The 70,331-nt window shown below is 52.1% G+C and overlaps 2 protein-coding genes across 2 annotated transcripts; both read left to right on the top strand.

Annotated features, from left to right (window-relative positions):
* Positions 1-11,780: 11,780 nt before the first annotated feature.
* Positions 11,781-14,480, top strand: LOC142925139 (uncharacterized; the record flags this gene model as incomplete). The annotated part of the gene is made up of 2 exons (XM_076068090.1): positions 11,781-11,798; positions 13,485-14,480. Coding segments are annotated over exons 1-2 (1,014 nt in total), but the record flags the coding sequence as incomplete, so codon positions are not given.
* A 2,012-nt stretch (positions 14,481-16,492) lies between these two features.
* LOC116943162 (GTP-binding protein Di-Ras2-like) lies at positions 16,493-40,802 on the top strand. The gene is made up of 5 exons (XM_032955763.2): positions 16,493-16,640; positions 31,174-33,017; positions 34,124-34,310; positions 34,619-34,821; positions 36,491-40,802. The coding sequence occupies exons 2-5, from the start codon at positions 32,880-32,882 to the stop codon at positions 36,557-36,559; spliced, it is 597 nt and encodes a 198-aa protein (XP_032811654.1). The 5' UTR covers positions 16,493-16,640; positions 31,174-32,879; the 3' UTR covers positions 36,560-40,802.
* The last annotated feature ends 29,529 nt before the right edge of the window (positions 40,803-70,331 follow it).

The raw sequence follows: 70,331 nt of genomic DNA on the forward strand, positions 1-70,331 counted from the left end.
CACCTCGCAGTCGTCCCCCTTACTAATCCCCCTTACTAATCCCCTCACAGTCGACCCCCTTACTAATCCCCTTACAAATCACCTCACAGTCGTCCCCCTCACTAATCACCTCACAGTCGATGCCCTCACGAATTCCCACACTCCCTCTCACACTCGCGCCACCGCACAAAACTTGTCCCCGCCGGCTTCCCCTCCTCCTCCTCTCCTTTAAACAAAACGACGCCGCTGCCGCCAACAACAATAACTATCGCGGAGAGAGGAAGAAACCAAATGGGGGTTTGATTGTCCTCCACCTCCCCTCACACACCACACAGACACCGCACTCCTCTATCTCTCTCTCCTCCTCGTCGTCGTTGTCGTTCTCGAGGACGAACAAAGCCCACGGTGGGCGTAGTGGTAGTTAGTAGTTAGTGGTAGTTAGTAGTAGTTAGTGGTAGTTAGTTGTTAGTTAGTAGTGGGGGTGGAAGCTACAGTAAAAGTTTTTTTCTGGTTTTGTTTGAAGCGTTCGGACTCCTCCCTCACAAGTCACGCAACAAACAAAGCCGCACCACCACCACCATCGTCACCGTCATTGTTATTGTTATTTGTAAAGCTCACGGGCGCGTTTGTGTTTGTGTGTGTGTGTGAGAAGCCCGTAACAAAACTGTTACAGCTTATAAATATAGATTGTTACAGTCTGTTAGAAGGTACACGGGGAGGGAGCGGGGTGGGGGATCGTTGTTTTTGTTGTGTGAGGGGGTTGTTGTCTTTGTGTGTGAGGGTCGTTGTCTTTGTTGTGTGAGGGTCGTTGTCTTTGTGTGAGGGTCGTTGTCTTTGTGTGTGAGGGTCGTTGTCTTTGTGTGTGAGGGTCGTTGTCTTTGTGTGTGGGGGTCGTTGTCTTTGTGTGTGGGGGTCGTTGTCTTTGTGTGGGGGGGGGGGGGGGGGTGTTGTCTTTGTGTGGGGTTGTTGTCTTTGTGTGGGGGTCGTTGTCTTTGTGTGTGAGGGTCGTTGTCTTTGTGTGTGGGGGTCGTTGTCTTTGTGTAGGGGGGGTTGTCTTTGTGTGGGGTTGTTGTCTTTGTGTGGGGTTGTTGTCTTTGTGTGAGGGTCGTTGTCTTTGTGTGTGGGGGTCTTTGTCTTTGTGTGTGGGGGTCGTTGTCTTTGTGTGTGGGGGGGGGGGGGTGTTGTCTTTGTGTGGGGTTGTTGTCTTTGTGTGAGGGTCGTTGTCTTTGTGTGTGGGGGTTTTTGTCTTTGTGTGAAGGTCTTTGTGTGGGGGTCGTTGTCTTTGTGTGTGGAGGTCGTTGTCTTTGTGTGTGAGGGTCGTTGACTTTGTGTGAGGGTCGTTGTCTTTGTGTGTGGGGGTCGTTGTCTTTGTGTGTGGGGGTCGTTGTCTTTGTGTGTGGGTCGTTGTCTTTGTGTGAGGGTCGTTGTCTTTGTGTGAGGGGGTCGTTGTCTTTGTGTGAGGGTTGTTGTCTTTGTGTGTGGGGGTCGTTGTCTTTGTGTGAGGGTCGTTGTCTTTGTGTGGGGTTGTTGTCTTTGTGTGAGGGTCGTTGTCTTTGTGTGGGGGTCGTTGTCTTTGTGTGTGAGGGTCGTTGTCTTTGTGTGTGGGGGTCGTTGTCTTTGTGTGTGTGGGGGGGGGGGGGTGTTGTCTTTGTGTGGGGTTGTTGTCTTTGTGTGGGGTTGTTGTCTTTGTGTGAGGGTCGTTGTCTTTGTGTGTGGGGGTCTTTGTCTTTGTGTGTGGGGGTCGTTGTCTTTGTGTGTGTGGGGGGGGGGGGGTGTTGTCTTTGTGTGGGGTTGTTGTCTTTGTGTGAGGGTCGTTGTCTTTGTGTGTGGGGGTCGTTGTCTTTGTGTGAGGGTCGTTGTCTTTGTGTGGGGGGGGGGGGGGGGTGTTGTCTTTGTGTGAGGGTCGTTGTCTTTGTGTGTGGGGGTTTTTGTCTTTGTGTGAGGGTCTTTGTGTGGGGGTCGTTGTCTTTGTGTGTGGGGGTCGTTGTCTTTGTGTGTGGAGGTCGTTGTCTTTGTGTGTGAGGGTCGTTGACTTTGTGTGAGGGTCGTTGTCTTTGTGTGTGAGGGTCGTTGTCTTTGTGTGTGGGGGTCGTTGTCTTTGTGTAGGGGTCGTTGTCTTTGTGTGTGAGGGTCGTTGTCTTTGTGTGTGGGGGTCGTTGTCTTTGTGTAGGGGGGGTTGTCTTTGTGTGGGGTTGTTGTCTTTGTGTGGGGTTGTTGTCTTTGTGTGAGGGTCGTTGTCTTTGTGTGTGGGGGTCTTTGTCTTTGTGTGTGGGGGTCGTTGTCTTTGTGTGTGGGTCGTTGTCTTTGTGTGAGGGTCGTTGTCTTTGTGTGAGGGGGTCGTTGTCTTTGTGTGAGGGTTGTTGTCTTTGTGTGTGGGGGTCGTTGTCTTTGTGTGAGGGTCGTTGTCTTTGTGTGGGGGTCGTTGTCTTTGTGTGTGAGGGTCGTTGTCTTTGTGTGGGGGTCGTTGTCTTTGTGTGTGAGGGTCGTTGTCTTTGTGTGGGGGTCGTTGTCTTTGTGTGTGAGGGTCGTTGTCTTTGTGTGGGGGTCGTTGTCTTTGTGTGTGAGGGTCGTTGTCTTTGTGTGAGGGTCGTTGTCTCTGTGTAGGGGGGTTGTCTTTGTGTGGGGGTCGTTGTCTTTGTGTGTGAGGGTCGTTGTCTTTGTGTGGGGGTCGTTGTCTTTGTGTGTGAGGGTCGTTGTCTTTGTGTGGGGGTCGTTGTCTTTGTGTGTGAGGGTCGTTGTCTTTGTGTGGGGGTCGTTGTCTTTGTGTGTGAGGGTCGTTGTCTTTGTGTGTGGGGGTCGTTGTCTTTGTGTGGGGGGGGGGGGGTTGTATTTGTGTGGGGTTGTTGTCTTTGTGTGGGGTTGTCTTTGTGTGAGGGTCGTTGGCTTTGTGTGTGGGGGTCTTTGTCTTTGTGTGTGGGGGTCGTTGTCTTTGTGTGTGGGGGGGGTTCTTGTATTTGTGTGGGGTTGTTGTCTTTGTGTGGGGGTTGTTGTCTTTGTGTGAGGGTCGTTGTCTTTGTGTGGGGGTCGTTGTCTTTGTGTGTGAGGGTCGTTGTCTTTGTGTGTGGAGGTCGTTGTCTTTGTGTAGGGGAGTCGTTGTCTTTGTGTGGGGGGGGTTGTTGTCTTTGTGTGGGGTTGTTGTCTTTGTGTGAGGGTCGTTCTCTTTGTGTGTGGGGGTCGTTGTCTTTGTGTGAGGGGGTCGTTGTATTTGTGTGGGGGTCGTTGTCTTTGTGTGAGGGGGTCGTTGTCTTTGTGTGGGGGTTGTTGTCTTTGTGTGTGGAGGTTGTCTTTGTGTGAGGGTCTTTGTCTTTGTGTGAGGGTCTTTGTCTTTGTGTGAGGGTCTTTGTGTGGGGGTCGTTGTCTTTGTGTGTGGGGGTCGTTGTCTTTGTGTGTGGAGGTCGTTGTCTTTGTGTGTGAGGGTTGTTGTCTTTGTGTGAGGGTCGTTGTCTTTGTGTGTGGGGGTCGTTGTCTTTGTGTTTGGGGGTCGTTGTCTTTGTGTGTGGGTCGTTGTCTTTGTGTGAGGGTCGTTGTCTTTGTGTGAGGGGGTCGTTGTCTTTGTGTGAGGGTCGTTGTCTTTGTGTGAGGGTCGTTGTCTTTGTGTGGGGGTCGTTGTCTTTGTGTGTGAGGGTCGTTGTCTTTGTGTGGGGGTCGTTGTCTTTGTGTGTGAGGGTCGTTGTCTTTGTGTGTGAGGGTCGTTGTCTTTGTGTGGCGGTCGTTGTCTTTGTGTGTGAGGGTCGTTGTCTTTGTGTGAGGGTCGTTGTCTTTGTGTAGGGGGGGTTGTCTTTGTGTGGGGTTGTTGTCTTTGTGTGAGGGTCGTTGTCTTTGTGTGTGGGGGTCGTTGTCTTTGTGTAGGGGGGGTTGTCTTTGTGTGGGGTTGTTGTCTTTGTGTGGGGTTGTTGTCTTTGTGTGAGGGTCGTTGTCTTTGTGTGTGGGGGTCTTTGTCTTTGTGTGTGGGGGTCGTTGTCTTTGTGTGGGGGGGGGGGGTTGTTTTCTTTGTGTGGGGTTGTTGTCTTTGTGTGAGGGTCGTTGTCTTTGTGTGTGGGGGTCGTTGTCTTTGTGTGAGGGTCTTTGTCTTTGTGTGTGGGGGTCGTTGTCTTTGTGTGTGGAGGTCGTTGTCTTTGTGTGTGAGGGTCGTTGTCTTTGTGTGAGGGTCGTTGTCTTTGTGTGTGGGGGTCGTTGTCTTTGTGTGTGGGGGTCGTTGTCTTTGTGTGTGGGTCGTTGTCTTTGTGTGAGGGTCGTTGTCTTTGTGTGAGGGGGTCGTTGTCTTTGTGTGAGGGTCGTTATCTTTGTGTGTGGGGGTCGTTGTCTTTGTGTGAGGGTCGTTGTCTTTGTGTGGGGGTCGTTGTCTTTGTGTGTGAGGGTCGTTGTCTTTGTGTGGGGGTCGTTGTCTTTGTGTGTGAGGGTCGTTGTCTTTGTGTGTGAGGGTCTTTGTGTGAGGGTCGTTGTCTTTGTGTGGGGGTCGTTGTCTGTGTGTGTGGAGGTCGTTGTCTTTGTGTGTGGGTCGTTGTCTTTGTGTGAGGGTCGTTGTCTTTGTGTGAGGGGGTCGTTGTCTTTGTGTGAGAGTCGTTATCTTTGTGGGTGGGGGTCGTTGTCTTTGTGTGAGGGTCGTTGTCTTTGTGTGGGGGTCGTTGTCTTTGTGTGTGAGGGTCGTTGTCTTTGTGTGGGGGTCGTTGTCTTTGTGTGTGAGGGTCGTTGTCTTTGTGTGGGGGTCGTTGTCTTTGTGTGTGAGGGTCGTTGTCTTTGTGTGTGAGGGTCTTTGTGTGAGGGTCGTTGTCTTTGTGTGGGGGTCGTTGTCTGTGTGTGTGGAGGTCGTTGTCTTTGTGTGAGGGTCGTTGTCTTTGTGTAGGGGGGGTTGTCTTTGTGTGGGGGTCGTTGTCTTTGTGTGTGGGGGTCTTTGTCTTTGTGTGTGGGGGTCGTTGTCTTTGTGTGTGGGGGGTTGTATTTGTGTGGGGTTGTTGTCTTCGTGTGGGGTTGTCTTTGTGTGAGGGTCGTTGTCTTTGTGTGTGGGGGTCTTTGTCTTTGTGTGTGGGGGTCGTTGTCTTTGTGTGTGGGGGGGGGGGGTTGTTGTATTTGTGTGGGGTTGTTGTCTTTGTGTGGGGTTGTTGTCTTTGTGTGAGGGTCGTTGTCTTTGTGTGGGGGTCGTTGTCTTTGTGTGTGAGGGTCGTTGTCTTTGTGTGTGGGGGTCGTTGTCTTTGTGTAGGGGAGTCGTTGTCTTTGTGTGGGGGGGGTTGTTGTCTTTGTGTGGGGTTGTTGTCTTTGTGTGAGGGTCGTTCTCTTTGTGTGTGGGGGTCGTTGTCTTTGTGTGAGGGTCTTTGTCTTTGTGTGAGGGGGTCGTTGTCTTTGTGTGAGGGTCTTTGTCTTTGTGTGAGGGTCTTTGTCTTTGTGTGAGGGTCTTTGTGGGGGGGCCTTGTCTTTGTGTGTGAGGGTCGTTGTCTTTGTGTGTGGGGGTCGTTGTCTTTGTGTTTGGGGGTCGTTGTCTTTGTGTGTGCGTCGTTGTCTTTGTGTGAGGGTCGTTGTCTTTGTGTGAGGGGGTCGTTGTCTTTGTGTGAGGGTCGTTGTCTTTGTGTGAGGGTCGTTGTCTTTGTGTGGGGGTCGTTGTCTTTGTGTGTGAGGGTCGTTGTCTTTGTGTGGGGGTCGTTGTCTTTGTGTGTGAGGGTCGTTGTCTTTGTGTGGGGGTCGTTGTCTTTGTGTGTGAGGGTCGTTGTCTTTGTGTGGGGGTCGTTGTCTTTGTGTGTGAGGGTCGTTGTCTTTGTGTGAGGGTCGTTGTCTTTGTGTAGGGGGGGTTGTCTTTGTGTGGGGTTGTTGTCTTTGTGTGAGGGTCTTTGTCTTTGTGTGTGGGGTCGTTGTCTTTGTGTAGGGGGGTTGTCTTTGTGTGGGGTTGTTGTCTTTGTGTGGGGTTGTTGTCTTTGTGTGTGGGGGTCTTTGTCTTTGTGTGTGGGGGTCGTTGTCTTTGTGTGAGGGGGGGTTGTTGTCTTTGTGTGGGGTTGTTTTCTTTGTGTGGGGTTGTTGTCTTTGTGTGAGGGTCGTTATCTTTGTGTGTGGGGGTCGTTGTCTTTGTGTGAGGGTCTTTGTCTTTGTGTGAGGGGGTCGTTGTCTTTGTGTGGGGGTTGTTGTCTTTGTGTGTGGAGGTTGTCTTTGTGTGAGGGTCTTTGTCTTTGTGTGAGGGTCTTTGTGTGGGGGTCGTTGTCTTTGTGTGTGGGGGTCGTTTTCTTTGTGTGTGGAGGTCGTTGTCTTTGTGTGTGAGGGTCGTTGTCTTTGTGTGAGGGTCGTTGTCTTTGTGTGTGGGGGTCGTTGTCTTTGTGTGTGGGGGTCGTTGTCTTTGTGTGTGGGTCGTTGTCTTTGTGTGAGGGTCGTTGTCTTTGTGTGAGGGGGTCGTTGTCTTTGTGTGAGGGTCGTTGTCTTTGTATGTGGGGGTCGTTGTCTTTGTGTGAGGGTCGTTGTCTTTGTGTGGGGGTCGTTGTCTTTGTGTGGGGGTCGTTGTCTTTGTGTGTGAGGGTCGTTGTCTTTGTGTGGGGGTCGTTGTCTTTGTGTGTGAGGGTCGTTGTCTTTGTGTGGGGGTCGTTGTCTTTGTGTGGGGGTCGTTGTCTTTGTGTGTGGGGGTCGTTGTCTTTGTGTGGGGGTCGTTGTCTTTGTATGAGGGTCGTTGTCTTTGTGTGAGGGGTCGTTGTCTTTGTGTGTGGAGGTCGTTGTCTTTGTGAGTGGGGGTCGTTGTCTTTGTGTGAGGATCGTTGTCTTTGTGTGGGGGTCGTTGTCTTTGTGTGTGGAGGTCGTTGTCTTTGTGTGAGGGTCGTTGTCTTTGTGTGAGGGTCGTTGTCTTTGTGTGAGGGTCGTTGTCTTTGTGTGGGGGTCGTTGTCTTTGTGTGAGGGTCTTTGTCTTTGTGTGTGAGGGTCGTTGTCTTTGTGTGTGAGGGTCGTTGTCTTTGTGTGAGGGTCGTTGTCTTTGTGTGTGGGGGTCGTTGTCTTTGTGTGAGGGTCGTTGTCTTTGTGTGAGGGTCGTTGTCTTTGTGTGTGGGTCTTTGTCTTTGTGTGTGGGGGTCGTTGTCTTTGTGTGAGGGTCGTTGTCTTTGTGTGGGGGTCGTTGTCTTTGTGTGGGGGTCGTTGTCTTTGTGTGGGGGTCGTTGTCTTTGTGTGTGAGGGTCGTTGTCTTTGTGTGAGCGTCGTTGTCTTTGTGTGTGGGGGTCGTTGTCTTTGTGTGTGGGGGTCGTTGTCTTTGTGTGTGGGGGTCGTTGTCTTTGTGTGTGAGGGTCGTTGTCTTTGTGTGAGGGGGTCGTTGTTTTTGTGTGAGGGTCGTTGTCTTTGTGTGTGGGGGTCTTTGTCTTTGTGTGGGGGTCGTTGTCTTTGTGTGAGGGTCGTTGTCTTTGTGTGTGGGGGTCGTTGTCTTTATGTGAGGGTCGTTGTCTTTGTGTGGGGGTCGTTGTCTTTGTGTGAGGGGGTCGTTGTCTTTGTGTGAGGGTCGTTGTCTTTGTGTGTGGGGGTCGTTGTCTTTGTGTGGGGGTCGTTGTCTTTGTGTGTGAGGGTCGTTGTCTTTGTGTGGGGGTCGTTGTCTTTGTGTGTGGGTCGTTGTCTTTATGTGTGAGGGTCGTTGTCTTTGTGTGAGGGTCGTTGTCTTTGTGGGGGGGTCGTTGTCTTTGTGTGGGGGTCGTTGTCTTTGTGTGGGGGTCTTTGTGTGGGGGTCTTTGGCTTTGTGTGGGGGTCGTTGTCTTTGTGTGAGTGTCGTTGTCTTTGTGTGTGAGGGTCGTTTTCTTTGTGTGAGGGTCGTTGTCTTTGTGTGTGGGGGTCTTTGTCCTTGTGTGGGGGTCGTTGTCTTTGTGTGGGGGTCGTTGTCTTTATGTGAGGGTCGTTGTATTTGTGTGAGGGTCGTTGTCTTTGTGTGGGGGTCGTTGTCTTTGTGTGAGGGTCGTTGTCTTTGTGTGGGGGTCGTTGTCTTTGTGTGGGGGTCGTCTTTGTGTGTAGGTCGTTGTCTTTGTGTGAGGGTCGTTGTCTTTGTGTGAGGGTCGTTGTCTTTGTGTGTGGGGGTCGTTGTCTTTGTGTGTGGGGGTCGTTGTCTTTGTGTGAGGATCGTTGTCTTTGTGTGGGGGTCGTTGTCTTTGTGTGTGGAGGTCGTTGTCTTTGTGTGAGGGTCGTTGTCTTCGTGTGAGGGTCGTTGTCTTTGTGTGAGGGTCGTTGTCTTTGTGTGAGGGTCTTTGTCTTTGTGTGTGAGGGTCGTTGTCTTTGTGTGTGAGGGTCGTTGTCTTTGTGTGAGGGTCGTTGTCTTTGTGTGTGGGGGTCGTTGTCTTTGTGTGAGGGTCGTTGTCTTTGTGTGAGGGTCGTTGTCTTTGTGTGTGGGTCTTTGTCTTTGTGTGTGGGGGTCGTTGTCTTTGTGTGGGGGTCGTTGTCTTTGTGTGGGGGTCGTTGTCTTTGTGTGGGGGTCGTTGTCTTTGTGTGGGGGTCGTTGTCTTTGTGTGTGAGGGTCGTTGTCTTTGTGTGAGGGTCGTTGTCTTTGTGTGTGGGGGTCGTTGTCTTTGTGTGTGGGGGTCGTTGTCTTTGTGTGTGGGGGTCGTTGTCTTTGTGTGTGAGGGTCGTTGTCTTTGTGTGAGGGGGTCGTTGTCTTTGTGTGAGGGTCGTTGTCTTTGTGTGTGGGGGTCTTTGTCTTTGTGTGGGGGTCGTTGTCTTTGTGTGAGGGTCGTTGTCTTTGTGTGTGGTGGTCGTTGTCTTTATGTGAGGGTCGTTGTCTTTGTGTGGGGGTCGTTGTCTTTGTGTGAGGGGGTCGTTGTCTTTGTGTGAGGGGGTCGTTGTCTTTGTGTGAGGGTCGTTGTTTTTGTGTGTGGGGGTCGTTGTCTTTGTGTGGGGGTCGTTGTCTTTGTGTGTGAGGGTCGTTGTCTTTGTGTGGGGGTCGTTGTCTTTGTGTGTGGGTCGTTGTCTTTATGTGTGAGGGTCGTTGTCTTTGTGTGAGGGTCGTTGTCTTTGTGTGAGGGTCGTTGTCTTTGTGGGGGGGTCGTTGTCTTTGTGTGGGGGTCGTTGTCTTTGTGTGGGGGTCTTTGTGTGGGGGTCTTTGGCTTTGTGTGGGGGTCGTTGTCTTTGTGTGAGGGTCGTTGTCTTTGTGTGTGAGGGTCGTTTTCTTTGTGTGAGGGTCGTTGTCTTTGTGTGTGGGGGTCTTTGTCCTTGTGTGGGGGTCGTTGTCTTTGTGTGGGGGTCGTTGTCTTTATGTGAGGGTCGTTGTATTTGTGTGAGGGTCGTTGTCTTTGTGTGGGGGTCGTTGTCTTTGTGTGAGGGTCGTTGTCTTTGTGTGGGGGTCGTTGTCTTTGTGTGGGGTTCGTCTTTGTGTGTAGGTCGTTGTCTTTGTGTGAGGGTCGTTGTCTTTGTGTGAGGGTCGTTGTCTTTGTGTGTGGGGGTCGTTGTCTTTGTGTGTGGGAGTCGTTGTCTTTGTGTGGGGGTCGTTGTCTTTGTGTGCGGGTCGTTGTCTTTGTGTGTGGGTCGTTGTCTTTATGTGTGAGGGTCGTTGTCTTTGTGTGGGGGTCGTTGTCTTTGTGTGAGGGTCGTTGTCTCTGTGTGGGGGTCGTTGTTTCTGTGTGGGGGTCGTTGTCTCTGTGTGGGGGTCGTTGTCTTTGTGTGTGAGGGTCGTTGTCTTTGTGTGAGGGTCGTTGTCTTTGTGTGGGGGTCGTTGTCTTTGTGTGTGAGGGTCGTTGTCTTTGTGTGGGGGTCTTTGTGTGGGGGTCTTTGGCTTTGTGTGGGGGTCGTTGTCTTTGTGTGGAGGGGTCGTTGTCTTTGTGTGGGGGTCGTTGTCTTTGTGTGGGGAGCGGTGGTTGTAGTGGTTGGCACTGCGCTGCGCTACGAACCTGGAGGTTCCTCAAGTTCGACTCCCGCTCAAGGCCAACGCCACCAAACACATCCTTTGCACTTCTATCGTGTTGTTGTTGTTGTTGCAACATTCTGACCGGTCTCCACTGGACATCTGTTTAAAAGAGCTTCATAGCTCATCGGATTCCTCCAGTTTAAAGAAATGCTCTGTAGCTGAATTGTAGGCGTCATTTAAACCATCACGCAAACTCCGGTCCCTCTCGCAGCAGCAGCAGCAGGCTTTTGGCTAAACCGTCTAACAAAAACGGGGGGGGGGGGGGGTCACCGCATCGCGCGGATGCGCTTCTGCGGCCGTCTGGAACGCTCTTCCTTCCGATATTCGGAAGCCACCGGAGCTATGCATCTTTAAAATCGTCATCGAGATTGACCAACTCATTTGTTCAGAGCTGATTTTTGTGCTTCGTTCGTTGTCCTTCCCCCGCACCTCCGATGAGCACGGTTTGACTACGTACGGTGTGAAAGAAGTTCAAAGTACAGTACACACACACACGTGATGGTGGTGACGATGGTTGATGGTGGTCATGTTGAGGAGGTAGCTGCATAATGAGGAAGTGAGGGATGTTGACGTTGATGGTGGGGGTGGTGATTTTGACGATGTGGCCGTCTGGAACGCTCTTCCGATATTAAGAAGCCACCGGAGCCATGCAACTTTAAAATCGTATGGATTTAAAACTCATTTCTTTAGAACTCCTTTTTTGCGTTTAGCTTGTTGTTCTTCCCCCGAAACTCCGATTTTGACGGTTGGCTACGTACGGTGCGAAAGAAGTTCAACATATACACACACAAGTACTAGCCTTCAGACGAAAGCTTGAACTCTGCCATCCTACCTGTCAACCGTGCACCACGATCACGCGTACGGACACTGCGCACGGCACGCACAACGGTGCCCCTTTGTCATTCCACTGCTGGATGAGAACCTCTCTGAACGCCGCGTGGGGGGTCGTGAGTGATACGTGACCGGGGAGCGGTGGCAGTGCAGCGGTGAGCGCTACGCTGCGCTACGAACCCGGCGACCCGAGTTCGATTCCCGCTCGCGGCCACCAACACCACGGGTGACGATTATCTGAACCGGTCCTGGGTCTCCCCTAGGTCGACTCGGCCTCGAATGAGTACTTGGTGCGGCACCACGCCATTCGGGGAGACCAAGGCGGCCGGGCGTGGTGCTGGCCACCAAACCCCCTCGTGTACTGTGCCGGCCTTTGTAGGTGCTGCTCGCTAACAGCACTTTGCCCAATCAGTCCGTTACAGGCTATACGGTCTCCAAAAACCAACCCCTCGTCCACTGGTGTGGACCAATCAGTTTCAAAGACAATGCATATATGGTTAATGTAGACATGATTCCCTGTAAAAGGTTTCAGTTAGGTGTTTTAACATCTTAACACCTGTTTTGTCGCCAGAAAAAAAGGGAAAACCCCTATTATCATATTTTGGTGCTGCCAAAGGAGATCCCATGAGGTAGACACTGCTTTTCGTTTTTAATGTCAGGAACTTTTAGAGTTTCAAAATAGTGTTAAAACACATAAAAGGCAACCTTCGACCTGATAACAATTCACAGTATCACCAAATGCTTCCCTACCTCCTACTGTGCGTTCACAAGTCACTTGAAGGGATCTCAGACGTAGTTCTGTGATATTCGCTTCCACAGACAACTGTAGGACGCCACTGCTCTGTTATTAGAGATACGAAAGGAATCGTCATCTCATCTTTCGTTGACACACGGTATTTGAGTTGGTGGGCTACCAGCTCGCCCATCGCGTTGCTAGAAACGATGATGGACGATGTGCTTGTCTCGGCGGCAGCCAAGATGAAGATGGAGCGATGAGATCAGCTCGCGTGCAAGGTACTGGGTGGATTTTATTGCCATGGGTGGAGGATCGTGAGGGATGGCGACAGCCTGAGGAGGCCTTCATCCACGGTTGTTGATGATGATAAATTAATAGCCCATCATCGCGGAGAGGGTCCGTAAAATGACTACCAATTTTGTGGTAAGTCTGACCAGCAGTCGACCTAATTAGACTATCTCGCTGACCTGAGGAAGACAGGGCCTCTTTCTTTAAATTGTAAAATAAAGGCCCCTTTGTTTATTGTCACATATTCAGCGTGTGTGTGTATTTATTATAACACGGGCAGATTGCAGATACACTCCTGTCTTTGTTTAGCCTAAAACACTTTCGCTGGCTCTCAAAATGATTTTCCACGCGTGCCCTGATTTGCAAAATGTTTGCCAACCCCTCCACCCAGGAATCCCTCCACCCAGGAATCCCTCACCAACCCCTCCACCCAGGAATCCCTCACCAACCCCTCCACACAGGAATCCCTTGCCAACCCCTCCACCCAGGAATCCCTCACCAACCCCTCCACCCAGGAATCCCTCACCAACCCCTCCACCCAGGAATCTCTCACCAACCCCTCCACCCAGGAATCCCACGCCAACCCCTCCACCCAGGAATCCCACGCCAACCCCTCCACCCAGGAATCCCTCACCAACCCCTCCACCCAGGAATCCCTCCACCCAGGAATCCCTCGCCAACCCCTCCACCCAGGAATCCCTCGCCAACCCCTCCACCCAGGAATCTCTCACTAACCCCTCCACCCAGGAATCCCTCACTAACCCCTCCACCCAGGAATCCCACGCCAACCCCTCCACCCAGGAATCCCACGCCAACCCCTCCACCCAGGAATCCCACGCCAACGCCTCCACCCAGGAAGCCCTCACCAACCCCTCCACCCAGGAATCCCACGCCAATCCCTCCACCCAGGAATCCCTCACCAACCCCTCCACCCAGGAATCCCACGCCAATCCCTCCACCCAGGAATCCCTCGCCAACCCCTCCACCCAGGAATCCCTCACCAACCCCTCCACCCAGGAATCCCTCACCAACCCCTCCACCCAGGAATCCCTCACCAACCCCTCCACCCAGGAATCCCTCACCAACCCCTCCACCCAGGAATCCCTCACCAACCCCTCCACCCAGGAATCCCACGCCAACCCCTACACCCAGGAATCCCACGCCAACCCCTCCACCCAGGAATCCCACGCCAACCCCTCCACCCAGGAATCCCTCACCAACCCCTCCACCCAGGAATCCCACGCCAATCCCTCCACCCAGGAATCCCTCACCAACCCCTCCACCCAGGAATCCCACGCCAATCCCTCCACCCAGGAATCCCTCGCCAACCCCTCCACCCAGGAATCCCTCACCAACCCCTCCACCCAGGAATCCCTCACCAACCCCTCCACCCAGGAATCCCTCACCAACCCCTCCACCCAGGAATCCCACGCCAACCCCTCCACCCAGGAATCTCTCACCAACCCCTCCAGCCAGGAATGCCTCACCAACCCCTCCACCCAGGAATCCCTCCACCCAGGAATCCTTCGCCAACCCCTCCACCCAGGAATCCCTCGCCAACCCCTCCACCCAGGAATCCCTCCACCCAGGAATCCTTCGCCAATCCCTCCACCCAGGAATCCCTCGCCAACCCCTCCACCCAGGAATCCCTCCACCCAGGAATCCCTCACCAACCCCTCCACCCAGGAATCCCACGCCAACCCCTCCACCCAGGAATCTCTCACCAACCCCTCCACCCAGGAATCCCTCGCCAACCCCTCCACCCAGGAATCCTTCGCCAACCCCTCCACCCAGGAATCCCTCACCAACCCCTCCACCTAGGAATCTCTCGCCAACCCCTCCACCCAGGAATCCCTCGCCAACCCCTCCACCCAGGAATCCCTCGCCAACCCCTCCACCCAGGAATCCCTCGCCAACCCCTCCACCCAGGAATCCCTCGCCAATCCCTCCACCCAGGAATCCCTCGCCAACCCCTCCAGGAATCCCTCCACCCAGGAATCCTTCGCCAACCCCTCCACCCAGGAATCCCTCGCCAACCCCTCCACCCAGGAATCCCTCGCCAATCCCTCCACCCAGGAATCCCACGCCAACCCCTCCACACAGGAATCCCTCGCCAACCCCTCCACCCAGGAATCCCTCACCAACCCCTCCACCCAGGAATCTCCCGCCAATCCCTCCACCCAGGAATCCCACGCCAATCCCTCCACCCAAGAATCCCTCACCAATCCCTCCACCCAGGAATCCCACGTCAATCCCTCCACCCAGGAATCCCACGCCAATCCCTCCACCCAGGAATCCCTCACCAACCCCTCCACCCAGGAATCCCTCACCAACCCCTCCACCCAGGAATCCCTCGCCAATCCCTCCACCCAGGAATCCCTCGCCAACCCCTCCACCCAGGAATCCCACGCCAACCCCTCCACCCAGGAATCCCTCGCCAACCCCTCCAGGAATCCCTCCACCCAGGAATCCCTCGCCAACCCCTCCACCCAGGAATCCCACGCCAACCCCTCCACTCAGGAATCCCTCCACCCAGGAATCCCACGCCAACCCCTCCACCCAGGAATCCCTCGCCAACCCCTCCACCCAGGAATCCCTCACCAACCCCTCCACCCAGGAATCTCCCGCCAATCCCTCCACCCAGGAATCCCACGCCAATCCCTCCACCCAAGAATCCCTCACCAATCCCTCCACCCAGGAATCCCACGCCAATCCCTCCACCCAAGAATCTCTCGCCAACCCCTCCACCCAGGAATCCCTCGCCAACCCCTCCCCCCAGGATTCCCTCCACCCAGGAATCCCTCACCAACCCCTCCCCCCAGGATTCCCTCCACCCAGGAATCCCTCACCAATCCCTCCCCCCAGGATTCCCTCCACCCAGGAATCCCTCACCAACCCCTCCACCCAGGAATCCCTCACCAACCCCTCCACACAGGAATCCCTCACCAACCCCTCCACCCAGGATTCCCTCCACCCAGGAATCCCTCGCCAACCCCTCCAGCCAGGAATCCCTCACCAACCCCTCCAGCCAGGAATCCCTCACCAACCCCTCCACCCAGGAATCCCTCACGAATTACACAAGAACATACGGGACATTCCTTCTAAATTTGTCAACAAATCGGCATTAACAGCAGCAACAGTCCCAGACCACACCAAGACGACGATAATAAGAACAACAACACAGTCCTTTGTTTACATTACAATCCATCATAAAGCTCCAGCGTACTTGCTGACTTTCATTGTTTTTCCCCAAGGCGTCAAAGGCACCCCCTACCGACCTATGCAACTCTTTTTTTCTCTTCAGATGCGACCTGGCTATCACAAATGATAACTGACACGAAGTGGCTTATCATCGTCGTCAAAGCCGTGGAGTCAACATTGCGGGGGGGGGGGGGGGGGGGCAAATCTTCCAGTATGTCTGGGGGTCCCAACCCAGAAAAATATCTATATTTGAAAACTCGTTTCCTGCCATTTCCTGCCTAAAATATTTAAACATTCACTAACACATAGGATCGACTTTTTTTATAATAATGTCTAATAGTGTATTGTATTACATTGCTCTGTTTTTACTTGTCTTTTTTTTACCATTTCTTGTTTCATTGTATGTAATGGAAGAAATTCGGGATTAATAAAATACAACCATAACCACAATCATAAACAAATCTATGCATTGATTTATATGAAGACAAGTCCAGATATTGTGGGCAAGGTTTAGCAAATTGTTGTTTTTATTTCCATAGCATAGCATTTATTGTTTTTATAACTATATTGGGGGGGGGGGCATTTTGAGCATATTTGAATATTGGGGGGGATCTGTATTAAAATTATGGCCTTGATCGTCATCATGTGTAAATGTATACTCATTTGAGGCTCGGAGCAAAGACGAAATGAGTCCCATTACGACCGATAATGATTACGATGATGGTGGTGGCAATGATGGTGTTGGTAATGGTGATGATAATGATGGTCGTGGTTATGATGAGGGTGGTGATGATTATGATGATTGTGGTAATGATGATAGTGGTAATGATGGTAGTGATGATGGTGGTATTGATAGTGGTGGCAATGATGATCATGATGGTGGTGGTAATGATTGTGATGGTCGGTGATAATGATGGTGATAATGATGGTGATGATGATGCAGTGGTGATGGTGTTGGTTGCTGGGTGTCAGCGGAATCGATGTCATTAGAATCGATAACAGATTCGAATACATGGAATCGAAACCCAATTATAAGCTTTAAAAAAATATATAAACACCGCACAAGAATACATTATAAATAACAGAAACTAGGATATGCCCAAGAAGATACTTGGGTACATTGGCCGATGTACTAAATATGTTTTCTTATTTTAAACGTGACAAAAAAAAAACAAATTTCTGAATTTATAAACTGAACAATTTTTTAACAATAGATGCAAATGCCTAAATTCATAAAAAAAAATTGTAATATCTATAATTTTATTGTAGCAAAAAAAATCCTTAATTTTCTATTTAACATAAAAAATAATACGAACTTTTTTTATTTCGCAAACCATGAATATGCATTTTTGGATCAATATAACGGAACAAAAATATTTTTAGTTTTCATAAAGACATTATATAAGACGTGAACATTTACACAACAGCAACGCATAAGCAACACATTTTTACGAGTGCAAATTAACAACGCCGCAAGCAATATCTCATAGACGTAATAAACGCGTGCCTGGTACGTGTTAGTAGCAGTAGCAGTCAATTCGGAATCGATTCATCATCGATTTCGCGACGTACCCTCGAATCGCGCCGCTTTCTATTCATCGAACAACACGTGAAACGCAGCGGCGATTCCCCCTTGCTCGATTCACGAGGGAATCGAGTCGCGTGCATCACCCACACAGAGAAAAGAGACACAGAGACACACAGAGAGAGAGAGAGAGCGAGCGAAGAGATGCAATGAACAAGGCAAGAGTCGACCGGTGTGGAGAACCAATGAAGGTAAAGCTTACCCCTACGCGAGATCCCCTCTGTGTTTTGTTTGTATGATTGTTGCGTGATTGCATATCCCATGCGTGCACATCTTACATCGCACGCGCCCATAGAATACAATATATACACTTACACACACACACAAAGACAAATGTCTCCCGTGTAGCCTGTCACAGACTATAGGGGCAAGTGCTATCAGCGAGCGGCACTCGGCGGAAGGTGGGGAGGTGGGAGGAGGGGGTAGCTAGCACCACGCCCGGCCGCCTTTGTCTCCCCAGTGGCAATGATTTTTACAGCCCCCCCCCCCCACACTTAATAATTTGAGGCTGAGTGGACCTAAAGATGAGTGTTGGATGTCTCCGTGCGTGCTTGCGTTATGCACGTCCATACGTGCACATTTTACATCACGCGCGCCCATAGAACACAATACACACTGCTACAAAGACAAAGGTCCCCCGTGTAGCCTCTAACAGACCGTAGGGGCAAGTGGCTGTTAGCGAGCAGCAGCTGCGAAGGACGTCACAGCAGCACACGAGAGCGAGTTGAGTGGAACAAACAACAACCACGCCCGGCCGCCTTTGTCTCCCCCAGTAGCGACGTTTACGCACCGCTACCGTGTGCTCATTTTTAGGCTGAGTCGACCTAGGGGGAGGTCCCAGGTCCGGTGTTGGTGGCCGTGAGCGGGAATCGAACTCGGCTCGCCGGGGTTCGTAACGCAGCCAGCGCTAACCGCTACACTACCGCTCCCCGCCCATAGAATACAATAACACAGCACACCACATATACACAGATGATTTATTCAGAGATACGAATGCGATGTCCATACTTGCGGGCGTGTGTACACGACCGTCATTCATTCATTCAGCCATACGTTGTAACAGTTTCCGCACAACAATAATTAATGATGACGATGACGATAATACGGTCTGTCTATCAATGCATCGTACGCACGTGTGGATTACGTTATACAGATGAATGTGTCCTGTAAAGAAGCCATTAATGCATCTGTTGTAATATATATACACGCGCGCGCGCACACCCACACACGTACACAGACAAAGATCCCCCGTGTAGCCTGTCACAGACTATAGGGGCAAGTGCTGTTTTGCGAGCAGCGCCTGTTAAGGCCGACGGTGTGGGGTGGCCAAACACCACGCCCGGCCGCCTTTGTCTCCCTACACTGGCGATGTTTACACACCGCAACCGGCTACTCGTTTGATGGCCGAGTCGACCTAGGGGAGGCCCAGTTACCGGTTCGTCAAATTCACGCATAAAGCACACACACACATGGCATGCGATACATTCGTTCGAATCAATTGACGCACGCGCGCAAGCACACGCCCCATTTATTGTTCACACACACACGATGATGATGATTGTGTGTGTGTGAACAACACATGAACAGCGAGGTACGTTCACACAATAGGTGGGCTAAGTGCTGTTTGTGAGCAGCACACACGCGTACACGCATGTACGTACACACACGTATCAATTCACAGGCAGGCAGGCATCCCTACACATCTCGATTCATATTTTTTTAAGACAAAGATTGCCCGTGTAGCCTTTCACAATAGTCTGTTGGGGGGTGGGGGGTGGTGCAAGTGTTGTTAGCGAGCAGCACCTATGAAGGCCGGTACTGTGACACGCGAGGGGATGGGTGGGTGGCCGGCACCACGCCCGGCCGCCTTTGTCTCCCTACGCATTTGAGGCCGAGTCGATCTAGGGGGAGGCCCGGAACCGCTTCAGATAATCGTCGTGTCCGTGAGCGAGGGAACCGAACTCGAGGTCCGTGACCTGGTGTCGTAGCGCTGCGCGCTAACCGTTGCACCACCGCTCGATTAATAACAAAGACAGAGACCCCCCCACCCCCCGTATAGCCTTAACAGACTGTTGGGGCAAGTGCTGTTAGCGAGCACCACCTATGAAGGCCGGAACGGTACACGAGGGGGTGGGTGGCCAGCACCACGCCCGGCCGCTTTTGTCTCCCCAGTGGCGATGTTTGCACAACGCACCAAGTACTCATTTGAGGCTGAGTCGACCTAGGGGAGGCCCAGGACCGCTTCAGATAATCGTCACTGGGTGTTGGCCGTGAGCGGGAATCGAACCCGTGTCGCCGGGTTCATAGCGCAGCGTAGCACTAACCGCTACACTACCGCTCCCCACAAGCAAACCAAGCGCAGACACACACACAGACACACACACAAACACACAGACACACACACAAACACACAACAACCGCCATTCGCCACTAAGTGGCGGTGACGTCACCACGACGCTTGTGCCAGGCCATGTGCACCTTGAGGCCACGTGAAGTGTTGAACGCCCGCGGGCAGGAGGTCACGGGGCAGACCCAGGTGCCACGGGTCGCCTGACTGAGATGACTGGCTGGTGCACCACCTGTGCCCCCCTATTGTGCCAACCTGCTGTGCTTTAGCCACCCGGCGCTCCGCTAGCTGTTGTGAGCGTCGGTCCTCCGCCCTCCGTTGTTGTTGGAGGGCGACTGCCTCCAACTGCCCAATAGCGTCCTTCACGAGCCTCCTCCACAGAGGCCGATCTTGACACCGCTGGTACCAGTCATCGGCAAGTCCACTCAGCTCCACGTCCTCCTGTACCACATCACTCCATCTCTTCTCTAGCCCGTGCCGCGCCCGTTTAGCCCCGTCGATCCGGCCGAACAAAAGCTGTTACTGCATGCGGTGGCTGGGCATGCGGGCTACATGACCCAGTCAACGCAGCCTTGCCTGCCGGAGGAGCTCACCGATGGGACCTTGCCCAGATCTTTCAAGGATTTGGGAGCTCCTCACACAATCCAGCCTGGTTAAACCCAGGATGGATCGTAGGCAGGCCAGCCTAAATGTTTCCAACCGGCGAAGATGTTCCATTAAGGGGGTCCACGTTTCGCAAGCGTAGAGAAGGGAGGGAATGACCGTGGCCGAGAAGACCTGAAGCTTAGTGCGGAGCGACAGACCAGGTAGCTTCCACACAGCGTTACGCAACCGACAAACACACACACACAGACACACACACACAGACACACACACACAGACACACACACACACACTACGGCTTGTGCATGTAGACATGCTTGCGTTCATCCACACATACGTGCAGAGATACAGGCACGTCTCTGAATGAACGCATTCGTGCAGCGATGGACATGCGAGTTCATATTTGAACTCTTGTTGCGTTATCAGAGCACGTTTTTGTGTTTGCATTCTGACCGCAAGTATATGTGGGTGACGCAGACATGATTCCACGTGAAAGGTTTCATTTTGGCGATTTATAAACAACTTAACACGACTGTTTTGTTGCCGGAAAAAAAGGGGGGGGGAGGGGGGGGGGGACAAAACCTTCGATCGTTTTGTTTGCGTCGATTCGGTAACTCGTAGACACGGTCAGAGCGAGAGGGGGTATACTCGATGCGGTGTGCCGGGATATAGCAGGACACACTTTGAGACGCTCCACGCATGACAAAGACAAAGGTTCACCCCCCCTTCCCTCGTATAGCCTTCAACAGACTGTTGGGGCAAGTGCTGTTAACGCACACGAGGACCGTATCCTTTGTCTTCCTATAATGGGCATTATCGGAACCGGTTCTGGGCCTCCCCTAGGTAGACTCGGCCTCAAAGTGAGTTTACACACCCGCACCCACCCAGGTGCTCACTTTGAGGCTGAGTCGACCTAGGGGAGGCCCAGAACCGCTTCGGATAATGCCCGCTTGGCGTTGGCCGTGAGCAGGGGGGAGGGAATCGAACCCGGGCAGCTGGGGTTCGTCGCGCTGTGCGCTACCGCTCTGCCCGTCACGTCCACGCACACTCACGCGCGCAACCTGACCACACACACACACACACGGAGAGAGAGACTCTCTCTCTCTCCTTCAACCATCATCCACGCGGCAGTGGAACTCATCCCGTGTCGGGGCACTGAGATGGGATCGTTGAGGACCCACCTGGGTTTCGAATCGAGGCGGCGTGGATCTATCCGTATACAATATTAGGGCAGCACGATTTTTTTTTGGGGGGGGGGGGTTATCTAATTGCGATTTTTTTTTCTGACAGATATTGCGATTTTTGATTTGCGATTACATTTTTTCAAGTCAAGCTTCAGTTCATTATTTCACTGTGTAATAGATGTAAAACACGTGATGGAGCATTCCCATGATGATACCATCAAAATATGAACTGCTCTATGTATTATAATGCAAGGATGAGAACTTAATAGATATGAATTGCTTCCAACATGTATTCATTACTTTTGTTTTATTGAAAAAGAACAATCAAACGTAGAACAATTGTTCAGTCTTGACTTAAAGCTTTCTTGACTGCTGGAATTCAAAGAACCTATCTACGTGACTTACCGAAAGACCCAAAGAATAACAATTGTTAAGTTAAATAAATAAAGTTACAATAAAAAAATATAATAAAAACCCAATAAGAAAGTAATAGTGACTTTTCAAATCGCAAAAAATCGCAGCATTTTTTTTCAAATTGCGATGTGAAACCGATTTGAAATCGACTAATCGTTCAGCCCCCAGTATATACATGCCTCGTCTCCGCATCGCTGACAACTACACACGCATGCAGCCAACCAGCTGGAGAGTGGAACGTGCGTCGAGTATTTTTCATCCTCGCGCCGTGCGTCGGGCAAAGCCGGCTAGCAAATCGCTGTCCATCCCACGCGCGCGCTCGCTCGCACGCTCGCACACTCTCAGGGTTGGCGATGTGCGGTGCGAACAAAGTTCAACCCCTTATGAGACCTCCTTTGCCAGTAACAAGATATAGGAATAGGTTTTGACCCTTTTAACTGGTACAAAAACTGACACCTTAATTCATGGCATCATGTTTGCAATAACCACAACACAAGCAGTCAAAATGCAAACAAAAAAGACTATTCCGATAATGATATTGGCACTGTCCTTGAATTTGATTGGTCCACACCCGAGACGGCTTTTCTTAGAGCCCTTAGTCTCCACTGGTGTTGGACCAGAAGACGCCAAAAGGCGTACAACTCAAAAACAGCGCACTATCAGAGTATTGAGGGCTCGGGGTGAGCATTTACATTATGAGACCTCCTTTGCCAGTAACAAGATATAGGAATAGGTTTTACCCTTTTAACTGAATAAAGGTGTCAGTTTTTGTGCCAGTTAAAAGGGTTAAACCTATTCCTAAAAGTTCAACCCCTTCACGCGTCCATCGGCCACGTGCGCCTCCGTCCGTCCGCCCACGAAGTGCATCCTGGGCTCACCTACTCGGATATCAGAATATTTATTTATACTGGAGGAATCCGATGAACTATAAAGCTCTTTTCCCCCCCGCACATGCCCGGTTCGGATCACGGTGGTGGGAACGTCACAACAACAAACACAGTACACAAAGCACGATAGGGGAGTGCAAAGTATAGGAAAATGTAAACAGTTCACTTAAATATACAAATAAAATAAAATAAACTATTTTTTTTTAATCTTACCAGAAGCGACCTGGTCGCACCACAAATGACAGCTCGACGAATTGGTTCATCACGCGGACATTAATAGCAGCGGAATGATCTAAATAATATCGCCATCCAGCTGTCAATCCACGTATCCATCCATCCCACGCGTCCACGAATTAATTAATTAATTGATGCAAGCGGCCAACGAGTCACTCGTACACACAACAGACAAAGGGCCCCCTGTATAGCCTCAACGGACTGTTGGGGCAAGTGCTGTTAGCGAGCAGCACCTATGAAGGCCGGGCACTGTGGCACACGAGAGGGGGGGGGGCGGGTGGCCAGCAACCACGCCGGGCCGCCTTTGTCTCCCCGAGTGGCGATGTTTACACACCACAGCGGGTACTCATTTGAGGCTGAGTCGACCTAGGGGAGGCCCCATGACCGGTTCGGATAATCGCCACGGGCGTTGGCCGTGAGCGGGAATCGAACTCGTGAGGTCGGGTTTGGGTTTGCGCAACGCAGCGTGCTAACCACTACGCCACCGCTCCCCCACAAGGCGCGCACGTGCACGCGCGCGCGCGCGCGCACGCTGCCATCACTTCTTCATTCACCAGCCTGCCCATTCAACACTTCATTCACCCGTACCCTCAATGCCGCCGTTTATTCATTCATAGGCGCACCGCGCATTCGTACGTGCACGCGTTGTGATGTAACGACGCATTCGTTCGCTGAATACGAACGATTCCATCGTTGCTAACCGGGCATCCATCTGCTCATTCGCTGGCCCATGATTCGTTCCGATCGCTCGTACCTCCAACGCATCCGTCCGGGTCATTTAATTCATTTCGTGAGGTCATTCATCTAGCGAGTAATTCATTCCCACGCAACCCCAAGCATACCAACCTCCCCCTCCCCCCCCCCGTATATGCATTCGTTAATTTCATTCGCCCGTGAATGAAATGGGGTCCGATCGCCGAGGCCTTCGACGCGACAATTCGCGCGACCACATTGATCCTTCATTCATTCATCCTTCACGCCTTCATATTCACCCGTTAGTTAATTAATATCATTCAAACCACGCGAGGTTCGAATCGGCCACATTAGCGTGTGGACTCTCACGTGAACTCTCGTGAACTCTCGCGTGAACTCTCACGTGAACTCTCACGTGAACTGTCGTGTGAACTGTCACATGAACTCTCGTGTGGACTCTCGTGGACTCTAACGTGAACTCTCGTGTGAACTCTCACGTGAACTCTCACGTGAACTCTCGTGAACTCTCACGTGAACTCTCGCGTGAACTCTCTCGTGTGAACTCTCACGTGAACTCTCTCGTGAACTCTCACGTGAACTCTCACGTGAACTCTCGCGTGAACTCTCACGTGAACTCTCTCGTGAACTCTCTCGTGGACTCTCGCGTGGACTCTCACGTGGTCTCACGTGAACTCTCACGTGAACTCTCGTGTGAACTCTCACGTAAACTCTCGTGTGGACTCTCGTGGACTCTCACGTGAACTCTCGTGTGAACTCTCACGTGAACTCTCACGTGAACTCTCGTGAACTCTCACGTGAACTCTCGCGTGAACTCTCTCGTGTGAACTCTCACGTGAACTCTCACGTGAACTCTCTCGTGAACTCTCACGTGAACTCTCGCGTGAACTCTCACGTGAACTCTCTCGTGAACTCTCTCGTGGACTCTCGCGTGGACTCTCACGTGGTCTCACATGAACTCTCGTGTGAACTCTCACGTGAACTCTCGCGTGGACTCTCGCGTGAACTCTCACGTGAACTCTCACGTGAACTCTCACGTGAACTCTCTCGTGAACTCTCGCGTGAACTCTCACGTGAACTCTCGTGAACTCTCGTGTGGACTCTCACGTGAACTCTCTCGTGAACTCTCACGTGAACTCTCTAGTGAACTCTCGCGTGAACTCTCGCGTGGACTCTCACGTGGACTCTCTCGTGTGAACTCTCGCGTGAACTCTCGCGTGACTCTCGCGTGAACTCTCGCATGGACTCTCACGTGGACTCTCTCGTGTGAACGCTCGTGTGAATTCTCGTGAACTCTCGTGTGAATTCTCGTGAACTCTCGTGTGAACTCTCGTGAACTCTCACGTGAACTCTCACGTGAACTCTCACGTGAACTCTCGTGTGGACTTTCGCCTTCGCTCAACGCGTTCAGCGAACGCAGCGACGTGCGGATGCGACCGATCAAAATGTAATCGATCCATCAATTAATAGTTCCATTGGTTAATTGATTGATTTGAGGACAGTGCAGCGCTGTTATATCCGTGCACACTGCCGTGGCGTTGATGGTGCTGATGATGATAATGGTGTTGATGAAGGTGGTGATGGTGGTGTTGATGAAGGTGGTGATGGTGATGATGATGGTGTTGATGATGGTGTTGATGGTGGTGATGATGATGATGGTGTTGATGAAGGTGGTGATGGTGGTGTTGATGAAGGTGGTGATGGTGATGATGATGGTGTTGATGATGGTGTTGATGGTGGTGATGATGATGATGATGGTGTTGATGAAGGTGGTGATGGTGGTGTTGATGAAGGTGGTGATGATGATGGTGTTGATGATGGTGTTGATGGTGGTGATGATGATGATGGTGTTGATGAAGGTGGTGATGGTGGTGTTGATGAAGGTGGTGATGATGATGATGATGGTGTTGATGATGGTGTTGATGGTGGTGATGATGATGATGGTGTTGATGAAGGTGGTGATGGTGGTGTTGATGAAGGTGGTGATGGTGATGATGATGGTGGTGGTGCTGATGTGGATGATGGTGGTGTTGATGATGAAGGTGATGGTGTTAATGGTGGTGTTGATGAAGGTGGTGATGGTGGTGATGATGGTGTTGTTGAGGTTATGGTGATGAAGGTGATGAAGGTGGTGATGGTGGTAATGATCGTGTTGATGGTGGTGTTGATGAAGGTAGTGATGGTGATGATGATGATGGTGTTGATGAGGGTGTTGATGGTGGTGTTGATGAAGGTGGTGATGGTGGTGGTGATGATGGTGTTGATGACGGTAGTGATGATGATGGTATTGATGATGATGGTGTTGATGATGATGATGGTGTTGATTAAGGTGATGATGGTGTTGATGATGATGATGATGTTGATGAAGGTGTCGATGGTGGTGATGATGGTGTTCATGAAGGTGGTGATGGTGGTGTTGATGATGGTGATGGTGTTGATGAAGGTGGTGATGGTGGTGATGATGCTGTAGATGGTCGTAATGATGTTAATGAAGTTGGTAATAGTGGGGTTGATGAAGGTGGTGATGATGGTGTTGATGGCAGTGATGATGGTGTTGATGGTGGTGATGATGGTGGTGATGATGGTGTTGATGAAGGTGATGATGGTGGTGGTTGTGTAGATGATGGTGTTGATGGTGGTGATGATGGTGGTGATGATGATGGTGTTAATGGTGGTGATGGTGGTGATGATGGTGTTGATGGTGGTGATGATGGTGTTGATAAAGGTGGTGATGGTGGTGGTGATGATGGTGGTGATGATGGTGTTAATGGTGGTGATGATGGTGTTGATGGTGGTGATGATGGTGTTGATGAAGATGGTGATGGTGGTGATGGTGTAGATGATGGTGGTGACGATGGTGATGATGATGGTGGTGGTGTAGATGATGGTGTTGATTAAGGTGGTGATGGTGGTGGTGGTGATGATGGTGGTGATGGTGTTGATGAAGGTGGTGATGGTGGTGGTGATGATGGTGGCGGTAATTACTGTACTGTGAGGGAGACGGGAGTTGGGTTGGTGGGTATGTTGAATGATGGTGATGATGCTAAAATAAGGATAATGATGATACTGATGATGATGATACTGATGCATGCACGGCAGTGGGTTGCGGTGATGATGGTGGTGGTGATGATGGTGGTGGAAGTGGTGATAGTTATATAATTATGATGTTGGTGATTATGACAATGATTATACAAGTGACAGTGGTGATGATAATACTGCTGGTGGTGGTAAGTGGTGTTAGTATGACGATGATGATGATTCGGATGAATGTACATCAGTGGGTAGTCATAGTGAGGGTGATGATGGTGGTGGGGATGATGGTTATATAATAATGATGATGTTGGTGATCATGACGATGATTATTTAATCGTGACCGTGATGATAACAATGGTGGTGATGTTATAATGACGATGGTGATGATGATGATGCTACGGATTAATGTACATCGGTGGGCAGTGATATTGGTGATGATAGTTATATAATGAGGATGTTGGTGATTCTGACGATGACTACTTCATAGCGACAGTGATGATGATTCTGCTGCTGCTGGCGGCGGTGGTGGTCTTAGAATGACGATGATGATGGTGGTGATGATGGTGATGAATTTTCCAGCATATGGTATTTTGTTTGACCGGGGCACATCTCATTTTCACGAGTGACCCCCCCCCCCCCCCCGGCTCAACGAAATGACAAAAGCTAGAACAAGCGTGAATCGGTACGAGGAAAATACGATGACGTTAGTGACTCTGACGGTCATACACGAGTGAGTCACGGTGATGGTGGTGATGTCATCGTGATGGTGGGGGTGGTGGTGGGGGTGGTGGTGGGGTTGGGGTGATGGTGGTGATGTTGTTACTGTGACGGCGACGATGATGGTGATGATGATGATGCTTATCATTGTAGAGCAGTGACACTGATGATGATGATGTTAATCACTGTAGTGTAGTGACACTGATGATGATGATGTTAATCACTATAGTGCAGTGACACTGATGATGATGATGATAATCACTGTAGTGCAGTGACACTGATGATGATGATGTTAATCACTGTAGTGCAGTGACACTGATGATGATGATGTTAATCACTGTAGAGCAGTTACACTGATAATGTTAATCACTGTAGTGTAGTGACACTGATGATGATTTTAATCACTGTAGTGTAGTGACACTGATGATGATGATAATCACTGTAGTGTAGTGACACAGATGGTGATGATGATGTTAATCACTGTAGTGTAGTGACACTGATGATGATAATCACTAGTGCAGTGACACTGATGATGATGTTAATCACTGTAGTGTAGTGGCACTGATGATGATGACGATGATTATCACTGTAGAGCAGTGACACTGATGATGATGATGGTGCTAGCAGTGACACTGATGATGGTGATGCTTCACACTGTAGTGCAGTGACACTGATGATGATGATGTTAATCACTGTAGTGTAGTGACACTGATGATGGTGATGCTTCACACTGTAGAGTAGTGACACTGATGATGATGGGCGTGGTGATGACGATGATGATGGTGATGTGCCTCCCGTTCCCAGTGGTAGAGGTGAGGATGAGGCTCCGGCGCTAATTCATGGTGATGGTGGTCGTGACGCCGCACCTTAGGCGCTAACAGACCACTTCACCTCAATGGGGCTTTTCGCGTGATGCAGATTTCAAGTGTCCTGCGTTTTCACAAACACAACATTTGTGCGTGCGTGCGTGCATCTCTGCGGTGTGCGCGCGTGTTCGACGCTACCCCAGGTCTGTCGCTCCGCACGAAGCTTCGGTGTCCTCTCGGCCACGGTCATCCCCCCTCCCTTCTCTACGCTTGTGAAACGTGGACCCCCCCCCCCCCCACACACACTCTGGTGGAACATCTGCGCCGGTTAGAAACATTCGGGCTGGCGCACGCCTCCGATCCATCCTGGGTTTAACCTGCAGGCCGGTTTGTGTGAGGAGTTCACAAATCCTTGAAAGATCTGGACACATTCCCATCGGTGAGCGCCTCCGGCAGGCAAGGCTGCGTTGGCTGGTTCAGGTAGCCCGCATGCCCAGCCACCGCATGCCCAGCCACCGCATGCCCAGGCACCGCATGCCCAGGCACCGCATGCCCAGGCACCGCATGCCCAGCCACCGCATGCCCAAGCAGCTTCTGTTTGGCTGCATAGAGGGGGCTGAACGGGCACGACATGGATAGATGGACTGATGCGGTTCGGGAGGACGTGAAGCTGAATGGACTTGCCGATGACCGGTACCAGCGGTGTCAAGATCGGCCTCTGTGGAGGAGGCTCGTGAAGGACGATGCTGCTACTGGGCAATTGGAGGCAGTCGCCCTCCAACAACAACGAGGGCAGAGGAGCGACGCTCACAACAACGAGCGGATCGCCGGGCTGATAAAATACAGAAAGTTGGCAAAGTAGGGGGTATAGCTGGTGGTGCATCTTCCAGTCATTTCGGTTAGCCAACCCATGGCACCTGCTGGGTCTGCCCCGTGACCTCGGGTCAGCAGCGAGCCTTCGACACTTCACGTGGCCTCAAAGTGCACCTAGCCTGGCACAGGCGCCGTGGTGACGTCACCGGGGTATTGTTGCGTGTGTTACCAGTGAGGAAATATCTGAAACGGTCCTGCGCCTCCCCCTAGGTCGACTCAGCCTCAAATGAGTACCTGGTGTGCTGGTAAACATCGCCACTGGGGAGACAAAGGCAGCCGGGCGTGGTGCTGGCCACCCGCGCCCTCGTGTACCGTGTCGGCCTTTGTCATGGTCTGTGTGAGCGATGTGTGTTTGTTTATCTGTCTTAGTATTGTACGCCTGTGTTTGTGTGTTTAGCTCTGGTGTTTATCTGTGTGTTTATCTCTGTGTTTATCTACGTGTTTATCTCTTGTGTGTTTGTGTGTGTTTATCTCTGTGTGTATCTCTGTGTGTTTATCTGTGTGTGTTTATCTCTGTGTGTATCTCTGCGTGTGTTTATGTGTTTATCTGTGTTTGTGTGTTTATCTACGTGTTTATCTCTGTGTTTGTGTGTGTTTATCTCTGTGTGTGTGTCTGTGTGTCTATGTATCTGTGTGTTTATCTCCGTGTGTTTATCTGCGTGTCTATGTATCTGTGTGTCTATGTATCTGTGTGTTTATCTGTGTGTGTATCTGTGTGTTTATCTCTGTGTGTTTATCTACGTGTTTATCTCTGTGTGTGTTTATCTGTGTGTTTATCTGTGTCTGTATGCATCTGTGTGTTTATCTCTGTGTTTATCTCTGTGCGTGTTTATGCGTTTATCTGTGTTTGTGTGTTTATCTACGTGTTTATCTCTGGGTGTTTATCTGTGTATGTGTTTATCTGAGTGTTTTATCTGCGTGTTGTTTGTGTGTAGATTTACGGTTCGCACAAATCAATGCCTGCGTCGATACACGTGGGCTGGTTCTCGTGGCACCGAATCGCCGCATCCGGCAGTGATCACGGTGTCTCAATGACGCCGGTGTTGGCGATAGTTGTGGTTCTGATTGGGCGATACAGGCGGTGGGTGGTGTGGTTTATCATGGTCCTAGTGATGGTGATTTCACCATGACAGTTGTAATGAGGGCGATCATGATGATGATGATAATTGTTGTGGTTCTGATTGGGCGATACAGGCGGTGGGCGGTGTGGTTTATCATGGTCCTAGTGATGGTGATTTCACCATGACAGTTGTAATGAGGGCAATGATGATGATGATTGCTGTGGTTCACAGTGGGCGATACAGGCGGTGGGCGGTGTGGTTTATCATGGTCCTAGTGATGGTGATTTCACCATGACAGTTGTAATGAGGGCGATGATGATGATGATGGTTGTGGTTCTGATTGGGCGATACAGACGGTGGGCGGTGTGGTTTATCATGGTCCTAGTGATGGTGATTTCACCATGACAGTTGTAATGAGGGCGATGATGATGATGATGATAATGGTTGTGATTCAGAGTGGGCGATACAGGCGGTGGGCGATGTGGATGGCCACGGTCGTGGCGATGGTGATTTTACCACTGCACTTGTCGTGAGGGCGATGTTGAAGATGATCGTGATGATTATATTCTGGGCACGATTCATTCATTCATTCATCACGCACGTGATTAGCCACTCTGTTGAGCTGCTCTCATCTGTGGCTGCCAGGTCGCTTCTGCAAAGTAAGTTAATTCCTCAGTGGGGGCTTTGCCTGGTAGCATGGGGGATGGTTTAGTTATATTTGTACGCTTTTTGGGTGACTTGTTTACCTTTACTGTACTTTGCACTGTCGTGTTTTTTGCGTTGTTGATTTGCTTGTTGTTGTCACGTCGCCCCAACTGGACTTTTTCGTGACCGAAAAAAACAAAGAGCTCCGTGACTCATCGGATTTCCTCCCCCAGCAATAAATTAACAAATGCTCTGACCCTTGACGGGTCGGCGGGGAGACCGTCGGCGCCAAACGTCGTCGGCCTCTCGCGACGGCAGCATTTTTGCGCGCAAAACTTCTCTCTCACTCGCTGCCTTACGCCGGCAGTAGAGTCAACCTCTGGTGTGAGTGGACTAGTGGCCACGGGAGGTAACGACAGGGGAGTCAGCCTGCAGTGCGAACGCACTAGTGGCCACGGGAGGTATTGACAAGGGAGTCAGCCTGCAGTGCGATCGCACTAGTGGCCACGGGAGGTAATGACAAGGGAGTCAGCCTGCAGTGCGAACGCACTAGTGGCCACGGGAGGTAATGACAGGGGAGTCAACCTGCAGTGCGAACGCACTAGTGGCCACGGGAGGTAATGACAGGGGAGTCAGCCTGCAGTGCGATCGCACTAGTGGCCACGCGAGGTAATGACAGGGGAGTCAACCTGCAGTGTGGCCACGGTGGCCAGAAGATGTTAACTCCCTCGCCTGGTGTACAGAAGGTCGTGGGTTCGATCCTGACCCTTGACACCTGCTGTATATTTGGAGTCTTCGTGTCTCTCTGTCATTATCATCGGGGTGGCTTGGAGATGTTAACGCCCTCGCCTGGTGTGCAGGATGTCGTGGGTCTAATGAAAAAAATAGTTTTAGTTTTCAAATGGCACATCTGTTGGTATTGCCGGCTTGCTGCGGTGGCTTCCTTCCCTGGCTTGTCTGTGGTTCCTCCTCCTCCTCGTGACTCCTCCTCATGCTCTCCCCTTCTCTGTTTCTCTACGAGAGTCGAGGACCGCAAATCCCGTGCGGTGGTAGCAGTGCATTGCGGAATTGGCATCGTCATCACTTTGAAGCTTTACGCGTCACCAAAGCTTGGCCTACAATTGTGACTCAACGCACGCTTTTTTTTGTCTTTTTGTTTTCTTCCCCTCCCACCATCCCCTCCCTCCTCTCACCCCACCTCCACCCCAGGTGACTGCTGAACTCTCCGCGTAAACAACAACAACAACAAAACTACCCGCCTGGACACTCCTGCAACCACTCCGGATGAGAGACACAAAGTGAGACTGGCTATTTACCCAAGATCAGGGGGCCAGACCACCAGCAGAAGACGGCCTCCCCGGGAGGCATTGTCCGGGCCACTGATTTGTTTCAGCCGCTCATCGGGTCCAGCCACAGAGCCCCCCCTGCCCCCCCCCCCCCCGCCCAGCAGGGAGACCGCTGCTGCGACAAGACGTCAGGCAGCCAGCCCGCTAAGCTAAGCGTCGTCACGGCCATTCGCTCGCCCGTCCTTGCGCGGTCATTCTGTTCCTCCCGGCACGAAAAGCTGCGCACGCCGATTCCCACATCCCCGCCTCCTCTGAACGGCGTACCTCAATAATCGACCTCGAAAAAAATCCATCGATCCCGACCGGCGGACCGTCCTTCATCCCCGACGCGTTGATATTATTTGCTTGGGTGGATATATCCAAACGCCGCGCGCATGCACGCGGGCTTCCCCCGAACGTCGATTTCGGAACATCTGAAACTTCACCGCGGGCGTCCCCGAAATCCATCGGCGAATCAAAAAGACCCCACGCTTAAACGGGCCCCGCATTCGACGCCTATTTGAAGATCAGCATTCCCACCCGAAATATATCACAGAGAATATCGCAAGTAACATCAGAGATAATATCATTAGAGGGAGCGACGCCCTCCATAGTTACATAAGTGTCCCACTGTGCTAAGCGTAAGCGCGACAAGTCGGTGACTACCCCGCCCCCCCCCCCCTCCCAACCGCCACTGGCACAATCGACGCAGGCAGGCCCCTGAGGCCTTGGGCCCAGCAAAGTCGTCAACGGCCTGCAGCTCCTCGGCACTGAGATATCCCGATTGTCGGGACACCACCACCGCCACCACCATCGCCGCCATCTGTCGCTAAACAAAAAAAAACGCGGCGTGGCTCCTTCATGCCACGGGACCTCAGCAGGCCCCTCACAAGTATCTCATAAGCCTCCAGACGACAACGACGTCGTGAACTCTGGCGAACCGACCGGTCTTTTAGCCCCTCTCACCAGACTCTCAGGGCCTCAACTCGCCCCGGGCCATAACAGCCTCTCGACCTCCAGCATCTGGTCTTTCAGGATCCCAGTTTTCTAGGCACGCACCTCCCCCCCCCCCCACCAATCCCTCAAATAACCTTTGGGGGCTCCAAAGCCGCATTCGCCCATTGGGCCTTGCACAACAACCTCAGGCCTCTACCTATGCCTCCGAACCCAATCGGCCTCTTGTAACTCAGCCCCACGCTTGCAGGGTGTCTATATCATCCCCCCCCACCCCTCATGCTGTAGTTTTTAAGACTTTGGGGGGCCCCCTCCTATAGCAGCATCTCGTTCCCTTGTCCACGAAACATCCTTCAGGCCACCGGATCCCCTCCCCCCCCCCCCCCCCCCGGCTTTGGAGACCTCCTGGCACCGCTGAGGCTCTGTCCAGGCTTCGTCCCGCTCATCCCCGCAGCGGGCGTGGGTGCGGAGGATCGGTTGAGCGGGGAGAGGGAGAAAGAGGAGGAAGCAAGAGGAGGGGAGGAAGGAGAACAAGAGGAGAGGAGGAAGAGGAGGAGGAGGAAGCAAGAGGAGGAGGAGGAGGAGGAGGGGGGCAAGGAGGAAGGGTCGCTGCGCGGCCTGGCCCCCGGCCCGGCGATGCCGGAGCAAAGCAACGACTATCGCGTGGTGGTGTTCGGCGCGGGCGGCGTGGGCAAGAGCTCGCTGGTGCTGCGCTTCGTCAGGGGCACGTTCCGCGAGGCCTACGTGCCCACCATCGAGGACACCTACCGCCAGGTGGGGTCCGCCTAGATCACGCAAGGATCATGCCGTGCGGGTGCCGGTGCGTCCGCCGAAGGGGGGGGGAGGGGGCCTCAGTTCTCTCCGTGCACCAAGGGTCCCAGTGCCCGACCGCACACAGCCACTGTCCCAGCTGTTTTCCTCCGCACGCGATGGGCACACGAAGATAAAAACGAAGGCCCCCCCCCCCGGTGTGGCCCTTGGAGATGGATGCGTGTCATCGGATTATCTTATCTTCGCGGAATTTGTGCAGCGCCTTAACCAAGGCGATTTTCAAAGAACCACCAACAGGCACATATTAATGTAATGGTGGAGATGGGGGGGGCGAATGAAATGGATGAGAGGAAGCAGTGGGGTAGAATCTGTGAATTTTGTGAAAGCAAAATTTATCAAGTAAACGATGATGGATGGATTGAAATTAATGGGGAATGAGTGGCATGCATCTAGTGAGAATATGAAGATGGAACAGTAACGGTGGTGGTTTTGAGGTTGAGGTTATTGGGGGGGGGGGGGGCCGTGAGGTGAGCTTGGGGTAACGAGAAGTGAGTTTTGAGTGAGGAGCGGAAACTTAGTGAGCGAAGGGTGACCGCTTAATGTGGAGGGGGGAGTTTGTTACAGTGAAGGGGGTGGCCGAGAAGATAGAGAGAGCGGAAGTGTGGCTTGAGCACGAGGACAAGGAGGAACAGAGAGACAGAGAGAGAGACAGCAAAGAGTGTGAACGTAGAAAGGGGCGAGAAGGCGACACGTAGAGAAGGACGCACGAGTTTGCAAGGCACGGTGGGGGCGAGATCATGAAGTGGTTCTCAAACCGTTTTTGTTTGGCGACTGCCTGTGCACCCCACACTTGTTGAATTTTGTTTAAAAACCCAGTAGCCAACCCCGGCCCGCCCTGCCACCGGCCACAACATGGCTCGGGGAAGTAAATGCTCCGTGTGAATAATGACCGCCAATATATTAACCGCCTATTTTGCGAGACCATCCAAACTAGCCAGTAGCTATGCGTGTATGTCCGTATATCTCTGTATATATGTGTACATCTCTGTGTATATCTGCGTTCATCTCTCCCATGTATCTCTCGCTCTGTATCTCTGCGTATCGCGCAGGTGATCAGCTGCGACAAGAGTGTGTGCACGCTGCAGATCACCGACACCACGGGCTCGCACCAGTTCCCCGCCATGCAGCGGCTGGCGATCTCGCGCGGCCACGCCTTCCTCCTCGTCTACTCGGTGACGAGCCGCCAGAGCCTCGAGGAGCTGCGGCCCATCTACGACGTCATCGTGCAGATCAAAGGTGCGGGCGCGCCGCCGGTCTCGCGATGCGCGACCGGCGACGCGCGGATATTACGTCGGCGGCGGAGTCGTCGTCGTTGTCGTCGTCGTCGTCGTTATCGTCGTCGTCATCATCATTTTCATTGTCGTCATTGTCGTCGTCGAGAAGCAGTGCCTGAAATCCCTACCGCTCGCCTCCTCCTGCTGCTGCTGCACTCGCACATACTCCCACGTCTCACGTCTCACCTCCAACTCCCGTGCCCCACGTCCCACGCCCCCGGCCTCTCCACCACCCCGCCCCTCCCGGCGTCGTCCCCCGTCGTCCCGCAGGCGACATCTCCGCCGTGCCCATGATGCTCGTGGCCAACAAGTGCGACGAGACGGCGCGCGAGGTGGCCGCCGGCGAGGGCGAGGCGCAGGCCAAGGCTTGGCGCTGCGCCTTCACCGAGACGTCGGCCAAGATGGACTACAACGTCACCGAGGCCTTCCAGGAGCTGCTCAACCTGGAGAAGAGGCGGCACATGAGCCTGCAGGTATGGCGCCGTTCTCGTAGACGCCGCCGAACTGATCGTGAACACCCCCCCCCCATTCTCGAGATGCCCCCCCCCTAGCCACCCCCCCCCCACCGCCAAATCTCTTTTGTTTCTTGATTCGGAGGGGCGCGGCAACGTTTAATTTTGTTTCAAAGGCGTCGTTACCCGAGAACCGTACCGACGCGACCCGCCGATCCCTCTACGGTAGCCCGGTGGCCAACACTGTGCTGCGCGTCCCTCCCGCGCGGCCTTGTGCGAGCCTCAGTACCGAGGAAGAGTTTATTTTATTTCAGGTTTTCTTCCGGTTACGTTCCAACGGCGGGAGGACGGCCAATGACGCACGCACGTCATCGGAACGGGGAAGGGCCGACGGTGGCGGATGTTTGTGCCGGGTCCTGAGCCTTTCCTAGATCAACTCGGCCTCAAATGAGCACGCGGTCGCGTGGGTAAAAACATCAGCGTTGTGGGGAGACAAAGGCGGCCGGGCACCGGTGCTGGCAGCCCTCGTGTGCCGTGCTGCCGTTCGCAGGTGCTGCTCGCAAACGGCACTTGCCCCAACAGGCCTAGCAGCGTGTACAGCTATATGGGGGATCTTTATCTTTGTGTATGTGTGTGCAATGGGGAGCGGTGGCGCAGAGGTTAGCTCGCTGCGCTACGAACCCGGCGACCCGAGTTCGATTCACGCTCACGACCAACAACCGGTGACGGTTATCTGAGCCGGTCTTGGGCCTCCCCTCTAGGTCGACTCAGCCTCAAATGAGTACCTGGTGCGGTGTGTAGTGAACATCGCCACTTGGAGAGACAAAGGTTGCCGGGCGTGGTGCTGGCCACTTACCACCCTCGTGTGCCGTGCCGGCATTCATAGGCGCTGCTACTCGCTAACAGAATCAGAATCTGTATTTATACTGGAAGAATTTGATGAGCTATAAAGCTCTTATTAACAGATGTCCAGTAGGGGGCCATCCATAAATGACGGCACGCACCTGGGGGGGGGGGGGGGGTCAGACATTTGTGACGATGTGTGACGAGGGAGGGGGAGGGGGGTTTGAGAAATGTGACGTCACATCAAAATGCGCAACTTTAAATAAATACAGACAACACGTTCTACTTAATTAAATATACTTTTTAATAAATGTTTTCTCCTACAACATCAGAGTGCAGCGCCACATTAAATACGCACTACAATGACAATAGTTTAAAGCGATTTGAAGCATGTTTTATTTTTTGGGGGGAGGGGGGGGCAGAGCTTTGTGACGTCATATTTGAGGGGGGGTCTGACTTTTTGTGACGTCGTGTGACGATGGGGTGGGGGGGGGTCAAAAATCGTCCGAAATCGCGTGACGTCATTTATGGACGGCTCCTAGGGGCATGGGATTACAACAACAAACAACACAAAACACGATAGGAGTGCAAAGTAAGGTAAAGAAATCACTTATATGTATACAAATAAAACAAACTAAAATGTTGTCCTACCAGGTGAAGGCCACTGAGCTATTAGTTTATTTCTCAGAAGCGTCCAGGCGACGAATGGCAGCACACGCAAAGTTGGCCCATCGTCACGTGGACATTTACAGCGGCAAAATGATCTAAAAACGGCACTTGCCCCCGACAGTCTGTCAAGGCTATACAGGGGATCGTTGTCTTTGTGTGTGTGTGTGTGCGCGTGCAGGTGGATGGGAAAAAAGGTGGAAAGCAATCTTCCCGGAAGCACTTCAAGGGCAAGTGCGTGGTCATGTGATGGAGGTCATGCGATGGAGGTCATGTGGTGGAGGTCATGCGATGGAGGTCACGCGGTGGAGGTTATGAGGTGGAGGTCATGCGGTGGAGGTCATGTGGTGGAGGAGAGGGCTCGGTGGGCGGGGTTAGAGGCAATGGGGGGGGGGGGGTGTGGGGGATAGTTTGTCGCAGGAAGCAGCCAATCAGAAATGATGGGGGGACGGGGGGGGGGCAGGGGGTTATAACATCACGTGGGGTTGCACAGTCCCCACGATGCCAGTAAGCGATTGAAGCCATTTAACAGCACCTTACGGGGACTCCCCTACTTACGAACACACTCGACTTACGAACTTTCAGAGGCAGGAACGAACCTGGTCCGTGTGTCCAGTTGCAGCTGTTCGGACCGAGGGTCGTGAGTTCAACCGCCGCGCGATAGATGGTGGTGGTGGCATCTGCATCTACGAAAACGCGAGAAACCGATGGCGTCTACAGGAGATTACACGACGTTTAAAGCCATTCCCCATTTTAAACTGTACACGCCGTTACAGCCACGTTCGGAATCGACGGGAGTAAAGTTTGGACGTGCGAGCAAATCAACTTACGAACGGACGCCGCTGGAACCCAACTCGTTCGTGAGTAGAGGAGCCCCTGTAATTATAATTTTCAGCCGCGGGAAAAGGTTAGCAAGGTGCGGCCCTGCGATGGCCCAGCACGCTCGGTCCACACTGCTGACTCTGCTAGCAGGAGCTCTGGAGAGCCCAGGCCACCCCCCCCCTCGCTCCCAGCCGTACGTCCTTTGGAGAGGTGACAGTACCCACACTACGCCAACGCACAAGGGCTGTCAATCGACTGACCCCAGTGTGGCGGTGAACCCCACTTACACTGCGTGGCGCGGCGGTTTTGGCAACTCGGCATCGGCACGGGAAATTGCCAGCGCACTCCAGATTAGCACGGTTGGATACGTACGGTGGTGCGAAAGAAGTTGAACATGCACATGTGCATAGACTCACACAGCGACCCATCATAGACTCACACAGAGACCCACCATAGACTCACACAGCGACCCATCATAGTCTCACACAGAGACCCATCATAGTCTCACACAGAGACCCATCATAGTCTCACACAGAGACCCATCATAGTCTCACACAGAGACCCATCATAGTCTCACACAGAGACCCATCATAGACTCACACAGAGACCCATCATAGTCTCACACAGAGACCCATCATAGTCTCACACAGAGACCCATCATAGTCTCACACAGAGACCCATCATAGTCTCACACGGAGACCCATCATAGTCTCACACAGAGACCCATCATAGTCGCACACAGAGACCCATCATAGACTCACACAGAGACCCATCATAGTCTCACACAGAGACCCATCATAGACTCACACAGAGACCCATCATAGTCTCACACAGAGACCCATCATAGTCTCACGCAGAGACCCATCATAGTCTCACACAGAGACCTATCATAGACTCACACAGAGACCCATCATAGACTCACACAGAGACCCATCAAAGTCTCACACAGAGACCCATCATAGTCTCAAACAGAGACCCATCATAGTCTCACACAGAGACCCATCATAGTCTCACACAGAGACCCATTATAGACTCACACAGAGACCCATCATAGTCTCACACAGAGCCCCATCATAGACTCACACAGGGACCCATAGTCTCACACAGAGACCCATCATAGTCTCACACAGAGACCCATCATAGGCTCACACAGAGACGCATCATAGACTCACACAGGGACCCATAGTCTCACACAGAGGCCCATCATAGTCTCACACAGAGAGCCATCATAGTCTCACACAGAGACCCATCATAGTCTCATACAGAGACCCATCATAGTCTCACACAGAGACCCATCATAGTCTCACACAGATACCCATCATAGTCTAACACAGAGACCCATCATAGTCTCACACAGAGACCCATCATAGTCTGACACAGAGACCCATCATAGTCTCACACGGAGACCCATCATAGTCTCACACAGAGACCCATCATAGACTCACACAGAGACTCATCATAGTCTCACACAGAGACCCATCATAGTCTCACACAGAGACCCATCATAGTCTCACACAGAGACCCATCATAGTCTCACACAGAGAGCCATCATAGTCTCACACGGAGACCCATCATAGACTCCCACAGAGACCCATAGACTCACACAGAGACCCATCATAGTCTGACACAGAGACCCATCATAGTCTCCCACAGAGACCCATAGACTCACACAGAGACCCACCATAGACTCACACAGAGACCCACCATAGTCTCACACAGAGACCCACCATAGTCTCACACAGAGACCCACCATAGTCTCACACAGAGACCCATCATAGTCTCACCCAGAGACCCATCATAGTCTGACACAGAGACCCATCATAGTCTCACACGGAGACCCATCATAGTCTCACACAGAGACCCATCATAGACTCACACAGAGACTCATCATAGTCTCACACGGAGACCCATCATAGTCTCACACAGAGACCCATCATAGACTCACACAGAGACTCATCATAGTCTCACACAGAGACCCATCATAGTCTCACACAGAGACCCATCATAGTCTCACACAGAGACCCATCATAGTCTCACACAGAGAGCCATCATAGTCTCACACGGAGACCCATCATAGACTCCCACAGAGACCCATAGACTCACACAGAGACCCATCATAGTCTGACACAGAGACCCATCATAGTCTCCCACAGAGACCCATAGACTCACACAGAGACCCACCATAGACTCACACAGAGACCCACCATAGTCTCACACAGAGACCCACCATAGTCTCACACAGAGACCCACCATAGTCTCACACAGAGACCCATCATAGTCTCACCCAGAGACCCATCATAGTCTCACACAGAGACCCATCATAGACTCACACAGAGACCCATCATAGTCTCACACAGAGACCCACCATAGTCTCACACAGAGACCCATCATAGTCTCACACAGAGACCCATCATAGTCTCACACAGAGACCCATCATAGACTCACACAGAGACCCATAGTCTCACACAGAGACCCATCATAGTCTCACACAGAGACCCATCATAGACTCACACAGAGACCCATCATAGTCTCCCAGAGAGAAACATCATAGCCTCACACAGAGACCCATAGACTCATACAGAAACCCATCATAGTCTCACACAGAGACCAATCATAGTCTCACACAGAGACCCATCATAGTCTCACACAGAGACCCATCATAGTCTCACACAGAGACCCATCATAGACTCACACAGAGACCCATCATAGTCTCACAGAGAGACCCATCATTGACTCACACAGAGACCCATAGATTCATACAGAGACCCATCATAGTCTCACAGAGAGACCCATCATAGTCTCACACAGAGACCCATCATAGACTCACACAGAGACCCATAGTCTCACACAGAGACCCATCATAGTCTCACACAGAGACCCATCATAGACTCACACAGAGACCCATCATAGTCTCACAGAGAGAAACATCATAGCCTCACACAGAGACCCATAGACTCATACAGAAACCCATCATAGTCTCACACAGAGACCCATCATAGTTTCACACAGAGACCCATCATAGACTCACACAGAGACCCATAGTCTCACACAGAGACCCATCACAGTCTCACACAGAGACCCATCATAGTCTCACACAGAGACCCATCATAGACTCACACAGAGACCCATCATAGTCTCACACAGAGACCCATCATAGTCTCACACAGAGACCCATCATAGACTCACACAGGGACCCATAGTCTCACACAGAGACCCATCATAGTCTCACACAGAGACCCATCATAGACTCACACAGAGACCCATCATAGTCTCATACAGAGACCCATCATAGTCTCACACAGAGACCCATCATAGTCTCACACAGAGACCCATCATAGACTCACACAGAGACCCATAGTCTCACACAGAGACCGATCATAGTCTCACACAGAGACCCATCATAGTCTCACACAGAGACCCATCATGGTCTCCCACAGAGACCCATAGACTCACACAGAGACCCATCATAGTCTCACACAGAGACCCATCATAGTCTCACACAGAGACCCATCATAGTCTCACACAGAGACCCACCATAGACTCACACAGAGAGCCACCATAGTTTCACACAGAGACCCATCATAGTCTCATACAGAGACCCATCATAGTCTCACACAGAGACCCATCATAGTCTCACACAGAGACCCATCATAGACTCACACAGAGACCCATAGTCTCACACAGAGACCCATCATAGGCTCACACAGAGACCCATCATAGTCTCACACAGAGACCCATCATGGTCTCCCACAGAGACCCATAGACTCACACAGAGACCCATCATAGTCTCACACAGAGACCCATCATAGTCTCACACAGAGACCCATCATAGTCTCACACAGAGACCCACCATAGACTCACACAGAGAGCCACCATAGTTTCACACAGAGACCCACCATAGTCTCACACAGAGACCCACCATAGTCTCACACAGAGACCCACCATAGTCTCACACAGAGACCCATCATAGTCTCACACAGAGACCCATCATAGTCTCACACAGAGACCCATCATAGTCTCACACAGAGACCCATCATAGTCTCACACAGAGACCCATCATAGTCTCACACAGATACCCATCATAGACTCACACAGAGACCCACCATAGTCTCACACAGAGACCCACCATAGTCTCACACAGAGACCCATCATAGTCTCACACAGCGACCCATCATAGTCTCACACAGAGACCCATCATAGACTCACACAGAGACCCATCATAGTCTCACACAGAGGCCCATCATAGTCTCACACAGAGACCCATCATAGACTCACACAGAGACCCATCATAGTCTCACACAGAGACCCATCATAGTCTCACACATAGACCCATCATAGTCCCACACAGAGACCCATCATAGTCTCACACAGAGACCCATCATAGTCTCACACAGAGACCCATCATAGTCTCACACAGAGACCCATCATAGTCTCACACAGAGACCCATCATAGACTCACAAAGAGACCCATCATAGTCTCACACAGAGACCCATCATAGTCTCACACAGAGACCCATCATAGTCTCACACAGAGACCCATCATAGTCTCACACAGAGACCCATCATAGTCTCACACAGAGACCCATCATAGTCCCACACAGAGACCCATCATAGTCTCACACATAGACCCATCATAGTCTCACACAGAGACCCATCATAGTCTCACACATAGACCCATCATAGTCTCACACAGAGACCCATCATAGTCTCGCACGGAGACCCATCATAGACTCACACAGAGACCCATCATAGTCTCACACAGAGACCCATCAGTCTCACACAGAGACCCATCATAGTCTCACACAGAGACCCATCATAGTCTCACACAGAGACCCATCATAGTCTCACAGAGACCCACCATTCACAGTATGTTGGGTATCTACCTACGGTGCGAACTTATTTTGCACCGTACGTAGGGCCAACCATGCTGATCGGAGGTGCGGCGGGGGGGGGGGTGAAGGAAAACAATCTAAACGCAAAAAGCGTCTCTAAACAAATGAGTTTGTCAATGTTTTCGACGATTTAAAAGTTGCATAGCTGCACCTTCGGCGCCTCCTTTTACCGCGCGGGCCGGGGGGTTTAGGCGCACTCAGGCTGCGTTGGGCCCACGCTGTGGGAAGGTTGCGCCGAGTTAGGGGGGGGGAGGGGGCACCGTGGTAGCGAGATGTTAACTACCTCGCCTGGCGTGCAGGAGGTCGTGGGGTTCGGATCCAGACCCTGACGCTCGAATGGCGGTGTCCTCTGTCTCCGTGGTGGCGGGGATTTGTCTCCGGGTCCTCCGGTTTTCCCCTCCACATTTGGAATCGTCATGCGTCTATTTGGCTGCTGCTCTAAATGTTCACGTGACGATAACATATACCTTATGAGACCTCCTTTGCCAGTAACGAGATTTAGTAATGGGTTTTTACCCTTTTAGCTGGCACAAACGCTGACACCTTGATACAAGGGATCATGTTTGCAATAACCACAACACAAGCAGTCAAAAATGCAAACAAAAAGAGACAACTCTGATAATAATATTGGCACTGTCCTTGAATTTGATTGGTCCACACCCGAGATGGCTTTTCTTACAGCCGTATGGCGTCATCTGGTCCAACACCAATGGAGACTAGGCTGTAAGAAAAGCCGTCTCGGGTGTGGACCAATCAAATTAAAGGACAGTGCCAATATCATTATCAGAGTTGTCTCTTTTTGTTTGCATTTTTGACTGCTTGTGTTGTGGTTATTGCAAATGTGATCCCCTTGTATAAAGGTGTCAGTTTTTGTGCCAGCTAAAAGGGTAAAAACCTATTACAACATACCTATTATGACATACCTGTCAACCCATACGGTTTGCCACCCTGTTCTTGAAGAGGGGAAATTGAGTGTTTCGGGTCCCGTACGGCGTTCAGTCGTTTCAATATGGGCAACAACAAAATGTTTGTGTGTGTATTTGTTTGTGTTTCTCCCTTGTCATGGGACTTTGTAGGATTTATAACGGGCACGGTGGGGGGTGACCGATAAGGTCTAAATTGGTCTGTAATAAGGTAGGGCACTGATAAGGGGGTTGACAGGTGTGCAATAAGCCACTTCGTTGAGCTCTCATTGATGGCCAGGTCTGAACAAGAGTTACGGAACAGCTCAGTGGGGCCTTACCTGGTCAAATAAAATGTTTTAGTTTAGTTTAGACCCTTGTGCAATATGCAACGAAAGCACAAACGCAGCACCGCGCAGGTGCCACTCACCGCGGTGACCCCTCGCCGTGAGGACGACTCACCGCGATGACTCACCATGATGACTCACCGTGACGACTCACCGTGATGACTCACCATGATGACTCACCGCGACGACTCACCATGATGACTCACCATGATGACTCACCGCGACGACTCACCATGATGACTCACCGTGACCACTCATCATGACGACTCACCATGACGACTCACCATGACGACTCACCATGACGACTCACCGTGACGACTCACCATGACGGCTCACCATGACGACTCACCATGACGACTCACCATGACGACTCACCGTGACGACTCACCATGATGACTCACCGTGACGACTCACCGTGATGACTCACCGTGATGACTCACCATGACGACTCACCATGATGACTCACCGTGACGACTCACCATGACGACTCACCATGAGGATGACTCACTGTGACGACTCACCATGACGACTCACCATGACGACTCACCATGACGACTCACCATGACGGCTCACCGTGACGACTCACCGTGACGACTCACCGTGATGACTCACCGCGATGACTCACCATGACGACTCACCGTGATGTCTCACCGTGACGACTCACCATGACGACTCACCATGACGACTCACCATGACGACTCACCATGACAACTCACCGTGACGACTCACCGTGACGACTCACCGTGACGACTCACCATGACGACTCACCGTGACGACTCACTATGACGACTCACCATGACGACTCACCATGACGACTCACCGTGACGACTCACCGTGACGACTCACCGTGATGACTCACCGCGATGACTCACCATGACGACTCACCGTGATGTCTCACCGTGACGACTCACCGCGATGACTCACCGTGACGACTCACCATGATGACTCACCATGATGACTCACCGTGATGACTCACCATGACGACTCACCGTGATGTCTCACCGTGACGACTCACCGCGATGACTCACCATGATGACTCACCGCGATGACTCACCATGACGACTCACCGTGATGACTCACCATGATGGCTCACCATGATGACTCACCGTGACGACTCACCGTGATGACTCACCATGATGACTCACCATGACGACTCACCGTGACGACTCACCATGACGACTCACCATGAGGACGACTCACTGTGACGACTCACCGTGACGACTCACCATGACGACTCACCGTGACGACTCACCGTGACGACTCACCGTGACGACTCACCATGACGACTCACCATGAGGATGACTCACCGTGACGACTCACCATGATGACTCACCGTGATGACTCATCATGATGACTCATCATGATGACTCATCATGATGACTCACCGTGACGACTCACCATGAGGATGACTCACCGTGACGACTCACCGTGACGACTCACCATGATGACTCACCGTGACGACTCACCATGATGACTCACCGTGACGACTCACCGTGAGGACGACTCACCGCGACGACTCACCATGATGACTCACCGTGACGACTCACCATGATGACTCACCGTGATGACTCACCGTGAGGACGACTCACCGTGACGACTCACCGTGACGACTCACCATGAGGACGACTCACCGCGACGACTCACCGCGGCTCCCCACAGCGGTGACCCCCTCACCGCAGCGACCCCTCACCACAACTACCGCCACCCCACACCGCCCCTCTCTCACCCCCCACTCTCACCGCATCTCCCACCGAAACCCGCACTCGGCTCCGTCAAAGACAGGCGGGGGAGGATACGACGGCCGGCGCGGCCGGGTAGGCAGGCGGTGCAACTGCCACCACGGGCGTGGGGGGGGGGGGTGGAGGTGAGGGGGGCCGGGGGTGCGAGCAGCGGAACAAACTCCACCTGCGCCACGCCGCCGCCGCCGCCGCCCCTGTGGGCCAGGGGGGTCGGCAACCCCCTCGCGACGTGCTGGTCGCGTGGTTTTATACGTGACCGTACTTCACCTCGCCGCGTTCATTGCCGCGGTCAGTGAAGGCGTGGGGGGGGGCAGTGGTGTGGAGCGGCATTGCAGTACGGTGCAACGATTCGTTGTTTTCCTTTCCCTGCCAACTGCCCCCGCTACCGCTGCCCGCCGACGTAAAACAACAACAACAACAACAACCGCAACCTCGGCCCACACCGACCCGAACCAGAATCTTTAGTTGAGACTGCCGAAGGAGGAATCCGACGATCATGCGAAGCAACAAACAGAACAAGGCACAAGCAAGGGGTCCAAGGCTCCCCCCCCCCCTCCTGGTTTGTTGGGGTAATTGGGGGCGTGGCCGATAGCAAGGGGACGAATCAATGTATTTTTTTATATTTTTGTGCGACGCCCCTTGCCTCTCCGTTTGTGGCACCACGGTGGCGAGATGTTAACTACCTCGCCTGCCGTACAGGAGTACGTGGGTTAGATTAATTACCGACCCTTGACGCCTGCTGCATATTTGGAGTTTGCGGTGTCTCTGTCTCTCTCCGTGGTCGCGTGGATTTTTATCCGGGTCCTCCCGTTTTTACCCTCTACATTTAGAATCAAGTGTTTGGCTGCTATTAATATCCACATGACGATAAGCCCACTTAGTTGAGCTATCATTTGTGGTCAGGTCGCTTTTGAAAAAGAGCTACGTCACTCTGTGGGCCTTACCTGGTAAAATAAAAAGGATGTATAATAAAATAAGGAAAATAGTTATAAACTCCTCGCAAGATGACAGAAGAGATGTAGACAAAGAGGTTATCGGGGGGTGCAGTGACTTAAGAGAATGTGAGACAAAACCGGAGATGGTAGAAGAGATCTGCAGACAGGATAGAGAAGAGACAGAGAGACAGCACTCGGTTGGAACTTTTTGTCAAGTTAATTATCTCCGTTATGTTTGCGGGGTTTGAGATGATATTTGAATGCGCCCCTTAGTTGTGGTTTTTTAAATTTCAAGAATCGGAGGCCTCCTGAGCCCCTCGGGACCTCAATCCCCTTTTTTCCCCTTGGCCTTGCTAATTGGCGAGCGCCACCACCGATGCCGAGCGGCACGCACGCGCACGCCGGTTTACGCGACGCTAAAGGCCGCTGTGTGAACCTACGTACGCGCGTTAAACTTCTTTCGCACTGCACGTAGCCAACCGTGGCTGATCGGAGGTGAAGATGTGAGGCGTCAGATTGAGTTTTCCTCCCGAAGATGCGGGAAAGGGATGGGGGGGGGGTGCGAATGGAACAGTCGGCAAAAGCGAAGTTGGCGCACGGATAAAAGACGGACAGGCCGAAGTAGTGAGCCGAGAAAAAGACGGGGAGCAAGCGCGGTTTTTGCGAAGTGCCGATTCCCCGCCGGAAAAGCGCTTGAGCCAAGCGATCGTGCGGCACTCGGCCGCCTTCAAGGGCAAATTACTTTATTTTTTTATTTAAAGCTTTCGTGACTGCAGTAATTCATATTCTTAGTTCTTTCGGTAAAGTCACGTTGAAGGGAAACAACAAAATAATAAAATATACATAAAACAATAAAAATTCTCACGACGTTTCGACCATAACACAAACGGTCGTCTTCAGGTGTTATGGTCGAAACGTCGTGATAATTTTTATTGTTTTATATATATTTTATTATTTTGTTGTTTCCCTTCAACGTGACTTTACCGAAAGAACTAAGAATATACTTTATTTTTGTTAAACTAAAACCGATTTCTTGCTCCGGCCCATTCGTCTCTCCAACTCCGCCACCCAATCTGAATCTCCTCGATCAGACTGTTGCTCCTTGGCGCCACGAAGCAAAACCGGGAGAGGGGAGGCTCCGGTGTAAGCCTACGGCAGGATCCAGGCGGTAAGCACGTAGCACATGGCTGTAAGTTATCGGCCGGCCTACACCATTCCGGTGGGGCTGGGGTATGGCTGTTGCTAAGCTCTTGTGTACAGCCTCCGTCCGTCCCTACACTGGCTGGTATTTCCCCGGACTGCGCTGCCGCTCAGTTGTGATCCAGCTGACATCATCATCACCACCACCCCGATTTGGTAACCGGATGTCGGGAAGTTGCACGGTAACCGTGACCAAAACCTCCCCCCGTCTGCTCCACGGTTGTTTTTCTTGGCGTAGGCGTGAATTGGAGCCATTGGCGTGGCACGTTCGACTTTTGGGCCTACGTTCAAATTGCCCGGTGATTTTTTTTTCCCTCTGTCGGTTTCGGCATTTGGCGGGATCGCCTGTGCCGACGTAGCCGCGTAAGGACAACAAGCACGGTGGATCATGACCGGGCGATGATGCGATGCGGCTGTTTTTTTCCATCAAAGCACGAATCGGTGCTCCGAAATCCGTGAATTTATCGCGCGTGTACAGCAGTTGCAGCTCCGAATTCCGCAAGCGAGATTTGTACCGAAGTTATTTTAGATGATAATTTTCTTTTTAACAAAAATTGCACAAAAAATGACTTTTATAGGTAAGATGACTGGAAGAACCTTGTTTCATTTTAAAGTGGAAATTGTAAAGATGTTTTTTTTTTACACAAAACTCCGTCGGGTTGGGAGACTCAACCGCGTGCCCCACCAGTAGCGCTGTGACGTGATTGGTTGATTCGAACAATGAGGGGGCGGAACCTGGATGAAACCATTTTAAGAAAAGATGGTGGGGGAAAGAGGGCCTGAAGGGAGTGTGGTAAAAAAAAGCTTGTAACAATATTTAGGTACAATTAGAACCTAACAATAATTTTAATAAACAATCTTACAGGACATATATTTGCGCAGCTACTGGCGGTAGTACTTACGGAGACGAAAGAAGAGGAAAAATACATTTTATTTAAAACTTCCACAGAGCACAGTGTATTATACTATTTATCAAGTAATACAGGTATGTGATGAACTAGCAAGGACCCACGATAGCCGCGGCATCCTCCTATATGCCCTCTGTAGTACTCAAAAGTATTGGAACCCTTTATAGTGCTGTATTATATAATATATACCGAGTATTTATATATCATAAAATATGAATAATTTTTTTGCTATGTCGAATGCTATAGCCTCTCACTTAACCGCACTTTAGTCAATCGGACCCCACACCCAAAGCTTACTTTTCTACAATGATTGTGGTGTTGTATGTGGGGCCTCGTTTTAGCCATGATTTGTGCAGTCTTCACATTTGTCATGTCCACCCCCACATATGTTAACATTTGGTATGGTCTTCACCCCACACTCTCCCCATACTTGGTATGGCCTTCACCCCACACTCTCCCCATACTTGGTATGGCCTTCACCCCACACTCTCCCCATACTTGGTATGGTCTTCACCCTACACTCTCCCCATACTTGGTATGGCCTTCACCCCACACTCTCCCCATACTTGGTATGGCCTTCACCCCACACTCTCCCCATACTTGGTATGGCCTTCACCCCACACTCTCCCCATACTTGGTATGGCCTTCACCCCACACTCTCCCCATACTTGGTATGGCCTTCACCCCGCACTCTCCCCATACTTGGTATGGCCCTCACCCCGCACTCTCCCCATACTTGGTATGGCCTTCACCCCACACTCTCCCCATACTTGGTATGGCCTTCACCCCACACTCTCCCCATACTTGGTATGGCCTTCACCCCACACTCTCCCCATACTTGGTATGGCCTTCACCCCACACTCTCCCCATACTTGGTATGGCCTTCACCCCACACTCTCCCCATACTTGGTATGGCCTTCACCCCACACTCTCCCCATACTTGGTATGGCCTTCACCCCACACTCTCCCCATACTTGGTATGGCCTTCACCCCACACTCTCCCCATACTTGGTATGGCCTTCACCCCACACTCTCCCCATACTTGGTATGGCCTTCACCCCCCCCCCCCCACTTCTTACCCCCCATCCTGACCCCTTTGCCCCCACTACCCTCTTCCACCGCACCTCTCGCCCTCAAACCTCCACCCCCCGAACCTCCGTGGTCATTCATTCCAACTATTCGCTTCATCCCATGTGTGTTGTGTGTGTTGTGTGTATATATAGTTCATAGGAGAGTGGTAGCGGTTAAGCGCTACGAACCCGGCGACCCGAGCCTGAACCGGTCCTGGGGCCTCCCCTAGGTCGACTTGGCCTCAAATGAGTCATCTGGTGCGGTGCGCAGTAAACTTCGCCACTGGGGGAGACAAAGGCGGCCGGGCGTGGTGCTGGCCACCCACCCCCTCGTGTGCCGTGGGCGGCCTTCAATAGGCGCTGCTCGCTGACAACACCTTGCCCCAACAGTCTGTTACGGGCTACACGGGGACCTTTGTCTCTGTGCGTGTATTCAAAGTGGCCGAGCAACGTGCCCGGTTGCGAGGAGGCCACAGATGTCCGCGGATGTCGCACCGAAAGTTTGATTACTGTCCTCCGAAGGGCCGGTCCGCGCTGCAGACGTTCATTTGGCTTGTGCGAGGACGACGTCTTTAAGCTGGCTCCACAACCCCGCGCGATCAGTTGCGTGCAACCTGGTTGTTTCGTGGACCAAGTTGCCCCCGACAATTTGCTTCTGCGTGGACGTCTCTTGCAACGGTTGCAAGAGACGTGCACGAGGGTGAGAGCAGTTGTCGCAGCAACCAGTGGCAATGACCAGTTGCGACGACTTGTTTTCCAGCGATATGTCCGCAGCCGGGTTCGTGAGCGAGCTGTTTCATCGCCACGCATCAGATATTTTTTTTTCCCGATTGCTCATCTCAATCCTGAATTTGCTCGCCTCTTTTCCGTTTGCTCGTTGCTCGGCGACGCGCTCGGAAGCGGACGAAGCCGTCGCGGGGCGATTTAAGTCGCGCGGGATCTCGAGAGCGAGCAACGGTGGTTGTGCAGCCAATGGTTCAGATGTGGACCCCCCCCCCCCCCCCAGGTTCGTCGTCGTCGTAGGAGAGGCCAACGCGTTAAACAAAAACAAAAAAAGTCGCGGAACGCACGGAGCAAAAAAATATTTTGCGTACGTGAAGATAAACATCGAGCGACCGATTTGAATACGTCCGTACGAAGGAAACGCCATACCTGTCAATCCATACGGATTGTACCCCGTATTCTTGTTACAGGGAAATTTTAACTCGATTTGGAGCTTTCGTGACTGCAGGAATTACTCTTTGGTTCTTTCGGCAAAGTCTCGTATAAATAAATAAATAAATAAATTTGATTCTAGAATACGACGTTTCGATTGCAACATCATCTCTCAAATTTAGCAATCTTTGGAAGAACGTAATCAACCAGGTCGGGAAATTGAGTTTTCAGGTACATGCGGCGTACAGCCGTTTCAATGCGGACACACACACACAAAATGTGTCTCTTTATTCGTGTTTCTCCCCTCGTGATGAGACTTTGTGTAGGATGACCGTTGGGATGTATAAGGGGGCACGGGGGTGACCAATACGGTCTGAATTGGTCCGTAATAAGTAATAAGGTGTAGGCAGCAGCGATAAGGGGTTGACAGGCATGGAACACAGGGGCTCGGCGCACGGGGGGGGGGGGCTCTCTTTATCCACACGTGAGGTTCCAAGTCTCGGCAGCCATCCTGCCCCCCCCCCCCCTGCCCCTCTCTCAACGCATCCCTCCTTTGCCTCCTCTCCTGCCTTTGACGCATTCCCAACCCCTGTCCACGGATCCGACAGCTCTGCTATGTTACGATGTTTTGCCGAGGGTGCTTACAAACACCCCTACACGTCGACGAGACTGGATTCAAACCATTCACAGCGCAAGCGCATCTGTGAAATTAAATATCTGAAACCATTCCGAATGCTTACGGAGTTGTTGTTTTTTTACATACGCTAGAGAGAATATCTCCTCTGTCTGTAAGTTGTTGTTTTTAAAAAAAAAATCTCTAAATCAACGTCGGAGCAATTTCACTGCAGACTCGACAGGGATCGGAACATAGCCCTCGGTACTCTTGAGCAATATTTTTTTCACAGGATATATTTTTATTTTATTTATTTTGCCAGGTAAGGCCCCACTGAGCCTCTGTTGCTCCTTTTTCAGAAGTGACCTTTCTATGACAAATGGCAGCTCGACGAAAGTGGCTGATCACGTGGAAATTTATAGCAGCGGCCACATAACTCTAAAATTTGTAGGGGAAAACCGGAGGACCCGGACCAGAAATCCATGCGACCATGGGGAAAACAGGCAAACTCCAAATATACAGCAGCAGGCATCGTCAGGGTCGGGATTGAACCCACGGCCTCCTGTATACCAGGCGAGGTAGTCAACATCTCCTAGCCACCGTGGTGATGATGAGAGAGAGAGACACGCAAACTCCAAATATACAACAGCAGGCATCGTCAGGGTCGGGATTGAACCCACGGCCTCCTGTTTACCAGGCGAGGTAGTTAACATCTCCTAGCCACCGTGGTGATGATGATGAGAGAGAGAGACACGCAAACTCCAAATATACAGCAGCATGCATTGTCAGGGTTGGGATTGAACCCACGGCCTCCTGTATACCAGGCGAGGTAGTCAACATCTCCTAGCCACCGTGGTGATGATGATGAGAGAGAGAGATACACGCAAACTCCAAATATACAGCAGCATGCATCGTCAGGGTCGGGATTGAACCCATGGCCTCCTCTCGCGGCACCGTGGCTGCCGCTAGATGCTGCAATATGGCGTGATCAAAGCTGGGGGCGTCCTCGCACACACAAATGGACATCAGTCACTTTTTCGTTGTCCTCTGAGGGTGTAAATCCAAGTGAAGAAATCGATTGCATTTCGTTTAAGAATGAAGCTGCCAGGAGGGTGACAAACGGTAGGAATCGTGGCAACTTTGTTTTTGCAAGCGGGTGAAATCGCCCGCGTCGTTTGTGTTTCAGAGTTGAACACGTAGCAGGCTTTCGTGATAAATATTATCCACGATAGAGGTTTTTTTGTTGGGTTAGATCGCTTAAATCTAAATGTGTCGTTAAACCCACCACCACCCGACAGCCAACTAGTAACAAATTGGCCACGTTTTGTCACGTAAACAAAACGTGGCCAATTCGTTACTAGTTCCGCACTAACCGGTTGCGTGTTGGGAGAGTAAACCCACGAAAACATTTACAATTCGAGTAGCCGTGACGTTTTGCCGGTAATAACAACCGGCCTCATCACGTGACGGCTGTCGGATGGCAGCGGGTTTAACGACACATTTATATTTACACGATCTGACCCAACACAAAAAAAATAACGCTTACGTGTCCGAGAGGTTTGTTACCGTACGGACAGTCCGTTAATGAAGTTAAACGTTGACGAATTTAATTTCTGAAGCGCGTGCCCGTTGGATACAACAACAAAAATTGTTCCGGCAAGAACGTGAAAGGAGGACTCATGTTTGTTGTGCCTCATCGGCCAGATTCCCGTGCGACGGCGACCAATGGCTATCTCGATGCAGCCGTGCAAGGGCAACGGACATCTTGAATGCAGTACTGCCATCTGTTGGGGTTTGATCACGTAATTATAAACGTGTCATTAAACCCGTCACCACCCAACACTAGCCGGTTGTGTGTTGGAGAGTCAAAACCCAAAAACATTTACAATTCGAATAGCCGTTGACGTTTCGCCGGTAATTACAACCATCCTCATCAGGCGACAGCCAAATCTGCTTTGCGCGTGATTGTTAGGACGATAAGTTTTTTGGAATTACTGAAATTGCACTGATACCGACGTATATTTGTAAAAATAATAAATTGAAAGCCTCTCTTCCTTATTTAAGCACCCTCATATTCATACGTAGATATTTAGGAACACGCAATGGTGGGGGGGGGGGGGGGGGGGGGAGGTTCGATCTGCATGTCCAGGCTATATTTCCCGAAAGCAACGCGAAACCCCGACGGTGGCACATCGCCCCGCGGTGTTTTGTTCATCTGCGTTTCGACCGATTTTTTTATTTTTGGCAAAATGTGCATTCGGCTCCTCGTCGCCTTTTCCGAAGGGAGGGCTGCCCGATCCTCACCGCCGCGAGCCGAGGAACAACGCGCGGGAGGAGAACATTTAAACAATAACAGCAAATGGCTCAAATCTTAACTTAAAGCTTTTGTGACGGCAGGAATTCAGATTCTTGGGCCTTTCGGTAAAGTCACGCAGATAGGTTCAAATAAAATAACAAAAAAATAACAAAAAGCTAAGACGTTTCGATCGCAACACAAGCAATCGTCATCAGGAGAAAAAAAATAGTGGGAAAGCTGCTGAGGCAGGATGCTTTAAAGGTTTAAAATGGGTGTAGCCCAAGGGTCATAAGCGAAGTGGGCGGGGCTAGTGATGTTAATGTGAGAAATTTGCATGTCAATGTAAGATCGGAGAGCTACCTCCATGACGATGAAGCTGCGGAGGTGGCCATTGTATTGTGAGTCCAATTTCGTTCCGGTGGACAAGCTTCAGCATCAACTCCCGTGGCATTGGCATCATCACAGACAACTTGAACTTCTAGCGCCCCAGTCCTTTTGCCATCATCGGATGCATTTGTTGTGTGCTCTGTTTGCTGTTCTGCTGCTGCCTTGCGTTTGAACCCAAGGTCAAATAAGTTTGGATGTTTAATGAGCAGTTATTCATGCTTCCACGTCTTCTCTTGTCTTTATCGTTGGCTTGCTCCACTCTCAAACCTCTTCTTCTCCGACATGATTCATCTTAAAGGGTGAAGCAATTGGTAAACATTGTTATTTAACAAAAAAAAGCCGTGGAATTATATTAGTAGTATTTTGGGGGCTTTCAAGTTGTTGTTTTTTCCAATGTCAATGCTAAAAGTAGATGTCTGCCTTAGGCCAAGGCCGCAAATTGAGCCTACCTTCGTCATACAGGTCGCATGTATATTTTGGGAACAATTTTTAGAGAAAAAAAAGTGCGACTTATATGCCGGAAAATACGGTACTTGTACTTTGATTCAGCGTTCACAAGTGAAATCACTTTTCACTTAATCTCTGGAGGCCCTCCAGCTGGCAGATGCCCCTGGGCTGCAGCCCCTAAAAGCCCCCGTGCCTCGATCCGGCCCAGGGCGGTGGGAGGCCCACGAGGAGTTTGTGTGCAGTGGACTACTTTTTTTTAGGGTTGTGGCACCATGAGCCTCGGTGGAAGATCACAACCCCCGCAGGGACCTTCTGCGTTGGGCCTTGCGCCGCAAAGGCAGTGTTCGCGAGTTTTCCTTTGAACTCCGTTCTGGGGGGGGGGGGGGGAGTGCCGCATCGCGGGCAAACCAGGCCTACCCCACCCCCACCCCTCCCTTTTCAATCCCTCTTGCTTCGCTGCATCAAAACTACACGGCGTACAATAACCCCCGATTCTTCGATTTCAAATGATTGTCACGCTACGTTACGATGTTATGATTTGCCGGTTAAAGGCGCAATGTAAATCTCAGGTTCTTGGTTCTTTCGGTAAAGTCACGTAGAAGGGAAACAATAAAACAATAAAAATATAAAACAATAAAATCTCGTTTAAGATCAACTAAAGGTGTGGTAACAAGCACGGGAAAGCCATGAGTTTGCTGGGGGTGGACTTGACGCGTTCCAGCGATGAACTGCAGTGTTTCAATCTTGACTTAAAACTTTTCGTGACTGCAGGAATTCATCTTCTTGGGTCTTTCGGTAAAGTCACGTATATAAGTTAGAAGAAAATAATAAAAAAATAATAGAAAACTACGACGTTTCGATCGCAATTCGATCGGTCGTCTTCAGGAAAAAAGGACAGTGTTGAGTTCAGGAGGTCACGGAAGTTCATTGAAATACCCGTGAGCAACAGCAACAACAACACCAAAACAAGCCAAGAATAAACTTGTTCAGTGTTGAGTTCAGCAGGTCACAGAAGTGAAACCACTCGGCCAGCCGTGGAACGACGATGCTCTGGCTCCCTTCCCTTCGGTCACCACGACAAAACTGATTTGAAGAATTCAAGTACCCGCGAGCAACAACAACAAACAAACAAACCCACAATGCACTTGTTCAGTGTTCAGTTCATTTCCGGAAGTAAGCCTGTAAAGCGAAGCAGCTCTGAAGTCGGGTTTCACCAATATAACAATCACACGCCGTGTGCGCGACAGACATAACACATCGGAGGAGAAGACAAACATTAACGAATAATAAAAGTGGGGAAAAATGGTAACAAATCATAGAACTCTTTGGTTATTTCGGTAAAGTCCACGTAGAAAGAAATTAAATAATAGAATACGACGTTTCGATTGCAAACGCAAGCAACCGTCATCAGGTACAAATGAATGAGAAAACAAACAGTAAACTTGGAAATATAGTGTTTGTTTTCTCATTCTTTTGTATCTGATGATGGTTGCTTGTGTTGCAATCGAAACGTCGTATTCTATTATTATTTTATTTAATTTACTTCTACGTGACTTTACCGAAAGAACGAAAGCTTCGATTGTAGTTTAAATCATTTCAGGTCAAATATAAAGTGTCTCTTTTAAAAGTTTTAGACAATTAACGAGTCTAAAAAAAGGTGCAGAATTAGGCATCGAAAGTGCAGACGATCTCATCGCACCGTGCCCAGTGCAGTGTAACGATCACCACCCTGCAACATAGAGATACAAAGATCCCCCGTATAGCCTCTAACAGGCTGTAGGGGCAAGTGCTGCCCACGCGAGATGCACCTGTGAAGGCCGGCACGGCACGCGAAGGGGTGGGGTGACCAGCACCACGCCCGGCCGCCTTTGTCTCCCGAGTGGCGATGTTTACACCGCGCAACCAGGAGGCCCAGGGACCGGTTCGGAGATAATCGTCATTGGTGCTGGTGGCCGTGAGCGGGAATCGAACTCGGGTCGCCGGTTTTGTAGCGCAGACAGACAGACACGCACACAACGCGCGCGCGCGGGAGTGTGCTACATGGCTAAAGATAACGGGGTTACTGCATTAGGGGCCGTCCATAAATGACGTCACGCGATTTTGGACGATTTTTGACCCCCCCCCCCCGCTCGTCGCACGGCGTCACAAAAAGTCAGACCCCCCTCAAATATGACGTCACAAAGCTCTGCCCCCCCCCCCTCCGCCCAAAACCATATTTCCATTTTGAAAATAAAACATCCTTCACATCGCTTTAAACTATTGCCATTGTAGTGCGTATTTAATGTGGCGCTGCACTCTGATGTTGTAGGAGAAAACATTTATCAAAAAGTCTATTTAATTAAGTAGAACGTGTTGTCTATATTTAAAGTTGGCGCATTTTTACGTGACGTCACATTTCTCAAACCCCCTCTCGTCACACATCGTCAATAATGTCTGACTCCCCCCCCCCCTCCTAGGTGCGTGACGTCATTTATGGACGGCCCCTTACCAGTGGTATAGTGTCTAATCATTTATAATGGCGTCACAGACTTTAAAAAGGCTTTCAGCACCCTGGTCAGCGCTCCCGTCACAAACCCAGCGGGCGGCGCGCTCCCGATGTCTCTGTACGCGCGTGTTTGTGCGCGCGCGTCATTACGAAGGTGCTGGGCCTCCCCTAGATCGACTCAGCCTCAAGTGAGTACCTGGTGCGGTGCTTGAAGCATCGCCACTAGGAGACAAAAGCGGCCGGGCGCTGCGCGTGCCACGGTGCCGGCCTCCTTAGGTGCTACTCGCTGACAGCACTTGCCCCAACAGCCTGTTAATGCTACACGGGGGATCTTTGTCAATATGAAGACAGATGGGGGTAACGGCGACGCAGCGGTTAGCGCACCGCGCTACGAACCCATCGACCCGAGTTCGATTCCCGCTCACGACCGGTAGCAAGTGGCAAACATTGGAACGGTTTCTGGGCCTCGTTGTAGGTCGACTTGAAAAAGAAGAAAAAACAGCCAGTTACCTTGGTGCCATGTCTAAAACATCAGCCAAGAGGGAGACAAAGGCGGCCGGGTGTGGTGTTAGCTTCACCAACCACCCCCCCCCCTGTTCGTGTGCCGTGTTAATAACAGGTGCTCGCTTACAGCACCCAGCAGTCTACTGAAGGCTGCTGCTGCTACTGGGCAACGTGACAGCAGTGAGGACTTTTAATTTGACATGAAGCTTTGCGTGAAGGGCGGGGAGGGGGGGTCATGGAGGGGAGAGGGAAAGGGGGAGGAGTGGGAGGAAGGGGGTGGGGGGGTTTCTATTTTGAGCCCTTAGCTTCACGTACGTGCACGCCCCCCCCCCACGCCCGCCTGCCCTTGTGACCTTGAGGGAGGAAATGGGGGGGAGTGACGTCGACAATTACGGCGGTGACGTCGTCTGCCCGGCGACGATCGAAGCACGGCTGGTGAAGGAGTGACGTTGACCCTCAATCGACGATCTCTTTTTTTTTACGATCAGAGGAAACAAGAAGATGCTCGGTGTAGTCGGCACTTTGCTTCGTTCATGAAAGATTTAACAAAAGATTTCTCGCTCTGCTCTCCTTACGCCTTCCCTCTCTCTCTACCCCTCTCTGCCCCCCCTCTCTCTCTCTACCCCCCTCTCTCCCTACTCCATGTCTATGTTCCCTCCATGTTTTCTACGTAATATTGTAATATTATTATCATGATATTTGTTATTTTTTTCTATTTTTTTTACAAGTGCCGCATCTGCACCGGGCCCTTCTCGGCAGTCCTACAGCCTCTGACGGATAGCTCAGATCTCCATGCAGAGCTCTCCGTCATCTGCCACCGAGCACACGGCCCTCCTCCAGCGCCCACTGCCCCTTGAAGGCTGGCACGGCGTGGGTCAGCCACGCATGGCAGAACTCCATCCCACACCCTGGCTCCGACCAGAGCGCGGAAGATGCCCAGGCTGCTGGCCGGACGTTTCCCCTCCAAGGCCACCTTCCTCGCCCTGTGCACGGCGAGCTTGGCGTAGCCGACGAGCACGTTGACCGGCCCCTGAAGATGTGGGGGTCGACGCCCAGCTCAGTGCCGGATTAAGGTCGTGCGGTGCCTGGAGCATATGATGTTATAAAGGGGCCCTAAATAAAAAAATAAAAACACGTAAATATTAAAAAGACAAATTTTTGTTTAACTTGCACAGTAAAGTAATTGTATTTTTTCATTTGCTATACAGTCAGATAATACGACAAATCGCTAACCTTAAAACACCCAGTAGTTCATAAAAGTCGAAGGCGGTATAGTACTATAGTAATAGAGCAAGTGCAGAATCACTGAACCGGAATTGATAGCTTGAAAGCGTTTAGCGCGGGGCCCTTGAAAGTGCGGGGCCCGTAGCATTATGTAGCTACTTTTGCAACTGGGATAATCCGGCGCTGCCTCAGCCCAGATAAGGCGACTTCGGGCAGGGCTGCTCGCAAAATCTCTCTACGCCACGATTTAATTAACCAAAAAAAAACTTACGTTTTTTTATTTTACCAGGTGAGGCACCAACTGTGCGAACATGTCTCTTTTTACAGAAGCCACCCTGGCAAACCACCCCCGCAAACTCCAAATATCCAGCAGCAGGTTTCGTCAGGGTCGGGATCGAACCCACGACCTCCTGTATACCAGGCGAGGGAGTTAACATCTCCTAGCCACCGTCGCGCCAGAATCTGAATCTATCCGGGAGGATAGTTTTGTGGGAATTCGGTGAGCTTGTCCGACACTCACCACTCGAAAAAATATTTTTAGTTGTTGCATTTGGTTTCTTGTTCATCCCCCGCACCTCCAATTAGCATGGCTGGCTACGTACCGTGCGAAAGAAGTTCAACACACATACATAAATAAACTTACACGGAGACCCATTGACTCACACGGAGACCCACATACTACTCACACGGAGACCCATAGACTACTCACACGGAGACCCATAGACTACTCACACGGAAACCCATAGTCTACTCACACGGAGACCCATAGACTCCCACAGAGACCAATAGACTCATACAGAGACCCATAGACTCACACAGAGACCCATAGACTCACACAGAGACCAATAGACTCACACGGAAACCAATAGACTCACACGGAGACCCATAATTTGTTGTCTATCCCCGGTGCGAAAGAAGTTCAATATACATACAATTCATTTATTCTTTAAGTCATCGTCATTGGATCGCTCGAAAAACAGCTGTGGGTAAGCATGTATATGTAAAAAAAACCAAACCTTCACCCGCTCTTCTCACGTGTGCCGCTGGACGGGAGGTGATGGGTGGGCGAGGCTTGGTGACGTCATCGGCATCACCAGGAGCATCGCGCTGGGCGGGGCCTCGTATATGAGTGGGGGTAGGAGTGGGGGGGGGGGGAAAGGATTTAAAGGGGTCTCAATAATCCCCCGCGCAGCCACGATGCGTCAACATCACTTCCCTGGCAGCCGATTGGTTTGGATGCGTAGCGGGAGTGATGACGTGACCCATAGCAACCACTGTGCGGCTGGGGAGAGAGTGGGGGCAGCAGCAGCCACGAAAATAACAGCAAAAGCAATGCTGCCGGGTTACGTGGGCGCCAGGATGGCCGCATCGCAGCGCCGCGAGAGGTGGCGACGACTTGGGGAGGGTGGCCTTCATCCAGCAGTGGCGGTTGGTTGTTGGCGGTGATGGTGGTGTTGATGATACACGGGCAGTGGGCAGGCAGACGTCCTGTAAATCCACCAACTGGACTTCCACGGTGAACTGGACTCCCACGGTGAACTGGACTCCCACGGTGAATTGGACTTCCACGGTGAACTGGACTCCCACGATAAACTGTACTTCCATGGTGAACTGGACTTCCACAGTTAACTGAACTCCCACGATAAATTGGACTTCCACGGTGAACTGGACTTCCACGTCAAACTGGACTCCCACGGTGAATTGAACTTCCATGGTGAGCTGGAATTCCACGGTGAACTGGGCTTCCACGGTAATTCACAATTCACAGTTCGTGAAGAAGCACGTGGAGCAAAACGTCAGATGTGTCATGCCCAACCCAACAAACGCGTGTTTTATGACCCAAAAACCAACAATACACACGCAGCAGAGGGAGCCATGGAATATTCTCTGACTTGGGCATACTGCAGTCCCGGAAACTATTTTTTAAACTATTTTTATTTAACCAGGTAAGGCCCAAACTAAGCTATGTAGCTGATTTTCAGAAGCGACCTGGCCACGAATGATAGCTCGCACGACGTGGCTTAAAATCACGTGGAAATTTAAAGCAGGAGCCAAGTACTCCCTAAACGTGTGATGTTGATTCTAAATGTGGAAGGAAAAACCGGAAGACCCAGGAAGAACGAACATGCAAACTCAAAATCTACAGCAGGCGTCAAGGGTCGCGATCGAACCCAGATCTCCTGTATACAGGGCGAGGGAGTTAACATCTCGCCACCATGGCGCCGAGAATCCACACACACACACGATTACCTACGCTTTACCCACTAACCACAACTGACCACAACTAACCCACATGCAAAAGGTGCCGCAAATGGACAATGAATTACCCACGTGTAATGGGTTCCATTGAGGCGCACACTCAACTTGGAGGCAACACTATTTATCAAACACGTAACAACCAGCTTGAACACTATACATAAGGTGGTGGTGACCACCGTTCCTAATTTAACTAACACTCGGGGGAATTACTACACAACGTGACCAGGGCAGGTTAACAGGCTGCCTGGGTCACGGACGAAGATCGGAGACTCGAGGACCGCTGATGGGGTCTTCATCCCGGGGTTGAACAGCCCAGCGCTCTCTTCACACCCCGCTTATAACTTCCGAGGGCGTGGCCGGCCCCCACCCTCGGCCACGCCCCCCTTCCAGATCCTTCGGGAAGGTCCGGGCCCTTACCACGTGACCACCAAGCTCCCCCCCGGGTGCCTCCAGTCCCCCTTTGTCCAGTCACGTGTCCCGTCGGGTTCACGAAGAGTGTCACGGCCTGACGCGACCTCCGTGACACCCCGCCCGACATTACCCGTACAGAGCCAACACAGTAGTGACGTCATGTCACTACGCTCGTAGTCCCGACACAGTAGTGACGTCATATGTCACCACACACGTAAACGTGACGATTCCAAGTCACCCACCCGCCCCCTCCAAAAAAGCGTTAAGCGCGCACGTGGCATTTCAGGTATATCCATCAAATTTAATTGGCAGCATAATACACAGTTATGTTCCATCACGCACACACACACACAGTTCAATTATGTAATAGTCAATTATTACATAGCGTCACTAGTCGAGCAATTATGAACACCACAGAGGGAGGGAGGGTGGAAGGGAGGGGGGGTGTGACGGTGTGAATACCACGTGGGAGTCGATATCGTTGTGTAAGACCAACATTGCGCGCCGCGACCAGAGCGCCGTTACCCTGGTTAGCCCGTGACCTCTCTAAGCTTGACCCCCCCCTCCCATATCGATGACCTCCTCTGGTGGGTGGGGAGGAGGGAGGGAGGAGGGGAGGGAGGGTTGCCACGCATCTATGCCTGAGCCACAACAACGAGAAAAACAACCAAAACTAAAACCAAAACAAACAACACAAAGCTCGTATATTTAGGGTTACATGTATGTACACAAGAATAACGGGGAGCCCATACCGCACTCTTTAAAAAAAAAACTAAAAACGATAACAAAAAAATGCACAATGTCGCTATTCTTCAGCTCTCCTCCTCCACCACCTCCACCACCACCACCCCCGGGTGGAGGGGTCGCCGGTGCCGTCGGTTTTGATGTCGTTTCTGTGCAAAAAAATCTCAATCGTTGTCGAGGAATGTGAACATCGTTGTCCAGTGATGGGTGGGGTGGTGGGTTTAGTGGGGTGGGGTGGGTCCAGTAGGAGGAGGTTCTGACGGAAGCGGGAGGGGGCAGTGGTATAAATAAGGGAGCATGGGGCCTGTATCGGCAACCGAAATAACGAGAGAGACATTTTGTGTCGAATTCGGTAAACAACAACACAAAAACAACCCCCCCCCCCCCGCCCCCCCAAACTCAATATTTTCCATAGAAGCTGCGCAGTGCAAGGCGATGAACAAACGAGGACCCGGTGGGTCCCCCTTCATAAATAATCCCTCAACACGCAAAGCGATCCCTCTCTTGGGGGGGGGAAAACACAAAAAAGAGCCACAAGCGACGACACCCCGCCAAGACCCCCCCACACACCCCCCCCCCCTTTTGCCTGCTGCGTCTCTTCACTGGTTGAGCAAACCTCGCGTTACGGGATAAAATGAATCCACGACCAAAGCAATAAATAAATATTAGCGTGACGGTACAATCGGCCAAATGTGGGGGGCTTATCGAGCCACAAAATCGTCTATTTAAGATCCAGAAAAAAAACATTCAAAACATCTCAGCTATGTGTTCGAGCACGGATCGAGCACGGATCGAGCATGGATCGAGCTTTGTATCCCTAAAAATCGGTCGATTACCGTTTAATCGCGCATTGGATCGTTAAAATACGTCGATTCCAGTTCCAGTACTCCTTATTGCGGGCAAAGCCACGCCCGATGACTCCAAAACTTGAACACAATTGATCACTCATTCTGTCGCGGATTCATTATGACCCCGTTACGGCGCCCGTTGCTCTGTGGACGCGCGAGGCGAGCGGCCTCCGCGCGTTGCGTGCCGTCGGTTTCCGAAGCTTTGCGGACAGCACGGACGACGGTGGTGGGGCGGGGGAAGGTGTGATGAATATTCTTTGGGTCTTTCGGTGAAGTCACGACGTTTCGATCATCAGGATGACGACCGCTTGCGTTGCGATCGAAACGTCGTAGTTTTTCTGTTTTCGTTATTTTCCTTGAAACCTATCTACTGACTTGACCGAAAGACCCCAGAGAATATGAATTCCCGCAGCCACGAAAGCTTTAAGTCAGGGTGATAAATAAATAATTATCAAGTCGTGCAATGTCACGGCCCGATCGATTGATGCGTCGTCGATGCTGCTGATGGTGCAGGCCACGTGCCCCCCACCGTCATATTCCAGTCACGAGGGCCAGCCAGCCACCCAGCCAGCCCAGCGCTAATCGTTGGGACAGCCGGTGAGATTTTTTCTTTATACCGCTGGTTCTTAAACTTCTTTGAAGCCTTGCAACCATCCCCTTGGTTCTCAATCGATAAACAAAAACATGTCAATAAATACACCGGGGGGGGGGGGAGGGGGGTTGACGAAGCAATCTTAAGCTGTACACGTAGACGTGCCCGTGCTGGCCGTTGCGCTTTCGACGTTTCGCAACCTTCAACGAGAATGATCCTGGCCATGTGTCGCACACCCCCAGAAAGGACACCGATGGAGATCGGCGCCCAGGGAGGGGTTGGTGGGTGCAGTGCCGGATTATCCCAGGTCGCAAATGTAGCTGCATAATGCTACGGGCCCCCGCACTTTCAAGGGCCACCGCGTAAACGCTTTCAGCAATCAATTCGGGTTCAGTGATTCTGCACTAGCTCTATTACTATAGTACTATACCGCCTTCGACTTTTACGAACCACCGGGTGTTTAACGTCAGCGATTTGTCGTGTTATCCGGCTGTATAGCAGAGAAAAAAAGACAATTACTTTACTATAATTGTAACAAAAAAATTGTGTTTTAATATTCATGTGTTTTTATTTATTTAGGGCCCCTTTATAACATCATGCTACAGGCCCCGCACTAGCTTAATCCGGCACTGGGTCGGGGGGGGAGCTGGAGAGGAGGCGGAGGTGACCACTCACGAGAAGGAGCGGAAACTTTCCACGAGAAGGAGTGGAAACTTTCAAAACAGTAAAACGGTGGCGGGATTTGACCGAAGCGGATTAGCAGGAGGGCGATCAACACGACGGGCGGTCTCCTCCTCCTCCTCCTCACTGAGGAGGTGAAATCGGCCGTTTGTCGCCCATTCCAAAGATCGAATTGGGTAGCGGGGCATATGAACGTGGAATTTCCATCACTTCGGCTCAGGGACTTGCGATGGGAAGCCGACACTGCCCCCCCCTCCCAAACCGCTACGCTCAGCACGACAGATGACAATTTTTTTTTATCTTCGCTAGAAACTGCCACTGCGGTTGGGGGGGAGGGAAATCGACGCTTAGGACGTGTCGGAGAAACGCAAAAAGTTAAAACTTTTCCGTAGGGTTATTTTTAGTTCGCGTGTCTAAATTGGTGGCGGGGGTTCTTTCAACGGAGGCGGGATCACAATTAATGATCCCAAGCGAATCTGTGCAAAGGGAACGAAATAAACCCCCCCTCCCCCCCACCGATTTCAAACGCCTCGCGATTATAAGAGCCGACCCACGCGATGGTTGCGCGGTGCGTCACGCAGGATATGTCGCGGGCAAGCGCCAGGCCAGGCGTTCCCTGAAGAGGAGCTGGCGTTTTGGAGCGAAGCGTCGGACATCGCACTGCAACGGCGCGACCGGTAAAAAATGTGTGCCACAGTAAAATACAAACTTAAAAAAAAACAAAAGCATTTGCGGATCTAAAACGGGATGGATGACCGTGGTCGTCCAATACTTTTGTTGGGAATCTTACCTCGGTTTTGATTTTTTTTCGTTAAAATCGGGACCCTAAAAAAAAAACAGGGATGGAGTAATTCTACTCCACTCTCTCGTAGACACAGAGAGAGGACGACTCGGAGGCGCCAGGAGAAGGAGGTTGCGGCCGCCGCTACATGATGAGCCCCCACCCACCCCCCATTGCCCAAGCTTCTGCGGTCCTCTATATATATAAAATCAAGGATGCCATCGGCCAATCGACGAGCGCTCGCACGTTGGAAGAAACCGGAGCGCCCCGAGAAAATGCACGCGAGTTGGTGGGGGGGGGGACATTCCGTCCCATACAGACGGAACAAGTTGTGGGGGGGGGGACATTCCGTCCCATACAGACGGAACAAGTTGTGGGGGGGGGGGGGGGTCCGCATTTTCTGTACTGCCTTCTCTTGGCGAGCCAGAGGTACGGCTCATCATAAGTGCCCACGAGGAAGTTTCACTCCCCCCTACCCCCTCCCCCCCCCATCTTGTGTGTTGGCGGTGAGATCCACCAACAACCCCCCCCCCCCCCCGGCTGCTGCTGCTGTCTCCACCGTGCCGGATTACATGCAAATTAAGCCGAACACTTCGCCGCGCCTGATGATTGGTAAACGAGGTTAACAACCGGCGCCGTGCGCCACCTCCCGGTTTGCAGGCGAAGGCCTTCCGGGCGGGTGCGTTTGAGGGGGTTTGTGATAAAAAAAATTGATATTGTCATAACTTGGGATTTTTTAAATCCAAATCAGAGAGAGACAAATTGTGTTTTCAGAATTTGTAGCTCAGAGTGTCGACAGTTATGATGGCCGAGCAGAGTTGAAGCTCAGAGACGGGGTGCATTGAAAAGACGCCACTCGGACGCAGAGGTTAACGTTTGGGTGTGTGTGTGTGTTTGTGGGGCCAGACGCTCAAGTTCAGAGGGTTTCCACAATTTGCCGCGCGGGCGTCACGAATCGGTAGCTTAAGGTCAGAGTTCAAGGCGGAGGCGTCGAGACTTCCAGGGGAAGGGCGAGAGAGTTCAGGGTGTAGGAGCTAGGGGTTAAAGGTCTCGCTCGCGTTCGGGGGGAGGGGAGGAGGGGGTTAGATTTAGTGTCAAGGTTCGGGGAGTGACGGTTTTATGTGATCCGATTCGAGAGTCCACTTCATCGAGTCGACGGTTAAGGACGCAAGAATGTTTACCGATTAAAATGTGCTAGGGTTAGTGTTTTTTTTTTCCCCAACTTACGCTGGAGGTGTTCAAGGGACTTCACGGCGACAGTTAATCACGTTGATCGGTTGGGGGGGGGTGTTAATAGGGGATTTTATTTTGTTTAAGGAGGAGGGAGGTTAAGGGGTTAACACTGACCGACGACGATTCGGGTGGCTCAGGGGTGAGACCGCTTACCGAAGGAGGCGAGGATTCAGTCGGGAGTTGCAACGGCGACGAGGCGAGGTGCAGAGGGCCACAGAGGGGTGGGTGGGGGGGTACCAACCACGATCATCGCCACCGATTCAAGAACAACAACAACAACAACAAAATCCCACCCTCTCGTTTGCCTGCAGAGCAAGCGCCCGGAGGTCCAGAGTGAGAGTGCGATTTAAAGCCGGCTCTGGTTTGGTCCCAACGCGGCAACCCCACATCGACGTCGCCAAAACGTTCGTTGCTACCGGGCGATCGGGGGGGGCGGGGGGGGCGGTACAGCCAAAAAAAAAAAAACCCCAGCGGGCTCATCAACATCGGACCATCGTCACCGTTACCACCATCGTCACCATCACACCAACTACTACTATCGTCAAGACTATCGGCGTCATCATCATCATCACCATTGTGGTCAGCAGCAGTATCATCACCATCGCAATCAACTACGACTACTACCACCACCACCATCACCCATCACCATCGTCACCATCACACCAACTACTACTATCGCCACGACCATCATCATCCTCATCATCATCGTGGCCGACGTCAATGTGACCAGCAGCAGAATCATCGTCGTCACAACCAAACGCTACCACCGTCATCGTCGGCATCGTCGCCACTTCTGAACACCGCCAACCTCCACCACCGTCGTCGTTATCATCGTCGTCTGTGACGTCACCGCGAAGGCCATCACCATTCTTTCAAAAACGCGGCCACCAACGCTTTCGAAAGCGCGGCCAAACCGTTATCAAATGCACGTCGCCCACGGCCCCCCGCAAAGCCACCGCCGTCATTTCAAAAAGAACGGCCGACACCACCACCCACCCACCCACCAAAGCGATCCCCCCAACAAAATCCCACTCTTGTAGGCGACTGCCTATTAAGGCCAGCGCAGCGCATGAGAGGAGGGGGGGGGGTGGTGGGGTGAGGTTGGTGGTCCGCACCGCGCAACAAATCGAGATGCCTTCCCACGTTTAAGCCCCCCACGTTTAAGCCACCCGCGCGCATCGTTAGCGAGCACCTATTAATAATACCGGCGCAATGGGTGGGGTGCGTGGTGCTTCCGACACACACAGAGAGGGGGGGTCGCCCGGCTAACATCGTCTCAAACATTCACCAGGTCGGGTGCTCGCGGACTTGCGGCCGAGTCGACCTAGGGGAGGCCCATGCCAGGTTTCCAAAACCAATTTTGGCCGCCGTTGCCGCTGTCGCTGGTGCTGGTGGCGATGACGTTGTTGTACGCTGGGACCAGGAATCGAACCTGTATCGCCGGTATCGTAACCGCCCCCAACCCCCACACCACACCACACGCACCACCGCCAAAAAGACAAATACCCCCCACCCCCGTGTAGCATCTAACAGACTGTAGGGGCAAGTGGCTGTTGACGAGTAGCAGCACTACCCTATGAAGGCCGGCACCGTGGCACACGAAGAGGGGGTGGGGGTGGCCAGCTACCGCGCCCCCACCTCCCCCCCATGCGGCGACGTTCACCACACACCGCTACGCCAGGCACTCGCTTAAGGCCCGAACCGACGTAGGTGGGGCCATGCCCAGGACCGGTTTCAGATAATCGTCGCCCGGTGTTGTTGGTCGTGCCGCGAGCGGGAATCGAACTCGGGTCGCCGGTGCAGTAGCCACCGTAAGCACCGTTGCACTACCACCACCACCACCACCCACTATCAGCACCACCTATGTCAAGGTACAGTAATACAGCCATGAGTAAAGGGGAGGGGGCACAGGGCGTGTTCCACGTATAAACACGCGCACACGTGTGCGCGCGTACATACGCGTGCGCGCGCACACACACACATCACACAGCACGTCCACCAAGATTAAGTTATGTCACATGATATACCCTAACAAACTTCACAACCTACACGCGCGCGCGCGCGTGTGGACGCAAGACGCGCACATGAGCGCGTAAGCGGCCGCAACAGAAGGTGGGGGGAGGAGGGGAAGGTGGGGGGGGAAGGTGGGGGGGGGAGGTGGGGGGGGAAGGTGGGGGGGAAGGTGGGGGGGAAGGTGGGGGGGAAGGTGGGGGGGGAATGTTGGGTGGGTGGGGGGTTTGTGATTTGGGATGCGTTGGGGGAATTGCCTTTGATTTTAAACGCTTTTCGGATTTCGAGTCCTAGAGGGACGGGAGGGGAGAGAGGGAGAGGAGGCAGGGACGGAGGCGAGTGGAGAGAGGGAGAGATGGAAGAGGGGAGAGGGGGAGCGGTCTGTCTATCGCTACTCGGACTCTTGGGGAGGGAGGAGACGGGACAGAGAGAGCGAGGGAGGGAGGTGGAGGGGGAGAGATTTGGAATCTGCCTAGAAATGACGAGGAGAGGGCCAATTGCAATGGAAGCCGATTCGCCGATGGAGGCATCGATACTTTCGCTCGGAGGAAAGCAAATCAAAGCGCGCGCGCACGCACAACGTAAACCTACGGCGACTTTACATGCGAGCTGTTACGCTCGCGATATGCAGGCGGCGCGTGGGTACGTACGGCGCACGCCGAGCTTCTTCCGCACCGTACGCAGCCGACCGCGGGCAAGTCGGAGGTTGTTGCGGTCGGAAGGGCAGCAAACTCAATGCAAAAAAGCGGTTTCAAAAAAGAAGCGAGTTTTTTTTTCCGATTCGGATATGCCAACGTCACGATATGCTGATGCCACGTTAAGGCTGACTTGGGGAGCGAGCAGAACTGCACAAAAAAGATGAAACGATTGAGATAAAAAAACAAAAACCCCGACACAACCGAGATGATACGAATGTAGAGCCGAGCCGAGGCGAGGTGTGAGATCTTGAGGCGAGGGTTGGCGCTGGAAGGGAACTACTGCGGGTTGCTGGATTGCACCGAGCAGGGAGAGGAACTTGTACATTTCATCGATTCGAAATTCGACGAGAATTCAAAAACGTTTTTTTTACTTCTACTCTCGCCTGTATGCAAGGTGCCCGCCGAACTTCTTTCGCCCCGCACGTAGCCGACCGTGTTTACATCGGAGGCGCCGTTTTCTTTTGGTGGCTGTCGTTAGTTTTTTGTAGGCAGACCGGGCGCCCGTTCCGGTTCCCGCCTCGCCCGCGGCAAGCGACAAGCGGCAAGCGGCTAGCGGATCGTTCTCGAGCGGACGACGTACGGCAAAAGGAGCGCTCACGCTGCGACGCGGTCCCCGCGCTCTTAAGTCGCCTCGCAGTCTCTGCGCGATCCACCAACCCCCCACGAACCTCGCCCCCCCCCCCCGCCGCCCCCCCCCCCGCGAGCGTCGCCACAGCCCCCCCCCCCCCCCCACAGCCGGATGAGATTAAAACTGCTCCTCGTCCCTGTCGCGTTATTTTTAGCGAGCGAAAATAGTTGGCGTTGGCAGACGAAGGGGAATTATCTTTTTTTGGCTAAGCCATTCAAAATGTCATCGCCCTCCACTCAAGCGCTCCCTTGCCCTGCCTCTCCCCAATCTCCCTCCCTCTCCTTTCCTCTCTCTCTCTCTCTCCCCGCTCTCCTCCTCTCCCTGTCACTACAGCGATGGGGGGGTGGTGGGTAGCTGTCAAGTCCGTGCAGCTACGGTGATTGGCTGCGTGGGAATTGAGCAGAGCTGACAGCAGCAGCAGCACGCATCATCTCCCTCCTCGTCCCTCTGCTCCCTCCCTCCTCATATCTCCCTCCTCATATCTCCCTCCTCAGCTCCGTCATCTCCCTCCTCATCCTCCAGCTCCCTCCCTCCTCATATCTCCCTCCTCATATCTCCCTCCTCATCCTCCGTGCGTCTCACCACGCCAGCCGCCGTGCAGCTCGCCGACTCCCCCCACCCCCCTCGTGCCGCCCACCTCGCCCCCCCCATCTCCCCCCTCCCCCTTCCACCCCCCCCACTCCCCATCTCTCCCGGTACCCTCGCCAACGTCTCTCCAACCCGGCGGTGTTCTTCAGGGGGAAGGTGGAGCGGGGCACTTTCGCCGATAAGGCGTCGCGCGTGCGCCCTGCCACGCCACTCTGTAGCCACCGGTGAGGTTCGACAGCGGCACCACGACGATGATGATGACGATGATGATGACGATGGGGGGGGGAGGGGGGTGTCACTATTTGCGTTTTGCTCGCGTGGGCCGCAGTTTAACGGGCCCCTGGGGGCCGCCCGGTGGCCCCCAGTGGGGGCCTTGCAATGGAGAAGCACCGAGCGAGCGAACCTCTACCCCCCACCCCCAGTCCCTCCGCCTCCCTCCCTGCTCCCCCCCCCCATGCCGTGGACAGTGGTGGCACACAGTGGTGGCACACAGTGCACAACTATTTGCTCCCTCCGCCTGCCTGCCGCCTGCCGTCGTGCATTTGCGGGGCGTTCGCAAGCGATGTGTGCAGGGGTGCAGTGCGGCGGTGCAGTGCGTGTGTGTGTGGTGCAGTGTGTGTGTG

Source organism: Petromyzon marinus, chromosome 1 (genome assembly GCF_048934315.1).
Source record: "Petromyzon marinus isolate PM22_M1 ecotype Great Lakes invasive population chromosome 1, UKy_Petmar_22M1.pri1.0, whole genome shotgun sequence".
Lineage (NCBI taxonomy): Eukaryota > Metazoa > Chordata > Hyperoartia > Petromyzontiformes > Petromyzontidae > Petromyzon > Petromyzon marinus.

Coding starts and splice junctions, on each gene's coding strand:
- LOC116943162 (XM_032955763.2), top strand. CDS start 32,880: ATGCCGGAGCAAAGCAACGACTATCGCGTGGTGGTGTTCGGCGCGGGC. Junction 33,018..34,123: donor TCGAGGACACCTACCGCCAG/GTGGGGTCCGCC, acceptor CGTATCGCGCAG/GTGATCAGCTGCGACAAGAG. Junction 34,822..36,490: donor GGCGGCACATGAGCCTGCAG/GTATGGCGCCGT, acceptor GTGCGCGTGCAG/GTGGATGGGAAAAAAGGTGG.